This window comes from Mauremys mutica, unplaced genomic scaffold (assembly GCF_020497125.1).
Source record: "Mauremys mutica isolate MM-2020 ecotype Southern unplaced genomic scaffold, ASM2049712v1 Super-Scaffold_100340, whole genome shotgun sequence".
NCBI lineage: Eukaryota > Metazoa > Chordata > Testudines > Geoemydidae > Mauremys > Mauremys mutica.
The window spans coordinates 27,274-97,358 of NW_025423318.1; the positions used below are offsets into that span (position 1 = coordinate 27,274).

The 70,085-nt window shown below is 54.1% G+C and overlaps 9 non-coding genes and 1 pseudogene across 9 annotated transcripts; 6 read left to right on the forward strand and 4 right to left on the reverse strand.

The window, feature by feature from the left end:
- The first annotated feature begins 8,773 nt into the window (after positions 1 to 8,773).
- Positions 8,774 to 8,847, forward strand: TRNAT-UGU. Its single transcript has one exon. It is a non-coding gene; the product is annotated as a tRNA-Thr (tRNA).
- Positions 8,848 to 9,823: 976 nt separating this feature from the next.
- TRNAK-UUU lies at positions 9,824 to 9,896 on the reverse strand. The gene has a single exon. It is a non-coding gene; the product is annotated as a tRNA-Lys (tRNA).
- A 3,809-nt stretch (positions 9,897 to 13,705) lies between these two features.
- Positions 13,706 to 13,777, forward strand: TRNAE-UUC. The gene has a single exon. It is a non-coding gene; the product is annotated as a tRNA-Glu (tRNA).
- A 1,543-nt stretch (positions 13,778 to 15,320) lies between these two features.
- Positions 15,321 to 15,392, forward strand: TRNAA-UGC. Its single transcript has one exon. It is a non-coding gene; the product is annotated as a tRNA-Ala (tRNA).
- Positions 15,393 to 25,454: 10,062 nt separating this feature from the next.
- TRNAI-AAU lies at positions 25,455 to 25,528 on the forward strand. The gene has a single exon. It is a non-coding gene; the product is annotated as a tRNA-Ile (tRNA).
- Positions 25,529 to 38,484: 12,956 nt separating this feature from the next.
- LOC123360964 lies at positions 38,485 to 38,699 on the forward strand (annotated as a pseudogene).
- Positions 38,700 to 49,345: 10,646 nt separating this feature from the next.
- Positions 49,346 to 49,509, forward strand: LOC123360963. The gene has a single exon (XR_006576098.1). It is a non-coding gene; the product is annotated as a U1 spliceosomal RNA (small nuclear RNA).
- Positions 49,510 to 53,908: 4,399 nt separating this feature from the next.
- On the reverse strand, positions 53,909 to 54,097 carry LOC123360965. Its single transcript, XR_006576099.1, has one exon. It is a non-coding gene; the product is annotated as a U2 spliceosomal RNA (small nuclear RNA).
- A 6,251-nt stretch (positions 54,098 to 60,348) lies between these two features.
- On the reverse strand, positions 60,349 to 60,420 carry TRNAE-UUC. Its single transcript has one exon. It is a non-coding gene; the product is annotated as a tRNA-Glu (tRNA).
- Positions 60,421 to 61,061: 641 nt separating this feature from the next.
- Positions 61,062 to 61,134, reverse strand: TRNAK-CUU. Its single transcript has one exon. It is a non-coding gene; the product is annotated as a tRNA-Lys (tRNA).
- Between the last annotated feature and the right edge of the window lie 8,951 nt (positions 61,135 to 70,085).

The window sequence follows — 70,085 nt, forward strand, 5'->3', positions numbered from 1 at the left end:
CATCCATCCCCAATGTATACCACCACCCCCCCTTCACCCATCTGCCTCACACACACATCTATTTCCTCATGCATCCTGCTGTCCCTCTGATTGGCCCTGCAGTGCCCAGCACAAGGAGGCATAGTGGACCCTGAGCGAGGCTTTTGGGTGATGCAGTAATGGAGCTAGCGGGTGATAAGGGGGGTTCTGGGCATCTCTAATCCTGTGCCCAAAGCCATGACTGCGAGCCCACTCCTCTCAGTCTCAGACCCCACAGCCCCAAAGACATGACTGGCCACTCACGCTGTGACCCAGTTACAGCAATGAGGTCTCCCTGAAGATAGGGGGTGGGAGGAGCAACCCCCTTATCCTGGCAGGCAGGACACATCCTTCCCAGTATGGCAGAGACCTTGCCCGTGGGCAGATAGACCCAGCTGAGCCCACAGGAGACTGGGGGAGGGGGAGCAGAGGAAGAGGATGAAGGCAACTGAACATGACAGGTGTCCATGAAAGGAGAGAGAGAGTTTGAGTGTAAGTTGGCCAACACAGAGAGAGAAACCTTGGAGAAAGAAAGAAACTCAGAACAGGGAGTCACCCTCATGGATCCAACTTTCTGCTAGGGAGCACACACCACTCCTGGCCAGAGAGATGATCAGCCCCCACAAATGGCAACATCATCTCCCTTGAAGCCACAGCTAGTCCAGAAACCCACACCCAGGTAACGGGACGTCCCTGCCTGGAGCCAGGAGGGCTGTGACCAGAGAACTTCCCACACCAGATACTTCTCTCACCAATAGAGACAGCTACTCTCATCCCAGCTGGGCAGGTCTTGCCTGGCATCAACAGGATTCACCCTGTCACTGCTCTCGCTCACTTGCCATCTCACCTCGGGGCTGGACTCCGTCCCCGCGACTTCTTTTCCCTTGGTATGAAACACAACACAAGAGGAAAAGAAAAAGCAATGGTGGTGAGGCTCCTCTTCTCGCTACTCCCGCACCCCAGGGCTCCAGCTTCAACCCTCCTCCCATTCTGCCATCACAGCTACAATTAGAAATCTGAGCCCTGGGCTCACACCTGGTTGTCTCCCCAATCCTTGGCGCTGTCCAGCATGTCTCCCTCCACAGAAGTCACCTGGCCTCGTCTTAGACTCCATCTTCATATTGCTCTTCTCCTTCCCAGAGCTCCTGCTCTGCTCCTCAGACCTGTCTGTGCTCAGCTCTGCAGGCAGAGGGGAAGGGGCATGATGGGAACACACACGCCCCATTCCAGACACCACGCAGCATCCACAGGGCTACCAAACCACATCACCTTCGGCCAAAACCACCCCCCACCCCGAGGGAGCAAAAACCCTTTGTGAGCTCAGCACCCACAAGCCAGGAAAAGATTAACACCCACACCCAGCCCAGCCAAAGTGGGAGCTTCCCCACCTTCCCGGCCACAGGTCCATGGGGCTCATGGATGGAGGAGTTTGGTGGGCTGTGGGGATCCCTGAAGGACTAGCTCAGCGTGTGAATGAGTGACTGGGATGTATGTGGGGCCGGACTGTGGGTTGGGGTGTCCAGGAGGACCCAAGGGAAGGGACTAGGGGGATTAGGGATAGAGGAGGGTGGGGTTACCAAGGTGCATTGTGGGAATGTGGGATTTAGAGAGCCCAGAGTGGATGGGTGGGGGCGGGTTGGAGGATCCCACAGTGGCTGAAAAGGGGAACCCGGCAGGTTGGGGGGCAGCAGAGATTGGAGATGAGGAACCTCACACCCTGGGGATGGACTGGGGGAGTGGGGGGATGGGAAAGTGGGGCCCAGCCATGGAGAAATGGGCTGGAATCAATTAGGGGCAGGGCACTGAGGACGGGGAGGGGCAGGAGGAAGGGGGGATGGGGCGCTGAGGACAGGGGGGAGAAGGTCATCGGGGGCGGGGCGAGAGGAGGAGGTCGGCGTCGGGGCACTGATGATGGGGGGGAGGAGAAGGAGGTCAGGGGCAAAGGGAAAGGCCAGGCAGAGCGGGCAGGGTGGGGGAGCGGACGCTGGGGGCTGAGGGATCCCCACAGATGGGGGTGGGGCTGGCGAGAGGGTCACAACAGAAGGGGAGACACGGGGGGCAGGTTGGGGGGGCTCAAAGGGGCTGTCGGGGCCCTACAGAGGGGGAGGAGGGTAGGAGTGCTGAGGGGGGGAGGGGGGTGCTGAGGACAGGGATGGGGGGGAGGAGGAGCGGGGGGGGTCGGGGCACTGAGGGTGGGGGAGGAGAGTGGAGTGGTGAGGACAGGGATGGGGGGGAGGAGGATGTCGGGGTGGGGCGGGAGGAGGAGGTCGGGGCGCTGAGGGGGAGGAGGCGGGGGGGCAGGGTGCTGAGGACAGGGATGGGGGGAGGAGGAGGAAGGGGGGTGGAGTGCTGAGGACGGGGAGGGGGAGGAGGATGTCGGGGGTGGGGCGGGAGGAGGAGGTCGGGGCGCTGAGGGGGAGGAGGCGGGGGGCAGGGTGCTGAGGACAGGGATGGGGGGAGGAGGAGGAGGGGGGGTGGGGCGCTGAGGACGGGGAGGGGGAGGAGGATGTCGGGGGTGGGGTGGGAGGAGGAGGTCGGGGCACTGAGGGGGAGCAGGCGGGGGGGCAGGGTGCTGAGGACAGGGATGGGGGGAGGAGGAGGTCGGGGCACTGAGGGGGAGGAGGAAGAGGGGGCAGGGTGCTGAGGACAGGGATGGGGGGGAGGAGGAGGTGGGGGGGCGAAGGGAAAGGCCGGGCAGAGCGGACAGGGTGGGGGAGGTGACGCCGGGGGCAGGGCTGGCGGGAGGGTCACAGCGGGGCGGGGGACACTGCGGAGGCTGGTTGGGGGGGTTGAAGGCCCCGCGGCCCCAGGCTGCCGCTTGTGAGGCTGCTTCCAGGCAGCTCAGCCCCGCCCCTGCTACTGCTGCCCCCCAGGCCCAGCGGGGGGGGGCGCGAAGCCCTTTCACTCCACGCTGCCTCTGCCCTGCGGCCCCCGGCCCGGATCCCACGCGGGATTCGAATCCCAACGGCCGCAGCGCGCGCCCGGGGCGGGGGGGGGGCAGCGAAGCCGCGGGGCGAGGGAACCGGGGCCTCCCCCCACGCGCCGAGTCTCTGTCCCGCGCTCTCTCCGCCAATCAGGGAGCGGGGAGGGGCAAGGCGAAGTGACGAGTTACGGCCCCTCCTCCGATAGAGGACGCGTGTGAGAGAGAGAGAACTACGCTTCCCAGAGTGCACCGGGAGGGGGCGCGTTGCCTGAGCAAACCGTCCGTCACTTCCGCTCTGAGACGAGCCAGGAACTACAACTCCCAGCCTGCCCCGGGGCGCCTCCGTCCTCTCCAGCCCAGGTGAGGGCGGGTCCCTGGGTCAACCTGACACCTCCCCCCCCCCAACGCAACTCCTCATCCCCGCCCCGCCCCCAGAGAGCCCCGGCCCCCCGGTGCAGGGTGTGACGCTGCCCCGCGCAGGAACGTGCTGCGCCGCTTCGCCCCTTTCCCCCCCGCGCCCAAAGCGGCTGGTCGGGGCGGGGCCGGGTCTGGCTCTGTCCGGGGGCTGGATCCACGTGTTTCCGGCGCCCCTACGTGTCACCCCCCGACTCCCGCTGCCCCCAGCCCCGCCCCCCCTCCCCGGGTGAGCCCGGCTCCAAAGCCCCGCAGACAGACCTGCCCCGGCCTTCCCCGAGCCCCCCCGCTGTGCCCGCCCCCAAAGCCCCGCCCGGTCGCTGCCCACCCCCGTGTGGGGACACCAGCAATGTGCCGGGTCATGATGGGAAATTGTCCCTGCTGGCCCAGGAGAGACGTGTGTGTCCCTGCTGGCCCCTGCTGGCAGGGCTGAGCCCCGCTGTGTGTGTGTGTGTGTGTGTGTGTGTGTCTGTGACACTGTTTGTATCAGTGTGTTGCTGGGCTAACCAGTAGGAAATGGCTTTGCAGGATTTTGTATCCTGCAGCAAGTGACTGACTGACTGACACACACACGCACACGCACACTGAGGCACAAAGGGACTCACACAATCCCAAGAACGCTCACACACAACACACCCAGAGGGACATGCTAGCTCAACCCCCAAAGAGACAAACAATCACATCCCCAGCCGCACTCACAATCACCCCCCCACACCATAATATTTGCAATCGTGCTCAGAGACACCACTGCACACAGTTCACTCCCACTGCTCCAAATACAAGGACCTCCTGCCCCACACAGCATGTGCCAAGGCCTGTGGAACTCACTGCCACTGGACAGCTACCAATGAGAATGATCCCCTCATGCTGGATCATCTGCTTGGCCCCCTGCCCCCTCTCGGGGTGCGCTGTGCGGCGTGTCTGGGGATTGTGCAATGGCCCAGCACCAGGCAACGCAGAACGGACACCACACGCCCTGCCCCACCTCACCTGAGCTGCTCTCCAGGTGCATCGGAGCCCAGCACCCCGCACCTGGGCCCTCCTGCCCCACAGGGGGTGAGCTGCAGCCCCTGCCACACTGCGCAGAGGGGAGAAGGGTCAGGCCAGCCAGCCGTTGTAAGATGGGGAAATCACCATCGGGGTCAACGGTATGGGGGCTGTGACATACAGAGAAACAGTTGTCGCGCTGGCAGAGGGCAGCAGAGCACACACACACACAATTGCAAACATACACGAACACATGCATGAATCCAGCCACACACACACAATTGCTAATATACACAAACACCCGCACAAATCCAGCCAACATCAACACAAGCCTGGGAGCCAGGGAAGCAGAGCAGGCTGGGGCTGGGTCACTCCACTTCCCGCAGGAAGTAGCCAGCCCCCCATGTCCCACGATGGCCTGGGACCAGCCCCCCTCTGCTTCCCCCCATGCAGGCCTGGGGCCCCAGCCTGCTCTGCTCCCCTGGCTCCCAAGCTTGCGGGGGGGACCGCCCCACAGCACTCGCCAGTGGCATGGCTGGGAGCCAGGGGAATGGACCAGGCTGGGGCTGGGTCACTCCACTTACCATGCAGTGAGTGCAGGGGTGGGGGCCATGAGGAAGAGCCGGGCAGCCCCCCCTGCAGCAGCTCCCCACCCCAGCTCACCTCCACTCCGCCTTCTCCCCTGAGCACGCCGGCGCCGCTCCACTTCTCCCGCCTCCCAGGCTTGCGGTGCCAATCAGCTGTTTAGTGCAGCAAGCCTGGGAGGGGAGGAGAATTAGAGCGGGGGCGGCGTGCTCAGGGGAGAAGACGGAGCAGAGGTGAGCTGGGACAGGGAGCGGTTCACCTGCACACACACCCCCACCCCCGTTACTTGCTGCGGGCAGCCCTCCCCCCGCACCCCTCCCAGCCCCCTGCCCCAGCTCATCTCCATTCCCCGGCCTCCCCTAAATGCGCTTTTTGGTGCCCCCAACCACTTGGCACCCTGGGCGGCCGACTAGTTCGCCTAGTGGTTGCACCGGCCCTGGCCACTGCCTGTCAGCAGGATTCCCCCTCCTCCTCCTCAGGGAGACTAAATCTCTGCACCTAGACAGTGCGGGGCCCAATTCGAACAGTTTCGACGGGGCCTCGGGAGGGATGACTATTAAAAAAAAAATGTAAAAAAACCACATGGGGCTTGTACTCACTGGGCGGCACTCCGACTCTTCGGCAGCACTTCAGCGGCGGGTCCTTCACTCGTTCCAGGTGTGTTCGGTGGCACTGAAGGACCCGCCGCCGAAGACCCAGAGCAAGCGAAGGACTCAGCGCCAAAGTGCCGACAAAGACCCGGAGCGCCGCCAGGTGAGTAAAAATTAAAAAGGCGCCTCTAGCCAGGGAAAGGATTCTCACTGGGCGCGGGGCCCTCTTAGGCGCGGGGCCCGATTCGGGGGAATTGGTGGAATTGGCCTAAAGCCGGCCCTGCCCCCAACCACTTGGCACCCTGGGCGGCTGACTAGTTCGCCTAGTGGTTGCACCGGCCCTGGCCACTGCCTGTCAGCAGGATTCCTCCTCCTCCTCCTCAGGGAGACTAAATCTCTGCACCTAGACAGCCGGTCCGTCCGCTGCACCCCAATCCCCCATGCCTGAGCCTCCCTGCCAAAGCCCTGCACCTGGCTCCAGAGAATTAAGTCTCACATCTCACTGGGAACTCGACTTCTTGTGCCCAGAGAGTCTCAGCCCCCCTCAGTAGCTGACCTGAGAAACACAGTGTCTGCAAAAGCAGCAAAGAGTCGTGTGGCACCTTATAGACTAACAGACGTACTGGAGCATGAGCTTTCGTGGGTGAATCCCCACTTCGTCGGATGCGTCAGTGTCGGCCTTTTCCAAAGAAGTGCTTGGAGGGCTTTTTTTTTACTGTGTGACCATGTGGCCTAATGGATAAGGCGCCTGACTTCTGATCAGGCGATTGAGGGTTCGAGTCCCGTTGTGCTTGTGCAATTTTACCTTTGTGCTGAACGTCCTGCTCCCTTCAGGGCTGGAACCTCTTCTTGGCCGCTCAGGCCAATGCTCTGGCTTCAGCTAGAGCCCCGGGAAGGAGTTGGGGGGTAGGTGTCACAAAGGCTGGGGCATGAGCCCCAGGTGCTTCCAGTCTCGCCTTTGCCCTTCCTCACTTGCCAGAGAAAATGGGCGGCTGCCCGGGCTACCGTGTGGAGCAGTTTCCCTCTTCCAAGTGTGCGCCTGTCCCTGTGCTTGAGGGGGTTGCTACATAGCACCTTGGGAGCCTGGGTGTTTCTCTGCTTCTCGCCAGCTGGGGTAAAATCTCCTGCCCCACTGCCAAAGTGAGCACAGAGAGTGGGAACGGTAAGAGGCGCCACCGGGGGGCTGGCCCTGCTTTCCTACCATCTTCGATAATGGCCACAGAGCATCAGCAGCCGCCCCGCATGCTGGTCTGTGGGTGGCCTTCAGTGGGGTTTGGCATGGCAGGGAGCAGCCTGGCTGGGTGTTTTTGTGCCTGTCTGCTGGCCACACATAGGCATGGTCCTGCCCTCCTCTTGCCCTGCCCTCGGCTGCTCTGTGGCTTTTAAGCCTTCCCTTGGAGCCGTCAGTACCAGCCGCCTCTGCTCTAGGTGCCCAGAGGAGGAGAGGTGTGCTGGGCTCTGTGACGAAGTGGGGGATTTTCTTAGGGTTTTCTGTGTTTTCCAGTGGTTTGCATGCACAGGGAGTGGGACTCAGTGTCCCCGGGTGTTACTGGTTTAACGAGGTGAAGGGAAAGGGAGTTTGTTGTTACAGAGGATCGGAGAGGGACTTGGGACCCTGGCTGATGGCCATGGTGGATGGAGACCCCAGCGACTGGTGACCTGGTGACCCGGAGACCCAGCTCAGGAGTCACAGCCAGTTCTGGCCAGTGAGAGGACAATGGGCTGCGGGGAGAGGACCCCGTGACCAACCTGTTCCAGCCAGAGGAGGGCGGAGAGGAGAGGAGGCCCAGGCAACCCTGTTTACCTGGAGAAAAGACAATGGACAGAGGTGGGGCCTGGGGCCCGGGATATCGGAGGCCCAGCTGGGAAGCAGGGGGGCTCTGGGCTGGTGAGGGGAAGTAGGCAGAGCCCACCTGGCTGCAGGGGGACTGGGATGTGCTGTGCTAAGGGAGGCCAGGCCTGAGGCCCTGAGAGTTTCTTGTGCTGTGTTCAACTCTCAATAAACCCTCCTGTTTTATGCTGGCTGAGAGTCACTCCGGTCTAGAGAACAGGGGGCATCAACCCCTTCGGGGGTGAGGAGGCCCAGGAGGTCCCGAGCGCGTGGACTCCCTGAGGGGGCCCACGGCGAGAGACAGACGTGCTAAGGCTCAGAGAGGTGCGGCTCCAGGAGGTGGAGGGGCCTGACCCCGAGAGAGAGTGGACCCCCGAGAAGGGCTGTCGCACTGAAAGGGGCACCCCCCATGGACCGCACAGGGCCAAGAGTGGGCACGATCTGTGAGTCCGTGACAGGCAGTGACATCACAAAGGCCTTTTGCAGGACCTCAGACTATTGGTCAAAGGTGGTGGGGAGGTGGTGACCTCACAGAGAGATGCTGACATCAGCCAGGCAGGAGAGGGGCGAGAGGCCAGGGAAACCTCAGAGACCCCTGTGGCTTTGCTTCAGCAAGTCTCCTTCTTCAGGTCTCTCTTTGAGGACTGAGAGAGTATTCGGGTTCACGGATGTGAGCGCCAGGAGGAACCTTTCGAGTTTTCTCCTTCCCTTTTCGTGATTTTACTAGAAAACAGACGTCCCTGTTTAGAAGGTAAGAGCCTCCTCGAGGGAAGGGGTGTCCTGGGGAGTGTCACAGTTCGGATGCTGGTGCCCCCCCATGTAAGGAAGTTCCCACCACCCTGCTCTGTGTTCGCAGTGCGGGAGAGAGCAGCATCCACGGCAGTGATTTGCTCCTGGCTGCTGGAGCAGAGCAGCAGGCTCAGCTGTCAGAACTTCCCAGAGTGATGAAAGGGGAGGGGCCCATGGCTCTGTAGCAGGAATGCAGGGCAGACGAGTTCACAGAGGGCATTGTGGGATACTGGAAGAGGGCAGTTATGGTGATATAATGAACAGCAGCGTCTACATTGACACTCTCACTTTAAGTTTGCTGCAAAAAGCTCTAGACCGCTCATCAAAGTGGTTTTATTTTGTCAGCAAAACAGGGCAGTTTTGTCGCCAGACGTGGCATTGCAGTGTGTGCACCAGCCACAAGCTGCTAACTGAGGAAGCATAGTGTGTTTTTCACACATCTGAGCAATATAATTCTGCTGAAATAACTTTGTAGTGCAGACCTGGCCAAAGATTCTCACACACACACACAGCTTGCAAGGAAAATGTCACCTGCTCCTCTGCTTTGCAGAATCCAAACACAAGCAAAGCTTGTCAGGCTCAGGTGGGGATGCAAAGAGGCAGGTGTGAGCAGACACTGTATCTTAATCACAAGCAGGCACCATGGTTTAGCTGGTTAAAGTACCTGTTTTGTAAACAGGAGATGCTGGGTTCAACTCCCAGTGGTGCCTTGTTGAGATCCTTTTAGAGCACCTGGTATTGGCTACTGCCAGAAGACAAGATTCAGAGCTAGATGGACCTTTGGTCCAGCCCAGTGTGGTTTTTCTTATGATTTAAATTACACTCACAGGCACTGATAATAGATTTACTGATTGTTTGGGAGTTAAGAGCTGATAGGTCAGTGGTCCAAGCCCCTTGCAGGTGGTCCCCTCCCTGTGGGACAGGGACAGGTCTGAGCTCTCGCACCAAATGCTCATTGTGGCTGCCAGAATCTGTGGGCAGCTCATTTAGTTTACAGCCAGGGTTGAGTCCTTGATTCACACATCAAGGATAACAACCCTTTGTTTCTCCTGATCCAATAATAAGAAGACTGGGAATCCAACACCAGCCACAAGTGATCATTTCAGCAAGCAACCCAACCTATTTCCAACATACCGTAAAATCCACATGCAGACTCCTACACGAAACCTTGCAAGAAAATCTTCCTGAGGGGGTCTGAAGCACCTGCTGCTGGAGGGAAGGAGGGAGCCGTGGGTTGGGATTGAGGAGCAGCGTGAGGAGAAGAGGCCTGTGGGTTGGGACTGAGGGGCACTGGGAATAGGAGGGGGCTGTGGGTTGGGATTGAGGAGCAGCGTGATGAGAAGGGGCCTGTGGGTTGGGTCTGAGGGGCACTGGGAGTAGAGAGGACATGGGTTTAGGCTGAAGAGCATCTTCATTTGAGGATCCAGCAGGACAGGGGAAGGCAACAGGTGATTCTAATTCCTTAGGGATATTCTGTGTGTTTGTGTGTGCAGGGGAGGAACATGCTCTATGCCCAGAGGCCTTTATTCCTCCAGCCTGTGAGGACAAAGGGGATGTCAAGAAGTTGCTCCTTCAATCCCCCCCACACAAAGGCCCTTCTTAGGAAAGGAAAATCCTGAGTAGAAAGAGTAACACCAAAGAAGACTCCAGAAAGTCAGATTTTTACAATCGTAGTGAGAAGTTTATCATCTGACCAGGGACTTGAACCCTGGACCCTCAGATTAAAAGTCTGATGCTCTGCCAACTGAGCTAGCCAGGCTCGCATAGGAAAAGCACCAATTGGTGCAGAGGTGAAGCTAGTCAAGAAAAAGCGAGCAGGAAACAATAGGGGAAACATGCTGCTCTCTCTCTCTTCCCAGCCCTGGCCTGGCCTGGTATTAGTGCAGGTTAAAAAGACGAGAAAATATCGGCATCTACCAGCCTTTCATAGCTCTACAAGTCTCAGGCACAATACAGAGGTGCCCATCTGCAAGTGCCGAATGGTTGGATTGGCTAATGCAACATGTAGATGTCCAGAGCACTCTGGGGTATACAGCCAAGTGTCCATCACCATCATTCTTTCAAAGGGATAATGATAATGGTAGCAAGGTTCACAACTGACTCAGCAGTTGCATACAAAGGTGCACGTTTGGCAGTTACATTGGCTCAGGTTGGCCACTCCGGTCTAGATGTAGAAGTTACAACATTTAAACTTGAAAGAGGGTCCAATTTCCCCATCATTTCCCACCTTTACATCCAAACACGATGACTTTCTGAATGAACCCTCCTCTTTCAGCCAGAATATCTTGGGGTGGATGTAGGAGTCTGGACTCTGTTATGACTCCGGTCAGAGCAGAGGTACCTAGTGATCTAGTCTGGCTGTAAAATCTATATATCAACACCAAATATGGTGTGAAATTAATCCTCAGAAATGGCTGTTCCCCACCCAGACCCCAGCAAAGGGCTCTCCAGGGAAGGGGGCTGTTGAGGAAGGAAAGAAGAAAGACGTCCTTCTCCCCCTGGAGGAACTGGGCTCTGCGCTTTGGACAGAAAGGAGGGGAAGGAAATGGCTACATGACGGCAGCAGAACCTAAGAAATGAAACACAACAGGCTTCTGAGCATGTTGCTTCTGAACAGTGAACGAACCTGACTCCCGTATCATGAAAAGCCAAAAAGCCGTTTCTTTCTATGCCCGGGAGAAAAGAGTTACAATAATTCCTGCCCGTTTACTTTTGAATTATTTTACATTATAAAGAAAATTGTAACAAAATTAGTCTGAACTTGAGCTGCCTGTTATTAAAAGCTGGTTCCCCAATTCAGTTCCAACTGCCCTGCTAGAAACACCCCCAGGTCCCTGCTCACCCCAGGAAGAGGAAAAAGAGAAACCCCCACTGGGCACTGCCCTTGGCTCCAGGCTGCTGTCCCGGGGTGCGGGTGGGGACTGATTGTTTGCTGCTGAGGAGGGAGCCAGTAGAGGCCTCTGGTGCTCTGCTCCTAGCACCTGCCCGGCCCAGGCTGTCCTCTGCCTCAGCTGCTGCTCCCGGCCTGCTCTAGAGTCAAACATGCAGGGCCCCCAGGGGAACAGAGGCTGGGACAGGGCAGCAGCCTGGGCTGGGCTGGGCAGATGCTGGGAGTTCTCGTTCCCTGAGAACTGGCCTGGCTCCCTTCTCAACAGCGAACAAATCAATTCCACGTCCCCTCCCCAGAAAAACCAGCCTGGAGCCAAGGGCAGCAGGGGACGATTCCCTCCAGTTCCCACCGAGGCAGGAGAGAAGCCAGGGTGTTTCTAGCAGAGTTTATGGAACTGGCGTGGGGAAACCAGCCTTTAATAACAGGCAGTTCCAGTTTAAGCTAAGTGTTTTTAACAATTTCTACAACATGAAATAACCCTTCAATCGTAGTGTCACCATCCATAAAATTGCTTCAGCCTTACAGGTTCCCAAGTGCAAAACTAAACATCTCTTCAAACACAAGGGAGTGGAGATCAGTCAGTGTTCAGAGTCATCCCACATAAAAGAACCATATTGTGGTACATACTGGCCCCATCATGTGGCCATCGCCTTTCCCTCCTCTCTTCTTAAAAGTTTTAGTATTTTGCACAGAAACTTTCTTCCCTCAGGAGAGACCTGGGAACCAGGACTGCCAGCCAGACAAACACCTTTAAGAGGAGGCATAATCTATCAAAAAATGATCTCCCTTCTTCTGTTCAGTGGCAGCTTGAAATGCTACTTATCCCGGCGGAGCTGGAGGATTGAAAGCAGCTACATCAAGCCCCTGTGTAGCTAACAGGAATGAACACAAACACTCCCTTGTATCTGAAGAGATGTTTAGTTTTACCCTTGGTAAACTACAAGACTAAAGGGAAAGGCAGTGATGGTGTCAGATATAAAGAGTGAAACACGAAACAATCATCATAGTTATGCCTATAGTGACTGCAAAATCTTTCTATATTCTTCTTATTATCATCAGTGTATTATTTTCTCTGGCATCTAGACATTGACTAGACCTTGACCAAGAAATTTGGATCTTGACAAAATATTCAACTACGCCTCGTTAAGGTAATGGACTTGACACCCACTCGGGTTTCTCCCTGCAGGTTCAAGTACTAACAACAGTGGCACCTTACAGCCATAGATTTTAATCAGTGCAATACATTGATACAAATTCCTGTTAAATCATTTCTCAGCCAGAGTCCATCACCCACATTCCTTAGGGCCACCATGTGGACGTTTCATTTCCCGCCTAAATTTCACACAGAGACACAATTTCCTTTGCACAGATCCATGAACAGCAAAACCTCCCTGTGTCTCTTGTCTGAGCCAGTGCATTCAATTGTATTGAAACCTTCTCTCCTGCAATGGCGATGGTCAGACAGAGGGGACATGGGCACCTTCACCTCTGACAGTGAGATATTGGCTCAGCTCTTTCTTTCTGCTGCTGTTGTTAGTCCATGAAACATCAGGGATGGAATGCAAGGCTGAGTTCACACACCAATCCCCTGAAACATTTCAGTGCCCCAGAGAAATCCTGACCCCTCCTATTGCAATGATATGGTGGAGATTCGAATAGTCGCAGTGTAGAAGGAGCCTGAGGGTGTTTATTTGTGAGCTGAGGTTCCCTGTCTGACATTTGCCTTCTTTCCTGGTTCGTTATGTCTCCAGTGAGCAAACCGGAGCTGTCACAAGGCTGGTTAGATGCTGCTTTCTAGACCAGAGAGCTGGGGTTGATTTAGATGCTGCCGCCATCAGCTGGTCAGAGTAACCAGGGTGGGAGGGTGGAATTTAGGATTCTCCTACCACCAGAGGGAGGTGCTGTTGGACTCATCTAGTGGGGGAGAGTCTGAAAAAGTTTCTCAGCTCCCAGAGATGGGGCAAACAAGCTGGTGCCACACACACATTTTCACAGGGAATCAGGCCCCCTGGGGAAAAACTCAAAAGAAGCCCAGGCCCAGGAGTGTCAGAAAGGGAATCACTGTTTTCCTTAAGAGGTGGGTGAGGGAAACCTGCAGGTCCTTAGATCCCTCCAGCGCCTGATAGAACCATCTGTGGGGAAGGTCTGGGGAAGCCGAGGAGGACAAGGAAAGGAAAAAAGGGCTGGCAGCTGTTGTGTAATCCCCATGCTCCCAGCAGAAGGATCTGGAGGGGTCAGCACTGTGGCTGCTTGTTGAGGACACAGAAGTCACAAGATGGCAAAGCTCAGAGCCCCGTTACACAGAGTCAGACTGTGATCAGCTCACACCCAGGGGGAGCAACACCCCTCCCTTGGTCTCTATGTCAGGGCTCGTATCAGCTCAGTGTCCTTCCCGCAAGAGTCGGCTGCTGAGAGGGTTGCGATGGGGTAAATGAAGGCAGAGGAGGATTGTTCCTGCTGGGTTTTCTTTGTGTGTCTCTGTGATCCTGCTGGAGGAAGCTGAAGCATGATTTGAGTTTTTTTCAGTGGCTTGGGCTGGGCTGAGGTTGTGACCCTGAGCACAGGGGTTCTCTGCTCTTAGCCCCTCAGGGAATGGACAATGGAGCAGCTTCAGAAATTGGCTAGAAAGTAGCCTAAGAAAGTGTAACATAAGTGAGAAGAAAAACAACATCATCACCTCTCTGGTGGTCTAGTGGTTAGGATTTGGCATTTTCACTGCCACGGGCTGGGTTCAATTCCCAGTCAGGGAAAAGTGACTTTAAACCAAAACTGCTTCAGTTTTTCACTTACAACATAAACAAATCCATGGTATTTTCCTGATTCCCCTTTCTTCCCAGTGTCTCCATGGCAGGGCTGGTTCCAGGCACCAGTGCAGCAAGCAGGTCCCTGGGGCAGTCAATGGAAAGGGGAGGCTTCAGCAGCAATTCGTCCCTCTCAGAGCGAAGGACTTGAGGCCAAAAGCAGCAGAGGTAGAGCTGCAGCTTTTTTATTTTTTTTTCCACTTGGGGTGGCAAAAACACTGGATCTGGCCCTGCTCCGTGGAAGATAATTTGTTAAATCCCAGATAAGTGCAGTTATCAATTCTCAGCCTAAATCCTTAGGTCTTAATCCTGAGGATATTGTCCCACCATGGGGCCATTTCCCGCCTCTCTTTCCTAGGAAAGCACAATTTTCCTTGCACAGACACAGGAACAGCAAGATCTTTCTCTGTCCCTTGTGCAAAGCAGGGGGCCAAATTCCAGGGAAACAATGGATGAGTTGGGGGCCCTGGGCACATCCAGCCCTGGCCATGAGATGTTCCCTCCCCTCTTTTTTTATGCCCCTGTTGTTATTTCATGGATTGTCTGGGATGGGGGAAAAGCTGCGTTCACTCCAGGTGGAGGGGAAAAAGGACCCTGAAAGTCTCAGGCCCCAACTCCTGCTACCAGGATCACTGAGGCCACGTCTATACTTACCCGCCGGGTTGACGCGGCGAGTTCGACTTCTCGGAGTTCGAACTATCGCGTCTGATCTAGACACGATAGTTCGAACTCCGGAAGCGCCGCGGTCGACTCCGGTACTCCACCGCAGCAGGAGGAGTTGCCGGAGTCGACCTTGGAGCCGCGGAGTTCGCTTCCGCGGCGTCTGGACGGGTAAGTCATTCGAACTAGGGTAGTTCGAATTCAGCTACGTTATTCACGTAGCTGAATTCGCGTACCCTAGTTCGAACCAGGGGCTGTGTGTAGACCAGGGCTGAGGTGCTGGGAATCTGCATGGGAAAGGGACGGTGTGAATTGTCAAGGTGGGGAATGAATAACAATTTACAACAAGAGCCACCTCATTAATCACCAACACAGGCTAATCCTGCCGCAGATAGAAGGGAAACTGGGAGTGATTCTTTGCTGCTCAGCCATGGAAACAGTGACCCAATTGCAGCGCAGTGAATGTGCTGGGGAAAGCTGGACTTCACAGGCAGGTAGAAAGAGCTGATCCTAGAAACACCTGGAGCTTCCCACAGCACTGCTGCCACCAGCAGCCCCTCCCCTCCCATTACATTCCAGCAGGGGGTGGCAGCACCCCCCACCCAATGCAGGGGAGAGGGCTGAGTGTATCTCTGCACCCTGAGTCCAGGGCACCCACTCTCTCTGCCCCACACATAGAATCTGGCCCTGCTGCAAAGTGACCCCTAAGAACCAGCAGCCTCAAGGACCGCAGGTTTGGCCCTCAGAGCAGGGAATGTGTCCCCCATGCTACTGTTAGGCCACTGGATGCTCTAGTAATAGGACAGCTCTGAATGTAACCTCCAACCCATCTGGGGATGTAGCTCAGCGGTAGAGCACATGCTTTGCATGTATGAGGCCCTGGGTTAAATCCCCAGCATCTCCAAGCTCTTTTTTTTCACCCTGCTGCTTTGCTCATGCCCAGCTGGCATGTGGCCCAGCAGTCTCCCTGCAGGAGTTTCAATCCTGCTCAGTGAGGGGCAAGTGCCAATTGCATGGAAGGTCTGGGGGGGTTTCTGCTCCTAAGTCACCTCGGTACATGTAAGATTCCCACCCGCTGTGCTGCTTGGGACAAGGGTAGATGAGAAGGGTGAATCCTCCAGCACTGGAGGGAAAGGTCCCATCTGCACAGACTGAGAGGCAAGGAAACAGAGGGGCAGTCAGTGCTCAGGGAGGAGAGAGGTCAGTGATTTACACCCACCAGGGGACACTGTCTTTCTGAGGCGAGTGCAGCTGGCTTGGGATGGTGCTGACGATGGACAGAAAAAAGGCTGGAGTCAATGACAGATGAGACCACAGAAGGGGAAGGGGAATGGCAGCCCCACAGAAGGTCCTGGGTGCTCAGATGCCCCAGTTATTGCACCCTGGCCTGTCACAGAGAGAGAAAAGACACAGAGGGACCCAGCCCCCCTACAGTGATCCCATGGACAAGAACCTGGCTGGGAGTGGGGTGAAAGCTCCCTGTGGGCAAAGGGGAGCTGAAATCCCTCAGTGTCCTGGAATTTAAGCAATGGAAGCTTCAAACCCTGCATGGGTGTGGGCTGAGGTGCATCAGCAGAAGGTTGGGCTGGACGGGGCGGCAGGTTTGTATAATTTTTGGTGGTGCCCAGAATGGGACCAAGTCCTGCCCCACCCCACCCCCACACAGGACCAGCTTTAGGCCGATTCTCCTGATTCCCCTGAATCGGGCCCCACCCCTAAGAGGGCCCCGTGCCCAAGCCCTGGTACTGCGTACTGGCAAGAGCTGGTGCGCTGTACCAGGGTGGCCCGGCTTCCCCAGGGGGCAATTTAAAGGGCCTGGGGCTCCCAGCAGGGGCTGGGGTAGGGCTGGGGTAGGGCTGTGGGGCGCTGGGGGCTATTTAAAAAGTCCAGGGTTCCCATTGCTTCTACCGCCCCGGCCCTTTAAATAGCCCCCAGAGCCCCACTGCTTCCCCAGGGCTCCCTCAGCTATTTACAGGGCCGGGGCGGTGGAAGCAGGGGAGCCCCGGGCCATTTAAATAGCCCCCAAGCCCCGGGCTGCTGCTGCTACCCCGGTGCTGAGGGGGGAGGGGGCACTTACCGTACAGGGTGGGCTGTACCCCCTGTACCCGCACCCCCTGCCCTGCCTCCAGCCCCTCACCCCCTGCCCTGCCTGCACCAGCCCCTGCCTCCAGCCAGCCCCACACCCCCTGCCCACAGCCAGCCCATCTCCAGCCAGCCCTGCACCCCCTGCCCTGCCTGCACCAGCCCCTGCCTCCAGCCAGCCCCACACCTCCTGCCCACAGCCAGCCCATCTCCAGCCAGCCCTGTACCCCCTGCCCTGCCTCCAGCCCCTCACACCCTGCCCTGCCTGCACCAGCCCCCGCCTCCAGCCAGCCCCACACCCCCTGCCCGCAGCCAGCCCATCTCCAGCCAGCCCTGCACCCCCTACCCTGCCTCCAGCCAGCCCCACACCCCCTGCCCACAGCCAGCCCCTGCTGCACACCCTGCCTGCACCAGCCCCACACCCCCTGCAGCCAGCCCTGCACCCTGTCTCCAGCCAACCCCTGTCGTACCCCCTGCGGCCCTGCCTGAAGCCAGCCAGCTCCCCACACCCCCCTGCCCGCACCAGCCCTACACCACCGGCCCTGCACCTCCTGCCCTGCCTGCAGCCAGCCCCGCACCCCCTGCCCTGTCTCCAGCCAACCCCTGCTGCACCCCCCTGCCTGAAGCCAGCCAGTCCCGCACACCCCGTCTCCAGCCAGCCCCGCACCCCTTGCTCTGCCTGCCGCCAGACCCTACCTCCAGTCAGCCCCTGCCCTGCCTCCAGCCAGCCCCATGTCCACTGGTGCCCTGCAGTTCCCAGGGCAGTAACCCTGCTCACCTGTTTCAATGAGGGGGGCAGGGAGCAGCTGGAACCCACACATGTGCACACCCTAAGGTGACCAGACAGCAAGTGTGAAAAATCAGGACGGGGGTGGGGGTTATTAGGATCCTATATAAGAAAAAGTCCCAAAAATTGGGACTGTCCCTATAAAATCAGGACATCTGGAAACCCTAGCACAGCCCCAGGGAGTGGCAGGGACCCACACATGTAAAATGGAATTTGTTTCTAGTTCAGGCCCATCTTTTTAAAAAAGAACTTTAGGTAGGGTTAACATACACACGTATTTTCCTGGACATGTCAGGCTTTTTGGTTCTTAAATCACTGTCTGGGAGGAATTTTTAAAATTTAAAAAATTAAAAATTCCTCCTGGGAAAATACGGACGCATGGTAACGCTATTGGTACAAAAAATACATACTGTGGCACATCCCTTAAATCAGAACTTTTTATAGGGAACTGGTTCCTAAGGAATGAAAGTCTTTTTTATATATACATATATATATCTATATACATTTTTAGTTATCCCTGCTGGGGCCCGGCTGAAAATGACTGCCCAGAGTTCGAGAACTGTCCCTGTTCTCATTGGACAGATGGGGAGACGCCTGAAGTACAAAGAAGGGAAGTGACCTTCCCAAGGGCCTACACAGCAAGGTGGTGGCAGAGCCAGAAAGAGAAGCCAACAGTCCTGACTCCTGTTCTAATGGACAAAAAAACCCAGAGAAAGGGATAGAGCCCAGGAATCGAGATGGTGGGGAAATTTCATTGAAACCATTTCTGTCAGAAAATCCCCTTCAGACTAAACCAGTTTGTTTCTCGAAATCAAAACAAGTGAGATGAAAGTTCTTTGCAAAAAGATTTTGTTGCAAAACAAAAGCATCTCCTGTTTGTCACAGTGTGTTAAATTGTCTCGTCGCACACAAAGAGGAGACACTTAGATCTCAAACATTAGATAAGATGCTTCAGTCTGAGCTAAGTCGTTGCTGCTCTTAACAATTTCAAAATAAAAAAATACAAATCAAATAGACTATTTCAGCTATTCTATTATGTCATAATCTGCTCGGAGTAAATGTGATAGGACACCTCATATTACACACTACTCCTAGTGACACTCTCCAATGGATCCCCACCCACCGTGAGGTAGGTAGGAGCGGATCATTATTATCCCTACTTGAAAGAGGAAGAAGCTAAGGCTGAGAAAGGAGAATTGACTTGTCTTATGTCACACAGCCAGCCAGTGGCAGAGTTGGGAATAGGACCCAAGAGCCCTGATTTTCAAACTAACCATCGGATCTTGAATTTCAGACACTGAATGACCTGAATAAAGTGCTCTCAGATGAGCTCCAGACCAACAACAGTGCACAATAAATATTCAGAAAGTATTTGAGGAGAACTGCAATGTTAGAGAGAATCATGAACTACTCTGTAGTAATGACGGAGCCGAGTCAGTCAGTCTGTTCCCGTGGAGCGCCCCAAGCGGGGGTTTTCCACGTCTTTTATTATAATGGTTACATAAATCATTCTGTTATGCGCATGTGCTAACATAATCCAACTACTTCGCCCCCTCCCCTGATTGGTGCCTTATGCCCTGTGTACTCCAGAAATATGCACCTGGTCGGCGCTTTATCTATGTGTCTCCTGATCGGGAGTGTGGGGGTGTGGGAATCACTTCAGCCGCTCTAAATCCGGGGGCGGCATTCCAACCCCCTTAGCGCTTAGGAAGTGTAACATTCCTACACTGCTCAGAGACAATTAATGCAGACAAGCAGCAAAATCCATCAAACATATGACTGGTTATGACATATTTCCTTGGGCTTAAAAGAGAACAACAAGGACCTGAGTCACCTCCCTGTCAATAACCCCCTGCTCAGCCAATCAGGGTAGAGACTGAGGACGGGAGGCTGAGGGTTCTCGCCCAAAGGATGGCCCAGGTCACCGGTGGGGATCACTGCCTGAGCACTATTTCAGCCCCACACTTTCAGGTGGACCTCCCACAGTGGGAGCTGCCGAGAACTCCCCTGAGACACATATGCACACCCCTCCTGGTGTTGGGAGGGGAACAGGAGAAAGGACAAAAGAAGAAAGAGACAAAGAGAAAGGAGGAAGGGATGGATGGAGGAAAAGGTGAAACCAAAAGGACAAACCCTAATGACCCAGTGATTCTAAGGGACAAAATCCCAGGTGCGCAATAAAATTCTGCCTCCTTAAGCTCGTGTTTTCCATGCCTAGAATTCAACGGTCACCAGATGGATCAGACTGAACAGGTTTCAAACCTCGAGGAGGCTCTTACCTTCTAAACAGGGACGGCTGTTTTCTAGTAAAATCAGGAAAAGGGAAGGAGAAAACTCAAAAGAGGTTCCTCCTGGCGCTCACGTACCTGAACCCGAATACTCTCTCAGTCCTCAGAGAGAGACCTGGAGAAGGAGACTTGCTGAAGCAAAGCCACAGGGGTCTCTGAGGTTTCCCTGGCCCCTCGCCCCTGTCCTGCCTGGCTGATGTCAGCATCTCTCTGTGAGGTCACCACCTCCCCACCACCTTTGACCAATAGTCTGAGGTCCTGCAAAAGGCCTTTGTGATGTCACTGCCACACCCCTCCCTTGCTGTGCTAATGTCCTGCCCCTGCCCAGGCACTTTGGAGGTTTGAGCTACTCCCTGTGGATCACCCCACTCAAGGAGCGTTCGTTCTAGGAAGCAAGCCGGCTAGACAGGAAAACATCAGACGCTGCTCCCAATGCTACACTCAGTTTTTCAGAAATTAGTCGACTTTATGGCCAGAAGAGACCATTAGAGCATCTAATCTGACCCCCTGCATATCACAGGCCTCCTGTATGACACAATAGCTACCTTTGGGGCAAACACATTCCAGAAAAGCATCTAGTCTTCATTAAATGACATCAGGAGATGGTGAATCCATCACTTTCCTTGGTAGCTTGTTCCTGTGGTGAATCATCCTCGCTGTTGAATATTTGTGTCTTATTTCTAATATGAATTTGTCTCTTTTCACCTTCCAGCCATTGGGTCTTGTTATGCCTTTCTCTGCTAGATTAAAGAGCCCTTTAATACCCAATCTTTTGTCTCCATTAAGGCCCTTCAACACTTCAATGAAGTCACCTTTCAATCTTCTTTTGATAAGCTAAACAGGTTGAGCTCGTTCAATAGCTCCCTAGAAGGCATTTTTCTCCAGCCCTCAGAACACTTTGTGGCTCTTTGGTCATCAGACTCCTGAACTGCAGCTGGATGTGGCTCTTGTTCTTCTGCACAGCATAGCTCCTGGAGAAGAGGGATCTGCAAATGTACATTCGTATGATACCTTTGTTTAACTGATGAAAACATAAACTAGACACTTAGAGGACTGGAACTGATTTCAGCTGATGGACAGCTTTGCTAGGTTTTTATGCATTTGGACAGCGAAATGTTGAGTGTTTACATTGATATCAAGCACTCCTGTATAGAGGAGCCCCTGAACATAATGGAGAATGGAAATGAAAATGTTTTCCTTTTTTTTAAAAAAAGAAAGAGGGTTATAAGAGAACACGGGGGTTTGAACTGGGAACTATTTGAACTGCAGTCAAGCACTCTAACACTGAGCAAGATCCCAATGACACTAAGAGTGTGGAATCGTGATGTCCAGGACTTTGAAGGACAAACCCTGATTCCTCGAGCTCCTTTGCAATTCCCAGACCACAGGTGGTTTTAAAAATGGGGTTTGATTAAACTTCTTAAATGTGGCAAACACCACAGCTTGTGCACCCACCGATATAGTTTCTCCCACTGACATAGCTGCCACCTCTTGGGAAGTGGATTAACTACACCCCCAGGAAAACTCTCTCCCACCAGCATAGAACAGTGGTTCTCAAACTGAGAGTCAGGACCCCAAAGTGGGTCATAACCCTGTTTTAATGGGGTCACCAGGGCTGGCATTAGACTTGTTGGTGCCTGGGGCTGAAACCAAAAGTCTGAGCCCCACCACTGAATCCCTCAAGCTCTGGTTTTGCCCTTCCCTAACTGGGGCAGGGCTCAGGCTTTGTCTCCTCCGCCTGTGCTCAGTGTAGAGGGGATTGGTGCATCTTTCTAGGGTCATGTAGTAAGGTTGGTTTTTTCTTTTTGGCAGAAGGGAAAGGAAGTTTGAGAAACCCTGGCATAGAGCCTCTGAATATGTCTAGACTTGGCTCCCTGTGGCAGATCAGACACTGAAAGTTCAGCCATGGAGACACCACACACCAGCCTTGCCTAGCAGGCAAGAATCAAACCTCCACAGAAAGACGCCTGTTGCTTTGTAACCCCTCTCCCTAAGCCCTCAGCCACCACCACTTAACAAAGGGGCTTTTCTACACGATGGTTCTGGTCTCACTGAAGGGTCATTTCCAATTGTTTGCTCAGACCAGCATTAGGGGAAATGGTGCCCTGGGCAAAGCTTGTACTTTGGCACTTCCCCATTGCCCCTGGATGATCCCCACTCCCCCTTTACCGCTAGCTCCTGCACTCCCAACCCTTGCACCTCCTTCACCCCTAACTCCTGCCCCCTCCTGTGCCCCCGTTGCCCTTAACTCCCTGGGCCACCAGCCATTGCCCCTCTCCTGCAGCCCCTTCACATGGCTCCAGTGCTGGGGGCCCCACACTTGTTCTCCCTTTCCCTGGGCTTTGGCATCACTAGCCCCTGATTAGCGAGTAGGGTTCAGTGGTCCCCAAAAAGTGGGGCATGACTCCTAGGGGGACACAGAGGAACATTCATGGAGTCAATGAAATCAATTGAGCTTCTTCAGTCTCTCGCTGGAGACATTTCCCTTGTTTTTAAAGGCAAAAATCCTGATCTTTCCAATGGGAGCTGCTGCTTCAATGTCCAGTTTGGGGAGGGATTTGGCTGCACTCAGAGATCTGCCCGCGGGTTACAATCTGCGATCCAAAGGGTCGAACGCAAACAGCGTTTAGATGGGACCGTTAGTGCCACCCCCGTGTGGCCAAAGGTTAGAACTGACCAGCAGAGTTTACAGCTGGAGCCTGGGACGCTCCTGAACAAACTGGGCCCGAAGCCTCTCGCGTGGGATCCTCGCTGTGCAGCAGGAGGCGGAGGGAAGCTGATTGTCAGGGCTCAGGGCTGGTCCCTGCCAGGCTGAGCCGGTGTCTGTGCTAAGCTCGGCATCAATCAGGTGATTCTGGGCAGTTCGGGGTCCCCGGGCTCCCACAGGAGGGTGAAGCAGGTCACCCCTGGAGCAGGTTAAAGCTGCAGAATGACAGTGGGGTTGCTGCCCCTATGAACAGCTGCTGTAGCACCGCCTGGGCAGGACAGAGAGAGCCAGTTATACCCCCCCCCCAGCCTGTATCGGGGGATGGGAGCACTCACACCCTGGGGACCCACCCACCAGAGATCTACTGGGGGGGGAGAGTGGCACCCACACACCCAGGATGTTGTAGTGGGGGGACAAGGGCATCCACACTCCGGGATCCTCTGCAGAGGGACGGACACCCACACATCCAGGATTCTGTATGGGGGGCAGAGGTACCCGGATACCTGGGCGGGGGAAGGGGGCACCGAAACATCTGGGATCTTACCTGGGAGGACAGCGGCACCTGCACCCCGACATGAGACGGGGGCGGGAGAAGCAGGAGCATTTCCCAGTTCCAGGCTGTCCCCGTCTGGCCAAGGCACAGAGCTCACAAGCAGAGTTTAAAGCTCCAGCTGCCAGGCCACAAAACAAGCCGGGCTCTGTGGCTGGTGCCTGTGATCCCAGCTCCTGGGGAGGCTGAGGCCGGCGGATCGCTTGAGCTCAGGAGTTCTGGGCTGTAGGGGGCTGTGCTGATCAGGTGTCCGCACTAAGTTCAGCATCAATATGGTGATCCTTGGGAAGCTTTGGGTCCCCAGGTTGCCTAAGGAGGGGTGAACCGGCCCAGGTCGGAAACGGAGCAGGTCAAAACTCCTGTGCTGATCAGTAGTGGGATCACACCTGTGAATAGCCCCTGCAGCGTAGCCTGGGCAAGACAGTGAGACACGGTCTCTTTTTACAGGTTTCAGAGTAGCAGCCGTGTTAGTCTGTATCCGCAAAAAGAAAAGGAGTACTTGTGGCACCTTAAAGACTAACAAATTTATTTTAGCATGAGCTTTTGTGAGCTGCAGCTCACTTCTTCGGATGCATAGACACCCCTACCCCGCAGAGCCTGGCTGGGGGGATGGGAGCACCCACAGGATGGGGATTCTGACTTGGGGGGAGGGACGCCCCCTGCAACACAGATCTTGAAAATAGGAACAGCGACACCCACACACCACAGATCCTGGATGGGGGCAGGGGAACCACACACGGGAGCTAGTTCATGGGGTGGGGGACACACCCTTATGCTCCGTTGCATCATTCTTAATGAGAAGAACGGCAGCATCCACACAACACAGATCCTAAATGGGCGGGGGTCACCCACACACTCCACTATTAACCAGGAGGGACAGGGGCACCAGACACCCCCAGTAACATGGGGAACACCGACATCCACCAGATCCCTCATGGGGGGTAAGACAGAGGGGACTGTAATGGGGCCCAGCGCACCCATGCACTGGGAATTGTTAAGGGTTGAAGGGACAGGGACACCCACACACACTGAGATCACGTCCTTGGAGGGATGCAAACCCTCCACAGAAGGACCTGGTCTGTTCCATGATGGCAGCCCAGCCTGGGTGAGTCAAAGTCTCTTTTTATACAGCCACGCCCCAGAGATCCTGACTAGGGGGAGAGAGACACCCACCCACCAGAGATCCTTAATGGTCTAGGGTGCACCCCCACACCAGGGATTATTATGGGTGGGACGAATGGAGACAGCCAGACACACTGAGATCACTTCCTCCAAGGAGCCTGGGCCAGACAGGGAGACACAGTTCCCCTTTACAGATCTGCCAGACAACCTTCCTCCCACTCCCTCCACACAATGTTCTTATCTGGAGGTGAAGCCAGGGAAACCACATGGAGGATTCTTATCTGGGGAACTGGGGGGACCCACTTACCACCAGGGATTCTTAAGGGCAGGAGGAACAGGGACTCCCACCTCTGCAGCATGGGGGTGGGTCGCCTGCTGGGATCATCTGGGCACATTTCACCTCGTCAGTTCCCTGCCATTGCCTTGGGGGCCCCTTGTTCGCTGCCTCTGGCACCCAGTTTAGCCTCCTTCCTGAGGCTGAAACGCTTTGATCTATCTAAGGTCTGTGGGATCAATATGTGTCATGGTGTAATTCTGTGTTATTCGGGGGTCAGACTAGCTGAGCTAATGGCCCCTTCTGCCCTTAAACGCCATGAAAACATTCCCCTGGTTTCTCCTTGCGCCTGACAGACACCACGGTGAGGGGCCCAATAGAAGATCCTGGACACAGCGCTTTGGCTCTTACGTTACTTGGGGACGTCAGCGCTTTCCTAGCAAAGCTGCTGCTAAAGCGCTGGATTTGGGGAACGGTTCGGCTCCGATTCAGAGATCTGCCTGCGGGGTGTGAACCTGCCACGAGGAGTGGGAAACGCAACCAGCAACGGGAGGCGTTGGCTGAGCTCCGGGCTGCCCCCGTGTGGCCAAAGCTTAGAACTGAGCAGCGGAGTTTAAAGCTGGCGCTGGGAGCAACCTGGACACGCGGGGCATGAAGGCTCCTGCGTGTAACGCTTGTTGGGTGGGCAGCTGAACATAGCTGATTGCCAGAGTTCAGGGCAGCACCCCAGGGTGCTGAACAGGTGTCTGTGCTCAGGTTGGCCTCACTATGATGGTTTCTGGGAAGTTTGGGGTTAAAGAGAGGGGAGCCAGCCCAGGAAAGGAGGCTTTCAAAAGTCTGGTACGAATTGCCAGTGGCTGTGGGCTTGGGGAGGGTGGCTTTGGATTTTTCGGCCTGACCGCTACGGGCAGCAAGGCCAAAAGTCAGATGGCCGGCTCTCCCTTCCACCACGCTCATCAGGAGCCCTTAGTCGACAGGCTCAGAGAATGCGGGCAGCGTCCCCCACTACCTCTCGCATGCAAAGTGAGCGCTCTACCACTTGAGCTAATTCCCCTACCTTGGCAGGTGGCGTCTCGATCCATCCATTCGATAACGGAGGCCACATCGTTCCCCAGTGACTCCTTCAAAAGGGTCAGGCAAGGCAGGCTTTGCCATCGGACAGCTAGCTCAGTTAGTTAGAGCGTGGTGCTAATAACACCAAGGTCATGGGTTCAAGCCCCATGCTGGCCACTCCGGGAGGGAGAGGGTGGCTTCTGCTCTTTTGGCTGACTGCTAGGGGTGGCAGAGGCCAAAACTAGGTGGGCCGGGAGCGGGCAAGAGCCCTGCTGGGCGCCGGGCAGGACGAGGCTCTGGACACCTCCTTGGGCTCCTCGCTCCACCTGCTGCCTGAAAGGAACTTGGAGACGGGTGAGCCCGGCCGGCTGCCTTCCAGGCTCATAGGAGGCCAGGCTTGAGCTGCCCGCCTGCGAAGCCAAAATCGCAGGCCTGCCGGCTCGCTCCCATTGTCCACAGAGGGTTGACCTGATGGCCCGAATTCTTGCCGGCCGCCAGCTCCACCCAAATGGACCCGACGCCGGATCACGCTCCCCAGCCCAAGCCGCAGAGGAAGGCTTAATACTCGGCACCCCAACCTAGGGGAGAGGCTTCACACTCCGCCGGTGCAGGGTGACCTTTGGGACTTCCCTGGACACCATCCTCCCACAGCCAGAGCCCCCAAGCCCACCCCTCCGACAGGAAGGAGCAGGAGGACCACTCCGCCCAGGGGCACCACCGCTCGAAGTCAGCTTCACTTGCTTTCTCTTCTACCCCTTTCCTCCCAAGTTATGCGTGCCTCACGGGAGCCGGCCCTGGGAAGACGCAGGCACGGCACTCTGACTGGCGGAAGCCAAACGCCCACACCGAGAGTTTAGCACGGGCTCTTGAGGCACTGGAGGAACCCCATGCAGACGCACTGACGGAGCTAAGCCTTAAGGCCAAGGGCTCTACCTGTGCAGAAAGCCAACTTGCTTGTGAAAAAGACTCCTCTTTCGGCTCCCCTTCCAAACTTCCAAACGCCTCCAAATGGGAAAACACACACACTGAAACACCCAAACGGTCCTAACGCTGGGGCCAGGCGAAAAAGAAAAGCAAGGAAAAGATTTCTAAATGGCCACCCTGCCAGAGTCGTACAGCTCCGCAAGTGAAACCCGTGGGAGGGACATTACACAGAAAAGGGGAATGGAAAGCTGCCCAAATTGAGATGCTGTGGAAAGCTACAGCCCCATCGCTACTCCTACTCTGCACACTTCTTGCAACAGCTGATGAACGGCCAGGTGCTTTTCGCATCCAAGCCCACACCAGGGGAAGACCTTGAGAAGCTTCCCGTGGCTTGCCTGGTTCAGCTGGTCAGAGTGCGGCACTCGTGGAGGCAAGATGGTGCAGAGGAGCCCCTGGGTGGCTGTGGGCCTGGGGAGGGTGGCTTTTGATTTTTCGGCCTGACCGCTACGGGCAGCAAGGCCAAAAGTCAGATGGCCGGCTCTCCCGTCCACCACGCTCATCAGGAGCCTTAGTCGACAGGCTCAGAGAATGCGGGCGGCGTCCCCCACTACCTCTCGCATGCAAAGCGAGCGCTCTGCCGCTTGAGCTAATTCCCCGCAGCTGGCCTGACTCTCAGGCACCGGGCAAAAAAAGGCAAGGGCTCTGTGGCCTTAAGCAGAACACAGCCTGAAATGGGGAGGGGGGGCACTACCCAGAGCTGGGGAAGGGGGTCCGAGTCCCAGCCACGCTCCTCGGCACAAACACCAACGCTCCCTCCCTGGAGTGTGTCTGGGCTGAGAGTTAGCCCCTGAAACAAGCACCAAGCTTCAGAAGACAACGCAGGGATAGATCACTTGACGATTGCCTGCTCTGGCCATTGCCTCTGAAGCGCCTGGCATCGGTTACTGTCAGAAGACGTGATAGTGGCCTAGATGGACCATCGGTCTCACCCAGGAGGGCCGTTCTTATCTTCACCACTTTCCTCTAACCCAAGCAAAGCCAGGAGAGGTCCCGCGGCTTCCTTGCCGCTGGAGGACGCGGGCATTGATCCCCGCTGCCTCTTGGAGTGTGGGGGAGTCTGACTCTGCACCCCTCTTCCTGGGACTCACAGTGATTTTCAGCCAGCCAGTAAAACAGAAGGTTTATTGGACACAGGAACACCGGCTACAGCAGAGCTTGTGGGCAGAGCCAGGACCTCTCAATCTGGCCCTTCTGTGGTTCAGGGTGCTTGGATCCCAGCCTAGGATTCTCTGAACTCCCCTCACCCAGCCCTAAATCGAAACTGACTCCCCCTCTCCACTCGGCTCTCTCCTTTGTCTAGCTCCCCTGGCAGAGATGTTGACCTCCCCTCCCCCCTGCCTAGCTCAGGTTACAGGCTGAATACCTGTCCCTCACCTAAAGTCCTCCCCATCTCCCCCAACCCCCATACAGACAGCCCCTACTCCATCACATCTCTCCCCCTTTCGAGACTGAACTGAGCGGGGTCACTCTGTCCAGTGACCCAGGGAAGTTCAGGGCCCCCTCTCCGGGACAGCGTGTCTGATATCAGGTTGGCACTTCCCTTCATGTGGACCACGTCCATGTCGTAGTCCTGCAGGAGCAGGCTCCACCTCAAAAGCTTGGCGTTGGCTCCTTTCAGCTGGTGCAGCCAGGTCAGGAGAGAGTGGTCTGTGTACACGGTGAAGTGGTGCCCAAAGAGATATGGCTCCAGTTTCTTAAGGGCCCACACCATGGCCAGGCATTCCTTCTCGATGGCCGCGTAGTTCTGCTCCCGGGGTAGCAACTTCTTGCTCAGTTACACGATGGGGTGTCTCTCCCCCTTTTCATCCTCCTGCATCAACACCACCCCCAGCCCCGTGTCTGAGGCGTCAGTGAACACCATGAAGGGCTTGTCAAAGTCTGAATTTGCCAGAACTGGGCTACTGAGCAGAGCCTCCTTCAGCGCCTGGAGAGCCTGCTGGCACTCCTCGGTCCAGACCACCTTGTCTGGCTTCCCCTTCTTGCACAGCTCAGTGATGGGGGCGGCTATGGCGCTAAAGTGGGGCACGAACCTTCGATAGTACCCCGCCATCCCAATAAAGGCCTGGACCTGCTTCTTGGTTTGGGGAGCGGGCCAGTCTCTGATCACCTCCACCTTGGCTGGTTCCGGCTTTAGGCAGCCGCTCCCCACCCGATGGCCCAGGTAAGATACTTCAGCCATCCCCACCTTGTACTTCTCAGCCTTTACGGTTAGCCCAGCCTCTCGGAGTTGGTCCAGCACTTGTTTAACCTGGGACACGTGGTCCTCCCAGGTCTGGCTGAAGATGCAGATGTCGTCAATATATGCCACGGCAAAACTCTCCATCCCCCTCAGTTGCTGATCCACCAGACGTTGGAAGGTGGCCGGCGCTCCCTTGAGGCCGAAGGGCAGGGTCAGAAACTCGTAGAGCCCCAGAGCGGTGATAAAGGCCAATTTCAGCCTGACATCTGCGTCCAGCGGCACTTGCCAGTAGCCCTTTGTAAGATCCATGGTGGTGAGGTACCGAGCGCCTCCCAGCTTGTCTAGGAGCTCGTCAGGCCTGGGCATGGGGTTGGCATCAGATACAGTGATGGCATTGAGCTTTCGATAGTCCACACAGAACTGGATCGACCTATCCCTTTTGGGGACCAGGACCAGCGGCGAGGCCCAAGGGCTGGAAGATGGCTGGATCACCCCCAAAGCCAGCATGTCCCTGACATCTCTTTCTAGGTCCTGGGCAATTTTTCCTGTGACCTGAAAAGGGGAGCATCGTATGGGGGGGGGGGGGGTGACCCGGTCTCCACCTGGTGGACAGTCAAATTAGTGCGCCCGGGCTGGTTGGAAAACAGCTGTCGGTACAGATGCAGCACCCCTCTGATCTCAGCCTGCTGGGCCAGGGTCAGCTGATCAGAGAGGGGAATCGCCTCCAGGGGGGAACCAGCCTTTGTCCCCGGGAATAGATCCACTAAAGGATCATCTCCCGGCTCCTCCCAATGTCCACACATGGCCAACACCACATTCCCCCTGTCATAGTATGGCTTCATCATATTCACATGGTACACCCGGCGGTGATGAGCCCGGTTCGACAGCTCCACCACATAGTTTACCTCATTTAGTTGCTTGATAACCTTGAAGGGCCCTTCCCAGGCAGCCTGGAGTTTGTTTTTCCTCACGGGGATGAGAACCATCACTTGACCCCCGGTGGCGAGGGCGCGGGCCTGCGCCGTGCGGTCGTACCAGACCTTCTGCTTCCTCTGGGCTCGGGCCAAATTCTCCCTGGCCAGGCCCATGAGCTCGGCAAGTCTTTCCTGGAAGGTCAGGACATACTCCACCACTGACTCGCCATCGGGCAGCCTTCCCCTCCCATTCGTCTCTCATCAGGTCCAGGGGCCCCCTTACCCGCCTCCCATATAACAGTTCAAAAGGCGAGAACCCGGTAGATTCCTGGGGTACCTCCCTGTACGTGAACAGCAGGTGAGGTAAGTACTTGTCCCAGTCCTGTGGGTGCTGGTTCCTAAATGTTTTTAGCATCATCTTTAGCGTCCCGTTTAACCTCTCCACCAGCCCGTTGGTCTGGGGGTGATATGCTGAGGCCCAGTTGTGCCGGACCCCACATTTCTCCCACAGGGACTGGAGCAGGGTCGACATGAAGTTGGACCCCTGGTCCGTTAAGACTTCCTTGGTGAACCCCACCCGGCTGAAAATGGTCAGCAGCGCATCTGCCACGGTGTCTGCTTCGATAGAGGACAAGGCCACCGCCTCAGGGTAGCGAGTGGCGAAATCTACCACCACCAGGATGTATTTCTTCCCCGACCGGGTCACCTTGCTGAGAGGTCCCACTATGTCCATGGCCACCTTCTGGAAAGGTTCTTCTATGATGGGCAAAGGCCTCAAAGCTGCTTTCCCCTTGTCCTGGGCCTTCCCCACCCTCTGGCAGGGGTCACAGGATTGGCAGTACTGTCGAACATGGGTAAAGACCCCAGGCCAGTAAAAGTTCTGTAGCAGCCTCTGCCTGGTGCGCCGGATTCCCTGGTGCCCTGCGAGGGGGATGTCATGGGCCAGGTACAGGAGCTTGTGGCGAAACTTCTGGGGAACCACCAGCTGCCTCCTGATCCCCATGACTCCACTTCCCCGGGGAGAGCCCATTCTCGGTACAGGAACCCCTTCTCCCACAGAAACCTCTCCTTACAACCTCTCCTCATGGTCTGTACTGCACTGAGGTTAGCCCGGTCCCTGAGCTTCCGCAAGGAGGGGTCTTTCTGCAACTCAGCCTGGAACTCGGCAGCTGGGACAGGGATGGGGACCTGCTCTCTCTCACCAGCTGGGACTGAGGTAGCAGCCTCTCTGCGTCGTGTCCCTGGGCGTTCCCTCCCCACCAGGTTAGGGTCCGGCACCTCGGGCAGAGTACCTTCCCCGTTGTCAGGGCGCAGTGCCCTGCGCCGACTCTGACTACGGGTCACGACCAGGGCACCCCGGGCGTTGCTTAGCCAGTCCTCGAGGTCCCCCCCATTAACACCTCCGTGGGGAAATGTGGGTGCACCCCCACGTCCTTGGGGCCCTCCTTGGCCCCCCACTTCAGGTGCACCCTCACCACGGGCACCTTGAATGGGGTCCCGCTCACACCCCTCACGGTCAGGTAGGTGTCGGGCACCATCCAATCTGGGGCCACCACCTCGGGCCGGGCCAGCGTCACCTCTGCACCCGTGTCCCAGTACCCAGTGACCTTCCTCCCATCCACCTCCCGGGGGACAAGGCACTCTTTCCGGAGGGGCAGCCCCATGCCCACCCTGTAAATCAAAAACCCGGAGTCTGGAGCATCCAGCCCCCCAGAGGAGCAGACCTGGGGCCCTCCTCCCTCCTTCGCAGGTGGTACGCGGCCAGCCCCCCTTTCCTGGGAATGTTGCCCCTCATCTGATTGGGTCTTTACCCAGTCAACCCTCTGCGGGTTGGGTCTGCTCGGTCTGTCCCTGAGCTTGGGGCACTGGGCCGGTATGTGGCCTCATTGGCCACAGTGATAGCAGCCCATGTCTCATGGGTCCCCTCAAGTGGGTCGGATGGACCTGACGCTGGATGTTCCCCTTTGGTGGGGGTTCTCCATAGGCCCCTGCTGGGAGGTCCCATGGCGACTTTCTCTCTGCGTTGAGGCAGGCCTGCTCCTTCGAGACTCCTCCCTGCCATCCCCTGCCCGACTGTCCACAAATTGGTCGGCCAGCTGGCCTGCGTGCTGCGGGTTCTCCGGCTTCTGGTCCATCACCCACAGCCTCAGGTCGGATGGGCACTGCTCATACAGGTGCTCCAGTATGAATAGGTCAAGCAGGTCCTCTTTAGTTTGGGCCCCGGCTGTCCACTTGCGGGCATACCCCTTCGCCCGGTTGACCAGTTGTAGGTATGTGACCTCACGAGTTTTATGTTGACTCCGGAACCTCTTCCGGTACATCTCAGGAGTCAGCCCAAACTCACGGAGCAGGGCCTGTTTGAACAGTTCGTAGTCCCCTGCCTCCGCCCCTTTCATTCGGCTGTACACCTCCACGGCGGTGGAGTCCAGTAAGGGGGTGAGAAACGGGATCCTGTCTGCAGGGTCAACCCGGTGCAGCTCGCAGGCATTCTCAAAGGCTGTCAGGAAGGTATCTATCTCCTCCCCCTCCTTACGCTGGGCCAGGAAGCTTTTATCAAAGCTCTTTGTAGGCTTGGGTCCCCCCTCACTCACCGCAGCCGGGGCCCCGCTGCTTCTCAGCTGGGCCAGTGCCAGCTCACGCTGGCGCTGGTTCTCCTCGTGTTTACGCTGGTTCTCCCGCTCCTTCAGTTCTTGCCTCCTTAACTCGAGCGCCTCCCTGTCATATTCCAGCCGCATCTGTTCCAGGGACGGGGAGCTCTGCCGGGACGATCCCCTGCTGGCCACCACGGTTCAGGTGCCCTTGGTATTCACTGGGCTTCCCCCAACCCCTCCCCTAGGTATAGGTGGGCAGATCTCGGGGTGTCCTCGGCAGCAGTCTGGCCCCTCCCAGCCATGTCAGGCCCTGGGGCCCAAACTGTGTCCGCTGGGTGGCTTCCCTCTGGGACAGGGCTCGGTTCACCCAAGCGATCCTTCTCCTCCAGCTGGGCAATTAGCTGGTCTTTGGTGGACCTCCCAATGCGCAGCCCCCTCTGCCTACACAGCTCCACCAGGTCGCTCTTAAGGTGCTTAGCATACATCTTCCTGCTGGCCACTCGCCGGCCTGTGCTCTCAGCTTCCCACCGGTTCCAGGGAGACCCCTCGTGCACCAGCCCTTCTTCAGGTCACCAACTCTCTGCCAGGATCGAGCTGCAGACTCCTCCGCCCCTGGGACTGCTCCTGCGATCCACGGGGGACCCTGTTACTGCAAAGTCCTTCTCTCTGGTCACACACTCCCAGGCGTTAATCGCCTCCTGAAACTGTCTCTTTCTGTCTCTTCAGCCCACCTGGTCCCCATCAGTTCCCCCTTCATTTTGCTGCTCCCCAGTCACTTACTGCAGGAAGCGCCGTCCACGGGGTGCAGTAGGTCCCGCCGCTGCCACCAGTTGTCACGGAGTGTGGGGGAGTCTGGCCCTGCACCCCTCTTCCTGGGACTCACAGTGACTCTCAGCCAGCCAGTAAAACAGAAGGTTTATTGGACAACAGGAATACAGGCTACAGCACAACCAGGACCCCTCAATCGAGTCCTTCTGGGGTTCAGGGTGCAGGGATCCCAGCATAGGATTCCCTGAACTCTCCCCCCCAGCCCCAAACCGAAACTGACCCAACCCCCTCCAGCCGGCTCCCTGGCTTTGTCTAGCTCCCCGGGCAAAGGTGTTGACCTCCCCTCCCCCAGCCTAGCTCATGGTACAGGCTGAATACCTGTCCCTCACCTAAAATCCTCCCTGGCTCTCCCAACCCCCACACAGACAGCCCCTACTCCATCACAGCAGGTCAGGACTGGGATAGCAAGGGCTGCGGGTCGGGAATGAGGGGCATTTGCAGAGTCTTGAGGTCAGGACTGGGATAACAGGGGCTGCTGGTCGGGAGTATTGATGGGCACCAGCAGAGCTGTGATTCTGCAGGTCAGGACTGGGATAGCAGGGGCTGCGAGTCAGGAGTGAGTGGCACCACCAGAGCTCTGAGTATTGAGGTCAGGACTGGGATAGCAGGGGCTGCAGGTCGGGAGTGAGGGGCACCGGCAGAGCTGTGAGTCTGCAGGTCAGGACTGGGATAGCAGGGGCTGCAGGTCGGGAGTGAGGGGCACCGGCAGAGCTGTGAGTCTGCAGGTCAGGACTGGGATAGCAGGGGCTGCGGGTTGGGAGTGAGGGGCACCAGCAGAGCTATGGGTCTGCAGGTCAGGACTGGATAGCAGGGGCTGCGGGTCGGGAGTGAGGGGCACCTTATCACCATGAGCTGCTCCCCGCCAGGCACCACACCCCATTCACACGCCTTTGGTCTCTATGCAGCTCAGTAGCAATCACTGCCCCGAAGTGACTCCGGTGCAGGCACCCACAGCACGAACTCCCCACACCGGATTCTGTCCACACGCAGAGAATTCTCTCCGCCGGGCTCCTTCGGTTCCTCTCGCTGCTCTCCGTCCTGCCGCCAGACACTGCTCATCTGCATAGCCCCGCCCATGGACACGTGACACCTTCTGTCCATTTAGTCTCAAGTGAATGAGTTGCCTGGGGGGAGTGATCACGTCACCACACGTCACAGCCCCAGCGCACGTCACAGCCGCTGGGCGGGGATTGTCTGTAAGCCCCGCGCTGGGGGCGGGGCTTCAGGGAGAGACCCAGCCCCATAGACAGCCTGGGGCAGGGAGATATTGGGGGAAGGGATGAGGGGATGGGGGGAGAAGGGGGGAGGGAGAGACCCACCCCCATAGACCCGTAGGGACAGGGAGATATTGGGGGCAGGAGGGGAGAAGGGGGGTGGCAGAGACCCAGCCTGGGGTGCAGGGGAAATGGGGTGGGGTGGAGGGAGCTGGGGGAGAGAAGAGACGTGGGGGGGGAGTGAAATGTTGGTCCAGGGAGGAGCACAGGGGCAGGGAGAGAGCCCCAGCCCCACAGAGCCCCAGAGGGATATTGGGGGCAGGGGAGGGGATGGCAGAGGAGACACCCATCTGCATAGACCCCCAGAGGCAGGAAATGAGGGGAGAAGGGGGAGGGAGGGATCCAGCCCTATAGACCTGTAGGGGCAGGGAGATATTGGGGACAGGAGGGGAGAAGGGGGGTTGGCAGAGACCCAGCCCGAGGTGCAGGGGAAATGGGGTGGTTTGGAGGGAACTGGGGAAGAGAAGAGACACATTGGGGGACACATGTTGGGACAGGGAAACTGACTCACTCCGAATACATGCAGAGCGGGACAGGGCGGAGGCAGATCATGCTGGTCCCAGGGTAATTTTGGGGGGTTCTGATTCCCCACTCAGCCGGGGGGCTCCCCTCTGGGCTGAGGAGCCCTGGGGTGGGGCGGGTGCAGGGGCTGTGTGTGTGTGTCAGGCTGGGGGAGCTGCCTGGGCAGAGGGGCTGGTACTGGGGGGGGGCTGCAGCAGCCCCTGGCTTGACGTGGTTTCCATCACACCCAGGGGTTACAGTTGGTTCAGTGGCTCAGCACCCCCCACTATACAGATTGTTCTGGCACCACTGGCCTAGGGTCACCGTCTAGTGCCCTTTGCCGCCCCGCTCAGGGCCTGCCTGGCTCTCCTGGGGCAGGGCTGGCGAGAGCTCTGGACAGATACTAACAGCGGGGGAGCCTGGACGAATATTAGTTGGACAGAGGAGCCTGGGGCAGTTTTATCAGAGAGCAGAAATGAATCCCGAACACAGCACTGGAGCTGCAGTGCTCAGCGCGTGGGCCTGGGTCTCCTGCACAGTCTCCCGCCCCCCCCCCCCGTGACATAACAAGTTCCCTGCAGAGAAGCAGAGGTGCGGGACCGAGGGCTGCGGCGGGGGCTGCAGCACCCCCATGTCTCACTGTGAAAAGCTCCAGGTGCTGTGGGAACAAAGCCAGCATTATTGTGCGATTCCAGAGAACCCCGGAGCTGTGCTGCCCCTGTGCAGTGTGAGTGGGAATTGCACGTTTTCACATTGCTTGTGAACACCAGGGCCCGTGCAACCATTTAGGCAAACTAGGCGGCCACCTAGGGCGCCTAGTGGTTGGAGGCGTCTAAAAGCCCCCTCAGGCGAGGAGGTGGAGTGGAGGTGAGCTGGGTGGGGGGGCGCGCGGGGAGGGCTGTCCGCAGTAACGGGGCAATGGGGGCACACAGGGAAACAGCTCCCCACCCCAGCTCACCTCCGCTCTGCCTCCTCTGCCGAGCACACAGCCCAGTCTCATGTCTCCTCCAATCGGCGTCGCAAGCCTGGGCGGGGAGGAGAATTAGAGCGATGCCGGCATGCTCAGTGGAGGGGGTGGAGCCGAGGTGAGCTGGGGCGGGCTCCCCAGGCAGGCTTAGCTTCCGCAGGCAGGGGCGGCAGGTTATATCTGTGTGCGGTGCCCGGGCTCCAGGAATATTCAGGACTGGGGTCCCTGCTCCAGCAATATTTGGAGCTGGGTCTCTCCCCCGGCCCTGAGCCTCCCCAATGCCCCAAACCCTCATCCCCAGCCAGAGCCCTCATCCCCCCGCGCCCTAATCCTCAGCCCCAGCCCTGAGCCCCCCTGCAGCATGAACCCCTCATCCCCCTGCACCCTAATCCTCTGCCCCAGCCCTGAGCCCCCCTGCAGCATGAACCCCTCATCCCCCTGCACCCTAATCCTCAACCCCAGCCAGAGCCCTCAGCCCCCTGCACCCTAATCCTCTGCCCCAGCCCTGAGCCCCCCTGCAGCATGAACCCCTCATCCCCCGCACCCTAATCCTCTGCCCCAGCCCTGAGCCTCCCCCCTCAGGATGAACCCCTCATCCCCAGCCAGAGCCCTCATCGCCCGCACCCTAATCCTCTGCCCCAGCCCTGAGTCCCCTCCTGCATCATGAATCCCTCATCCTCAGCCCCACAGCCCTCACCCCTGTATTCCCTCCTATCCCCAAACTCCCTCCCCACAAGGTGCACCCCTCCCCCTTCCCACATACCCCTTCCCAACCCCAAACTCCGTCCCAAAGCCTGCACCCTTCACCCCCTCCTGCACACCCACCCCTGCCCCAGCCCAGAGCCTGCACCCAGCACCCAAACTCCATCCCAAAGCCTGCACCCCTCCTGCACCCTAATCCCCAGCCCAGGATCTGCACCCCAGACCTCCCCCTCCCGAGCCCCCTCCCAGAGCATTAGGCAGGTGGGAGCAGAGATGGGGGGGCAGAGTTGGGGGGCGGGTTCTGGGCACCACCAAAATTTCTACAAACTTGCCACCCATGTCCGCAGGAGGTCTCCCCAGGCAGGGTAAGCTGCCGTGGCAGGGGGTGGGGTGGGGAGGAAGTCTCCCTAGGCAGGGTTAGCTGCCACAGGGGGATGGGGGGAGTAATTGCTGCAGGGGGGCTCCCCGGGTGGGGGGCTGAGTTAGCTGCGGGGGGTGGGGGAACGGACAGACGCGGTTAGCTGGGTGGGAGGGTGCAAGGTGGAAGTTTCACCTAGGGCCCAAAACTTCCTTGCATCCGCCCTGGGGCTTTCCGCACCCTGACAGGCTGATTAGACACCTGCAGCCAATCAAGGCAGAGCTAATCAGGGCACTTGGATTTAAAAAGGAGTCATTTCAGTTTGTGGTGTGCATGTGAGGAGCTGGGAGCAAGAGGCGCAAGGAGCTGAGAGGGAGAGGGTGTAGCTGCTGGAGGAATGAGTAGTACAAGCGTTATGTTATCAGACACCAGGAGGAAGGTCCTGTGGTGAGGATAAAGAAGGTGTTTGGAGGAGGCCAGGGGGAAGTAGCCCAGGGAGTTGTAGCTGTCATGCAGCTGTTACAGGAGGCGCTATAGACAGCTGCCATCCACAGGGCCCTGGGCTGGAACCCGGAGTAGAGGGCGGGCCTGGGGTTCCCCCAAACCTCCCAACTCCTGATCAGACACAGGAGGAGTTGACCCAGACTCTGGGTTCCACCAGAGGGGAAGATCACTGAGGTGAGCAAATCTGCCAATAAGCGCAGGACCCACCAAGGTAGAGGAGGAACTTTGTCGCAGCCTCTAATTGCGGCGTTTTTAAATGATCTGCATGTTGCTTGCAGGCTCCTAACACTTGCCACAGCAGCTCCTTTTAACTTCCTTCCAACCACCTGTACTTATGCCGATAGGTCAACTTTAGGTCTTTAACTTTGATTGGTAGCTGAGAAGATGGTATATCGGACAGAAACCCGTTCGACAAACCTCTTCATTTCCTTGTTATTTCCTGACTTCTTTATTCATCACCTTTTCCTTATTTCCCTGCAGATTGACTAGATCTGGGTGCTAGCAGGGGGACCTGACGGGCTCCTTATTTTCTGATTTCTTTCGGAAGCATTGAACTTGCCAGGGCACAGTCAGATTCTGGATGCTCATGGAAATGTAACACCTCGTGCTCAGCTTTAGTTCTGTTTCTCAGCTCTTTTGGAAAATCGATCTTTAGTCTGTCATGTAGCATCCTTGCATTAGGAGATGGTTAATTAATAAGACCATAAACATTGACAATCAAATGGAACCTGAAGTCCACAGAAGACCCCGAAAGGCCCTTGGGGAGTGGAGTGCAAGTTGAGGAAGACTTCCCTGCACAGCTTCTCTCTCAATTCTCGTTTTCCTGTATTGAGCGCAAAAGTCGGGAATCAGCTCAGGGTACGGTTATACCATGTGTGTGCAGTGGTTAGACAAGAAACTGGACTGGTATGGAGCAAAACTATCTTATGTGTGCCTGATGACTGTACGTTTGAGAAGGAGCAGAAAAGAGCATTGGGGCTGCGGTATAGCGCTTGCATATGCTTTCTTTGGCCTGTTTTGCTGTAAGAGTTAAAACAGTGAGAGATTGTTAGTCACAGGTCAGTGGGTGGGTTTATGCAAATTAGGAGTGTACAGGGAAACCAGCAAGAGGAAGGAGGCTGAAAGACTTCTCTGTCTTTGAACAGAATTGTGTGTTAAGGGCTCTTGCTTTGAATTCTTCCAGTGGAGTCATTTCGGGGAAGTGATCATCACTTCGAGTTACCTAGTTATCAAGTGTCGTGAATGGTGTTTGGTGCGTGTCTGGGAGCTCCTCGTGCTGAAGTAGAAAGCTTTGGGGGAAGAGCGGCTGCCTAGCATCCGAAACTCTCAGCATCGCTTCTCTGCTCCTTGGAGCTAAGATCAAAAGCGTAGTGTCTGTTGTTATCAGTTTGGGGAAACATTATCTAAAGTTGTATCTGATAGGTCCTTTATTTGAGGACTGTATATTAAATTGATTTTTGAAACAAGGGGATGGAATAGGAGCTTGCTCTGTCCACCTCATGCATTGACCTGGTATTGCAGTGTCTCCAGGACCAGTGTTTCTTTTTCTGGGGAGAATTGTCTGGTTAAAAAGCAGAAAAAGTTTCACTTTAAAGATGCTGATTTGAGAAGATTTTTTTAAAGTAGTTGAAAAGTCAGGTCTCTTTATCACTTTGGTTTCTTCATAACAACATATTGTTAAAATTTCTTGGGATTGTTTTCTGAGTCTACAAATGTGAGTTTCTTTGTCTTGCTAGAGGATTGTTTTAAAAGCTGGGATTTTTCTGTTTCCTTTGAGTCTTTTTAACAATATGAGGGATGAATGTTTTCCGGACTGATGGTCTGTTTGGGAGATGGTTGGTTGGGGGGGTTTTGTGTGTGTGTGGGGGGACACACAGATTGGTAATATTTGAGTCACATGTATATCAATAACTGGATGAGTTACACAAACTTCTCCCCACCCAGCCTACGTTCCATGTATCTTGACTGAGCCTGTCGCCCACCATCCCAGAGCAGAAGCCTGAAGCCTGAGCCCCATCGCACTCCCTCAGTTACAGCCCAGGAGGCTGTGGCCACAATAAAAGCCCCTGGTGGCCACATTTGAGAAATGCTGGAGCCTCACAGTAAACAAATCCCAGCAGGTTTGTCACTCCCTGTCCCCCACCCTGGGGATTTCCTGCCCTCTCCCACCCAGACCAACCTTCCTGGAAGTTCCCACCCCCTGTGTATTTACTGCCCTTTCTCCCCGCCAAGGGAACCCGCCAGCAACTCCCTGCTAATCCCTCCCTCAACTGGCTCCACTGCAGCCATTTCCCTTCCCCGGCCCCTGGGACGGAATGAGCTGGAGCAAAACATGGATGTTGCGCTGCAGCCTGTTAGGGCAAAAAGGGCAATTGGGGACATGTCAGAACAGGAAATCATTTCACAGCACAATTCCCCCCAGGCTCCTGCGACTGTGGGGCTTGTTTCCAATCCTTAATCCGTTCACGTATCCGGGCAGAGTTCCTCTGGGCGGCATCCGCTGGCTCCCTTGACGCCTTCGAGGAGCAGTGGGGGCTGTCCGGGGTTCTCTGCTCAGTGTTCCCGTCAGGCTCCCTTCTTATGACCCTTTGACCGCACTCCTGTCCCTGTTCTTTTATTAGTTGTCCCCCGCAATTAGTGGGTTTCTGAGGCCCTGTGGAACCACCCCTTAGGCTGGGGGGGGGATGCGTTAGCATGGGGCGGGCTTTGGGTTTCCCGGAAACCCAATAGACACAGATATTCCAGCTTGTCCTGCATGTGACAGAAAAATTCAAATCTAGGGCTGTCAATTAATCACAGTTAACTTACACAATTAACTTTAAAAAAATCACGATTAATCTCTTTTAATCACATCGTTAAACAATAGAATACCAATTTAAATTTATTTTTGTTTTTCTACATTTTCAATATATTGATTTCAATTACAACACAGAATACGAAGTGTACAGTGCTCACTATATATAGTTTTATTACAAATATTTACACTGTAAAATATAAAGTACTGCAGTGCAATCTCTTTATCATTAAAGTGCAACTTGCATAGGTAGATATTTTTTGTTGCGTAAGTGGACTCAAAAAGAAAACAATGTAAAACTTTAGAGTCCAGTCAGTCCTACTTCTTGTTCAGCCAATCGCTAAGACAAACAAGTTTGTTTATATTTACAAGAATAATGCTGCCCGTGTCTTATATACGTCACCTAAAAGTAAGAACAGGCTCTCTCATGGCACTTTTGTAGCCAGCGTTGCAAGGTATTAACGTGCCAGATATGCTAACATCCATATGCCTTCATACTTCAACCACCATTGCAGAGGACATGCTTCCATGCTGATAACGCTCATTAAAAAAATAATGCATTAATTTGTGACTGAAGACCTTGATGAAGAACTGTATGTCTCCTGCTCCATGTTTTTATCCGCATTCTGCCGTATATTTCGTTTTATGGCAGTCTTGGGTGATGCCCCAGCACATGTTGTTCACTTTAAGAACACTTTCAATGCAAATTTGACAAAACACAAAGAAGGTATAACGTGAGATTTCTAGAGACAGCTACAGCGCTCGAGCCAAGGTTTAAGAATCTGAAGAGCCTTCCAAAATCCAAGAGGGACGAGGTGTGAAACATGTTGTCAGAAGTCCTCAAAGAGCAACACTCTGATGCGAACAGTACAGAACCTGAACCACTAGACAGGAAAATCAATCTTCGGTGGGTGGCATCTGACTCAGATGAGGAATATGAATGTACTTTGGCAGGGGTGGCTCTAGCCTTTTCGCCGCCCCAAGCACGGTGGCACGCCACGGGGGGCGCTCTGCCGGTCGCCTGTCCCATGGCTCCGGTGGACCTCCCGCAGACGTGCCTGCGGATGCTCCACCCCAGCCACGAGACCAGCGGACCCTCTGCAGGCACGCCTGCGGGAGGTCCACCGGAGCCGCCTGCCGCCCTCCTGGGACCAGTAGAGCGCCCGCCCGCGGCATGCCGCCCCAAGCACGCGCTTGGCGTGCTGGGGTCTGGAGCCACCCTTGTACTTTGGATCGTTATGGAGCAGTACCTGTTATCAGCATGGAAGCATGTCCCTGGCCTCTGATTGCTAGAAGCTGGGTGGGGAGAACAGGGGCTGGAACTTTCCATGGCCACCTGGTCTGGTCACTCCCTCTGAAGCCCATAGCCAGGGCCAGCCATAGGGGTGGGTGCCACCAGGGAATTGCCCAGGGGTACCATGGTCAAGGGCGGTGTTGTACGGTAGCAGAGAGGCGTGTGCTGCTGGTGTAAAGTCAGAAACTGCTCCCGGCTGGCAGGGGAGTGCTGCTTGGGGTGGTGCCCAGATTTCTCCCTGCTCCCTCCCGGCATAGGAACATGCGCGGGAGGGAGGGGAAGAGAAGGGGGAGAGAGCGGTGATGAGCGGCTACTGCTCCCCCCAATTTTCCTCTGTGCCCCTCTAGGGGGCTGTGAGGGGTGAGCAAGGAGCGACATCAGGGCTCCCTGCATCCAGGTCACCTTCCCCACCTGGGCTGCATAAGGGGAGGACAGAGGGAGCAAAAAGCCTTTGTGAGCTCAGCACACACAAGCCAGGAAAAGATTAACACCCACACCCAGCCCAGCCAGAGTGGGAGCTTCCCCCACCTGGGCTGCATAAGGGGAGGACAGAGAGCAGCAGCCCAGGTGGGGAAGGTGACCTGGATGCAGGGAGCCCTGATGTCGCTCCTTGCTCCCCCCTCACAGCCCCCTAGCGATGTGCAGAGGAGCAGTGTTCAGGGGCGGCGGGGGGAGCGAGCAGCAATGCCAGCTACTCCGTGCATCCAGGTCAGTTTCCCCAAGTGGGCACAGGAGGGGGTGCAGGGGTTAGGGGAAAAGGGGGCACAGTGCAGGGATTATAGGTGTGGGAGGAGGCAGGGGTTAGGGGAAAATGGGGCACAGTGCAGGGATTATGGGTGCGGGAGGAGGCAGGAGTTAGGGGCGCAGGGTTAGGGGTGCAGAGCTTGGGGTCAGAGCTTTGGGGCACCAGAGGGTGTGCAGGGTTAGGGGGACAGGAGGGGGCACAGGGGTTAGGGGTGCAGAGGTTAGGAGGCAGGGTGAGGAGTGCAGGAGGGAGGTGCAGGGTTGGGGTGTAGGGGTGCCAGATGTCACAGGTTTAGGGTTCAGAGGGGCACAGGGTTAGGGGTGAAGGGGGCACAGGGTTAGGGGTGAGGGACGTAAGGGTGCTGGAGGGGGTGCAGGGTTAGGGGTGCCAGAGGTTGGGGATGTAGGGGTTGGGGTGCTGGAGGGAGTTCAGGGGGGAGCACAGGGTTAGGGGTGCAGAGGTTAGGGGTCCCAGAGGGGGCACAGGGTTAGGGGTGTAGGGGACACAGGGTTAGGGGTGTAGAGGTTCGGGGTGCCAGAGGGGGGCACAGGGTTAGGCGCATGGGGGAGGACGCAGGGTGAACAGTGCAGGGTTAGAAGCACAGGAAGGGGCACAGGGCTCTCCTGTGGCCCAACCCCACAGGAGACTGACCCCATGTTTAAAGAACAAACCTCTATACTAAGGGCTGCAATATCCACTGGGGTGAGACAAACGGCATCAGCTCCTTGCTGCCCAGCCTGTGAGAGCTCTGACTGTGCGTCTATAAAGGGAACAGCGAATGGAAGTTAAGTGATGGGTGATGGGGCAGCAGTGATTAGGGGCATGGAGAACGGGGGTGCCTGACAGGTGTTGGGCTGCGGGGTTCCCTGCTGCAGCTCCGCAGACTGGAGCCTGCTCCTCCTGTCCAGGGCCAGCTCCAGCTTTTCTGCCGCCCCAAGCAAGAGGAAAAAAAAAAAGGACAAGCTGTGGCTCTTTGGCGGCAGCTCAACCACACTGCTGCTTCTGTGGCAGTTCGGCGGCGAGTCCTCCCCCCCTTCCTCTTTGGCAGCAATTCGGCGGCAGCTCAAAGACTAAGACAGGGAATGAGGGACCTGCCGCCAAATTTCCGCCAAAGACCCAGCCGTGCTGCCCCGATACTGGACAGGCCGCCCCTTTGAACTGGCCGCTCCAAGCGCCTGCTTGCTACACTGGTGCCTGGAGCCAGCCGTGCTCCCGTGACAAGGAGGGGCTGGTGCAGAGCGTGGCAGGGCAGGGAGATGACATCTCCCCTAAGGGCGGGGCCTTTTCACAGCAAGGGCAGCACCTCCCCGCAGGAGCACAGACCCCACCTACTCCTCCTGCTTTCTCCTGACACCAGCACCACCCTTCCCAGCACCGCCTCATGGCAGCATCTGCTTCCGGACTCGCACCAGAAACGGGAAGTCTGGGCCGGGCCTGGCAGCAGCTGTCAAGAAATGGAAGCAGGAGACACGACCACTCCCATGGTGCTCTGGGGCCTGTCCTGGCTGGTGGGAGATGGAGGCAGTGGACACTACCACTCCCATGGTGCCGTAGGGTTTTCAGGTGGGGTGCCCCCCTGCCAGGGTTGGGCTCCAGGGGAAGTTTGGCAGCTTAAGGGACTGGGGGGGGGTTGCTTGGAGGAGGTCTGAGGACCAACAGCGAAGGGGAAGTTGGACACTGGCCAGAATACCAGGAGACAAGGCAGGTGAGGTGATACCTGTTACTGGACCAGCTTTGGAGCCACACAGGATCGTCTTCATGCAGGGGAAAGGTGCTCAGAGCATCACAGTTCAATAGAAGGTGGAACGCTCTGCCCCAAACACCAGACATTCCCCTACTTCCTGGAAGAGGGGGCCTGTCCCCATTGGCCTGTAAACAGCCCCACCATGTACCCCAGAGATGGCTGCATCTTAGCACCAAGACACCAGTGGTCACTGCTCCAGAGGAGATGGTACATACAGGCCATTGCTCTACGTGGTCACCAGACTGTGCACTGTCTTAGCTGGCCCCACACATTACTGCCCCAAGAGGTGAGGTACACACAGGCTACTACTCAAACTGGGCACCTGGGGTCACTGCAGCAATGGTTGGGGGGGATACATGCAGGGCACTGCTGCACATGGCCACCAGGGGGCACTGCTGCAATGGTGGTGGGGGGGGTGGTGATAAACAGGCCACTGCCTGAAGTGGCCACTACCACAATGGTGTGGGGAGAGGGGGAGGGAGATACCAATAGGGCACTGCCACACCAGGGCACCACGGGGAGGTCACTGCTCGAATTAGCAGAGATACACATCGGGTAGTGCCCCAACTGGGGGCCCTACCCCAGAGAGAGAGGGGGCTGGGGAGAGAAGAGGAAATCAAAGGCCACTGCCTCACTTAGCCACCAGAGGTCACTACCTACATAGGGGGGACACACACACACAGGGCACTGCCCCACCTGACCAGCAGGGGTCACTGCCCCAATTGGGGGATATACAGAGCGTATTGCCCCACGGGGATGCCAGGGATCAGTGCCTGCCATATCTGGCACAGGGGTAGAGGGGATAGGGTGACCAGATGTCCTGATTTTATAGGGACAGTCCCGATATTCAGGGCTTTTTCTTATGTAGGTGCCTATTACCCTCCACCCTGTCCCGATTCTTCACACTTTCTATCTGGTCACCCTGGGGTGGGGAGGGGGCTACACACAGGGCACTGCTATACTTGGCCACCAGTGCACATCCCTAGTGGGGGAGTGACACACACCAGGAGCAGGGATCACTGCCACAAAGGGGTTGGAAGACACCCAGGGCACTGCCTGACACGGCCACCCAGGCACCCTGCCACCTTGAGGGAGGTGAAGAACACACCTCAGGCACTGACTCCTCTGGCTACAAGTGGTCACTGGCCCAATGCAGGGGTTGGGGGGAGTAAATACACACAGGGGACTGCCCCACCTGGGCAACACGAGTCACCGAGATGAGAGTGGGATACGCAGAGGGCACTGCCCCAATGGCTGATATACATACAGGGCCCTGCCTCACCTACCCGCCAGCACTCACAGACGCAATGGCAGTGGTGGGGTCACATAGGCAACTGCCCTCAGTGGCCACCAGGGGTCGCTGCAGCAATGCTAGGGGGGATACAAGCCAGGCATTGCTGCCCCTCGCCACCAGGAGTCACTGCTCCTACGAGAAGGCCCCTACAGGACACTCTCGTGCCTGGCCAGCAGGGGTCACTATCACTGGGGAGGGGCTATGGGGAAGCAGAGAAAGAGCAACTAACTGCAGTGGGGAAAATCGTCATCTACCGGGGAGAAAGAACGGACTCCACTAGGACATCGCACCAACTCCGGCCAGGCTGGATACCAGCAATTCGGGGCTGGAGCAGCTCCAGCTAGAGGCTGGGTGGAGGCAGGTGACCTCGGTCTCTGTGCTGAGCAGGCTGCTTTGGCAGCGAGTAGGGACAGGGAACCCCCCGGCCAGGGTCTTGCTGCCCAAGGAGGGGGAGATCTGTGGCAGGCTTTGGAGTTGCTGGTTCAGGAGCCGTGAGCCGCACGCTTGTCCCTGCCTGAGCTCTCCAGGAGCACATAACACACAGGTGTGCACTGGATGTGGCACCAGTGTAACGACAGGGCCAGACCTTGCTGAGTGCTGCCTGCGAGAGACAGGGGCAGAGTCAGACGGGCAGATGGGGGCAGGAGATGACAGGGCCAGCGACCATGAGCTGAACCCATCACAAGTCCAGCCTGTGATGTCACCATCAGTCCCTGCAGCTCTCCATCTGTCCCGCTGTCTGTCCAACCCTCAACCCCCCATCCGTCCTCAAAGTATGCCACACACACCCCTTCAACCATCTGCCTCACACACTCATCTATTTCCTCATGCATCCTGCTGTCCCTCTGATTGGCCCTGCAGTGCCCAGCACAAGGAGGCATAGTGGACCCTGAGCGAGGCTTTTGGGTGATGCAGTAATGGAGCTAGCGGGTGATAAGGGGGGTTCTGGGCATCTCTAATCCTGTGCCAAAAGCCATGACTGCGAGCCCACCCCTCTCAGTCTCAGACCCCACAGCCCCAAAGACATGACTGGCCACTCACGCTGTGACCCAGTGACAGCAATGAGGTCTCCCCGAAGATAGAGGGTGGGAGGAGCAGGCAGGACACATCCTTCCCAGTATGGCAGAGACCTTGCCCGTGGGCAGATAGACCCAGCTGAGCCCATAGGAGACTGGGGGGAGGAGGAGCAGAGGAAGAGGATGAAGGCAACTGAACATGACAGGTGTCCATGAAAGGAGAGAGAGAGAGTTTGAGTGTAAATTGACCAACACAGAGAGAGAAACCTCGGAGGAAGAAAGAAACTCAGAACAGGGAGTCACCCTCATGGATCCAACTTTCTGCTAGGGAGCACACACCACTCCTGGCCAGAGAGATGATCAGCCCCCACAAATGGCAACATCATCTCCCTTGAAGCCACAGCTAGTCCAGAAACCCACACCCAGGTAACGGGACGTCCCTACCTGGAGCCAGGGGGGCTGTGACCAGAGAACTTCCCAAACCAGATACTTCTCTCACCGATAGAGACAGCTACTCTCATCCCAGCTGGGCAGGTCTTGCCTGGCACCAACAGGATTCACCCTGTCACTGCTCTCGCTCACTTGCCATCTCACCTAGGGGCTGGACTCCGTCCCCGCGACTTCTTTTCCCTTGGTATGAAACACAACACAAGAGGAAAAGAAAAAGCAATGGTGGCGAGGCTCCTCTTCTCGCTACTCCCGCACCCCAGGGCTCCAGCTTCAACCCTCCTCCCATTCTGCCATCACAGCTACAATCAGAAATCTGAGCCCGGGGCTCACACCTGGTTGTCTCCTCAATCCTTGGCGCTGTCCAGCATGTCTCCCTCCACAGAAGTCACCTGGCCTCGTCTTAGACTCCATCTTCATATTGCTCTTCTCCTTCCCAGAGCTCCTGCTCTGCTCCTCAGACCTGTCTGTGCTCAGCTCTGCAGGCAGAGGGGAAGGTGCATGATGGGAACACACACGCCCCATTCCAGACACCACGCAGCATCCACAGGGCTACCAAACCACGTCACCTTCGGCCAAAACCACCCCCCACCCCGAGGGCGCAAAAACCCTTTGTGAGCTCAGCACACACAAGCCAGGAAAAGATTAACACCCACACCCAGCCCAGCCAAAGTGGGAGCTTCCCCCACCTTCCCGGCCACAGGTCCACGGGGCTCATGGATGGAGGAGTTTGGGGGGCTGTGGGGGTCCCTGAAGAACTAGCTCGGCGTGTGAATGAGTGACTGGGATGTATGTGGGGGCCTGACTGTGGTTTGAGGTGTCCAGGAGGACCCAAGAGAAGGGACTAGGGGGATTAGGGATAGAGGAAGGTGGGGATACCAAGGTGCATTGTGGGAATGTGGGATTTAGAGAGCCCAGAGTGGATGGGTGGGGACGGGTTGGAGGACCCCACAGTGGCTGAAAAGGGGAATCCGGCAGGTTGGGGGGTAGCAGAGATTGGAGATGAGGAAACTCACACCCTGGGGATGGACTGGGGCAGTGGGGGGATGGGAAAGTGGGGCCCAGCCATGGAGAAATGGGCTGGAGGCAATTAGGGGCAGGGCGCTGAGGACGGGGAGGAGGAGGGTGGGGTCGGGGTGCTGAGCACGGGGTGGGGCGAAGGGAAAGGCCGGGCAGAGCGGACAGGGTGGGGGAGGGGATGCCGGGGGCGGGACTGACAGGAGGGTCACAGGTGGGGGGGGACACTGCAGGGGCAGGTTGGGGGGGATTGAAGGCCCCGCGGCCCCAGGCTGCCGCTTGTGGGGCTGCTCCCAGGCAGCTCAGCCCCCCCCCCACTGCTGCCCCCCAGGCCCAGCGGGGGGGGAGTGAAGCCCTTGCACTCCGTGCTGCCTCTGCCCCATGCCCCCCCAGCCCGTATCCCACGGGCCCAGGGCAGGGGATGGGCCTGGCGCCTGAAACTGGGGGGTCTCCGAGGTGGAAGGACCCCAGCCGCTGGCAAAGACTGGGAGCGGAAGAAGCTCCTGCGCCCGGCCCCGCAAGATTTTTCCAGGCTCCCCAGAGCGAGTGAAGGAACCTGCTCCAGGGGCCCCGAAAAACTCTGGTGGGGGCCCCTGTGGAGCTCGGGGCCTGGGGCAAATTGCCCCTCTTGCCCCCCCTCTGGGCGGCCCTGCCTGCCAGTGCACTCAGCCTCACTTGGCAGGTAACAAAGGGGATCGAGTGGCCGTCCAGTTTCTGGAGAGTGGCTGACAATGCCCGACCTTCTGCCTTGAGGAGAAACTGAGGTGAGACAAGGCAGGGGAGGTCATTCTTGTATTGGACCAACTTCCGGTGGGGAGAGAGCGAGAGAGAGCGAGAGAGAAGCAAAATGCAAGCTGCACTCTTTCCCCAGCAGCAGGTGGGCCACGTCGTCTCTCTGATGGCCTGGCTTCCCGGGACGGGACCCGCTACAACTTAGATTATTTTTTACCTCAAGGTTCCCAAGACACAGACAAGGTTTTCATCTCGAGGCCAAAAGACCAAAAACATCAAGACACTTGATCACGGCCTTGGATAGGCCAAGATTTAAAAGTTTATTAGAAAATATTTGAAAATGAACGATACAGAGAGTTGAAACGTCAGATATTGGTCATCGGGGGGTGACATACAGAGTATAGGGCGATTTTAGTTTTAAATGTTTATTAGAAAATGTTTAAGAATAGATACAACTTTAGATAATGTTTCCCCAGAATACAGAGAGTTTGTAACATCAGTTACTGGTCATCAGGGGTGACATACAGAGTATAGGGGGATGCTAGTACTTTGGTATTGGACAGCACATAACTTATACAGTGTGCAATGTCCCCAATGTGGGGTATACTGTGGGTGAGTTCAAGATACAGTCAGCAAGCAGTGAGGGTACATCACGCATACAACAGTTAAAGACAGTCATAGGTATAAATAAGCAAGCCAGGTAATGGGGATAGAATGACCCTCACATGGCAAAGTTAAGGTCTGTCGCACTCGATCTGAGCACTACACCCCATCTGAGCTCAAAGAGCTGAGCACGCAAGAGCGGCGGCCCGGGCGGGCAGGGGGAGGGGCCCGAGCGGAGGGGCGGAGCCGCGTGAGCAGGTATGCAGATCTGTGTGCGAGCAGAGCATCGTGGGAGCGGACGCAGGCTGCCAGGCAGGGCCCGACTTTGGCAACGGGAGCTCGGTGTGGGGAAGGGACGGTCTCCGGGGGCCGCGTTGGGGCAGCTGTCGGCAGTGGGAGCCGGTGTGGGCGAGGCCAGCGGTGGGGGGGGGGGGTGCGGCGGTCCGCCCTGTGTGTTATAAGTGCGGGGCGAGCGAGGGCGGGCGGCGGCCGGGCAGCAGGAACTCATACTTACCTGGCAGGGGAGATACCATGATCACAAAGGTGGTTTTCCCAGGGTGAGGCTCATCTGTTGCACTGTGGGTGTGCTGACCCCTGCGATTTCCCCAAATGCAGGAAACTCAATTGCATAATTTGTGGTAGTGGGGGACTGCGTTTGCGTTCTCCCCTGGTGATTGGTTTGAACAACAGATAACTGACAGTGGGTTGTTTAGGCTTAGTACATTGCAAAGCAGATTCTCAGGAAAACAGTTATTATTCTGGGCTTTTGGGAGTGCTCTTTTCCACAGGCCCTGTACTTCTAGGTATCTTTGTCACACGTTTCTCCTTGTAAGCAAAGCTCAGCTTGGAAACTTTACTTGGGTCTTTCTGTGTTCTTGGCTTTCCCTAGTCTTTTGCAGCTGATCTGCTCTCTAGTCTGCTTTTGGGGGGCTTGGACCGGTGCCTTCCTTGGCTCTAAGGGGAGCTGCCTGCCTGCCTGCTCTGCTTCTTTCCCTGCTTGTAGCTTCTTGCCCAGCCCTTCTTCTCAGGCTCTTCCTCCTTTGACGGGAGGACGGCCTCTCCAAAAGGCCTGTCCCACCTGGTCTCCTCGTCCAACAGGCAGCCTCGCCCCCTGCCCTGGGGCCGCTTTGGCTTTCGCTGTCTGTTCCTGTCTCTTGGTGGCCACCCTGTCTGTGCTACAGAGACTAGGCTGTCACAACCCCATGCTGGAGGAGGGCTTTCCGTCGCTTGAGGCCCACCCACCGCCTCCCCGAATGCCCTTTAGCTACGCTGCGGGTTAGGGCAGCGTGGCCGTGTCGCCCAGGAGCGGGTTTTCCCTTTTGCACACCTCTGACGGACGGAGCTGTTTTGACTTAACTGTTCAGCACGCACCAACCCTCGGGCCTGGGCTGCACGGGGAACGTAAATCGGCGCGGCTACATCAGTCCGCGCCTTGGTCGGAAGAATTCTTCCGTCGACCTAGCTCCCGCCTTTCGGGGAGGTGGATGGCCGGCACCAACGAGGAAAACCCTCTCCAGGACCCTTCTCCGGGAAGAGTGCCCTTCCGTTTGGGGAGATTATGCTGCTTTAAAAAAGAGAAATTGTTTAACTGCCTTTCTCTGAGGCAAGATTGACTTTGTATTGCTTCCCTCGTGGCTCCTTATAGCAGTTGTGTTCTGAAATCTTTAAGGTTTGACTTCATTTATGATGAAATCTTGCTGTAACTTTATTCTAATTTTCAATGAGTAACTAGACCTGAGCTGTTTGGTGTGTTAGTGGAGGAGTGTTTAAAAACCTGGGATTCCACTTTCGGCTGCCTTTCCATTACATTTCCTCTGAAAGCCCACCGAAAGCCTCCACTTCCCACATAACTCTCTCAAACCTGCAGTCATCAGGCATACAGAAGATGCTTACAGTTTCACTCCATACGAGTCCAGTTCCTTGCTGTTTCCTGTCTAACCACTGCACACATATGGTATCCCCTCCCTACCCGGAGCTGCTTCCTGGCTTTTGCGCTCAGGACAGGAAAACGAGAATGGAGAGGTAAGCTGTGCAGGGAACTCTTCCTCAGCTCGCACTCCACCCCCCAAAGGGCCTTCGAGGTCTTCTACGGACTTCAGGTTTCATTTGATTTCCAAGGTTTATGGGCTCATTAATTAGCCATCTCTCCTAATGCAGGGATCCTACGGGCCAGACCAAAGATCGATGGCCCAAAAGAGCTAAGAAACAGAAATAAAGGTGAGCGCTAGGCGTTACATTCAGATGAGCATCCAGAATCTGACTGTGCCCTGGCATGTTCAACGCTGCCGAAAAGAAGGAGCTCGTCAGGTCCCTCTGCTAGCACCCAAATCTGGTGGCTAGTCGGTCTGCTGGGAAATAAGGAAAAGGAAATGAATTAAAGGAGTCAGGCAATAACAAGGAAATGAAGAGGTTTGTCGAACGGGTTCTGTCTGATTTACCGTCTTCCCAGCTACCCGTCCAAGTTAAAGACCTAGCCCAGTATCCTGTCTGCTGACAGCGGCCAATGCCAGGTGCCCCAGAGGGAATGAACAGAACAGGGAATCATCAAGTGCTCCATCCCCTGTCGCCCATGCCCCGCTTCTGGCAAACAGGGATACCTAGCTAGGGATACCGCTGGCAAAGCGCCATAGATGGACCTATCCTCCATGAATTTATCTAGTGCTTTTTTGAACCCTGTTATAGTCTTGGCCTTTGCGACATCCTCTGGCAAAGAGTTCCACAGGTTGACTGTGTGGTGCGTGAAGAAAGACTTCCTTTTGTTTGTTTTAAAGCTGCTGCCTATTAATTTGATTTGGTGACCCCTAGTTCGTGTGTTATGAGAAGGAGTAAATAACTCTTCCTTATTTACTTGCTCCACGCCGGTCATGGTTTTATAGACCTCCCTTGTATCCCCCTTTAGTCGTCTCTTTTCCAAGATGAAAAGTCCCAATCTTATGAATCTCTTCTTAGATGGAAGCTGGTCCATATCCCCTCATCATTGTTGTCCGTTTCTGAATCTTTCCCATTCCCATATACCTTTTTTGAGATTGGGGCGACCGCATCAGCATGCAGTATTCAAGATGTGGGCGTACCATGGATTGATATTGAGGCGATATGATAGTTTCTGTCTTATTACCTGTCCCTTTCTTAATGATTCCCAATGCTCCGCTGCACATTGAGTGGATGTTTTCAGAGAACTATCCACAACGACTTCCAGATCTCTTTCTCGAGTGGTAACAGCTAATTTAGACCCCATCGTTTTATAGGGATAGTTGGGATTATGTTGGCCAATGTGCATTACTTTGCACTTATGAGCACCGACGTTCATCTGCCATTCGGTTGTCCCATCACCCAGTTTTGGGAGATCTCTTTGTGGCTCTTGGCAGTCTGCCTGGGACTTAACTCTCTTGAGCAATTTTGTATCATCTGCAAATTTTGCCACCTCACTGTTTAGCCCTTTCCCCAGGTCATTTATGAATAAGTTGAACAGTACTGCTCCCAGTACAGACACCTGGGGATAAGAGAGGGCAGATCCTCTTCTGACACTGGCAGACCAGGTGCCAGCTCATGCCAAGGCCCCTAGGCCTTACTGAAAAGTGACAAACGCATGGCTGGAAACTAGTCTTGCTCACCTGTTTGTTAGTGTTGTTAAAACAGGCATTAGCTTTATAAAAACGTATTTAGAGTTTAATGACAAGCTCGTGAGTTGCTGCATGCATTATTCTCATCTATAATAGCCGTAGCCCATGTTGTAAGGTGATATATAAGCGTTGGCAGTAAAGCTGTAAACCCCCTTGCCGCCGCCATGCCACCAGTCAGGAGAGAAGCATTACCAAGTGTGAAATGGTAGTTTACCAGAAGAGGCGTCATCTCCTTTCCAACAAGAGCAGGCCCTGACTGAGACACCAGACAAGCCACTGTGGATCATCCGTGGACAAAAGACTTGGCTGATTGCTCCTTCTCACACACCTCCGAGGAGGCAGATCCCTGCACAAACACTTGCCCCCATCAGCTTGAGCTCTGGGGGAATGGAATAAAAATCCCTGTCAGGAAGAAACTGTTGTTCCCCCCTCCCCACGATGCTGCTTGGACTTCAGGGAGATGGCACACCTTCTAAGCATCAGCAAGCGATCCCGGCTGTTTGGCTAGGGTTAGCCCTAAAGGACACGCAGAGCTTGTGTGTTACAGCAGCTTCTACTACACCTGGGTGGCAAGATAGAGTCAGGGTGCCCAAGGGGTCTGTCTCTGACTCCATGTTAAGGCTGTTCTAGTGCCTGAGGAGTTCACACTTGATACTTGGTGGGTGAAATCAAAGTGTGGAACACACAACCGTGAGGAGCCCCGCTGCCTGCCAGCCCCAGGAGCCGGGGGCTCCTGTTCTCTGGGGCTCTGGCCATAATAGAAAGGTAAGTTTGTAGGTTGCCTGGTTCAGAAAACCAGAAGGGAAAGAAAGAGAACCCACATTACATTTTTTAAAAAAAGAATCCTCCTGATTTGTAAGCCACTGTCGTGATTTTGGGGATTTTCCAATAGTGAGGGTGGCAACAATGAGAAGCTAAGGGTTATTATTGAGCATTTAGATTACAGTAGGCTTGGGGGAAAAAAAATCAGGATTGGGGCCCCTGTGTGCCGGGCGCAGCACGACACCTAGTGCCTTGTCTTGATCTTACGAACCAAGATACATAGAACGTAGGCCGGGTGGGGAGAAGTCTATGTAATTCATGCAGTTGTGGATATACACGTGACCTCAAATATTTCCAACCGCCCCACCCCAAACCACCCCCCAAAAAACAAACAAAAACAAACCAAAAAACCCCATCTCCCCAACAGACCCAGTATCTGGAAAGGATTTGTCCCTCATACTGTTGAAAAGACTCACAGCAGAAAGAAGGAGTCCAGCTTCTTAAATAATTCTCTAGCAAGACAAAGAAGAACCTCTTACATCTATAGTCTCACAAAACACTTCCAAGAAACTGTAAAGAAAGAAAAACACCCAGATTTTTCTGCTACTTCAAAAAAACATCTGCTTTAAAGAAAGTGTCACAGTTCAACTTTTTTTCTTCTTTTCTAACCAGAAGGTTCTCCCCTAAAGGAGATACAAGGTTCCTGGAAGCACTGCAATACCAGGTCGATGCATGGGGCAGACAAAGCAAGCTTCTGTTCTAACCCCCCCTGTTTAAAAAATTAAGCTAATATTAAGCCCTCACATCAAGGATATATCAGAGATTAAACTGATAAGAACAGATTTAAAGTTTATTAGAGAATATTTGAAAATTTATTAGAGAATATTTAAAAATAAACAATACACAGTGTTTGAAGCGTCAGTTAATGTGTCATTGGGGGTAACATACAGGTTATAGGGGGATATTAGCGTTTGGGTATTGGACGGCATATACATATACACAGTCTGTCATGTCCCCAATGCGGGCTATACTGTGGGTGAGTTCAAGGTACAGGCAGCAAACAGTGAGGGTACATCATTCATACAAACAGGTTATAGGTAATCGTGGGCACGAATAAATGAGCAGACTGGGTAATGGCAATAAAGTGACCCTCCACTACACTTTGATCTGGGAACCAAGGAGCCAAGAAACAATGCTCACACTCTGCCACGCATGCACACCCCTGCACCCACCCATTTCGACCTCACCAGGACGAGCTCCCAGACACGCAACAAACACCACAACTCGGGAACTCTACCTGAGAATCACTTCCCCAAAATGACTCCAGTGGAAGACTTCGAAGCAAGAACCCTTAACACACAATTCTGTTCAAAGACAGACAAGTCTTGCAGACGCATTCCTCTCCCTAGTTTCCCCTCTATACACCTAATTTCCATAAACCCACCCACTGACCTGGACTACCAATCTCTCACGGTTAACTCTTACAGCAAAACAGGGCAAAGAAAGCCTATGCAGGCGCTATTCCGCAGCCCTGAGGCTCTTTTTTGCTCCTTCCCACAGAACTAGCTCAAACAGACAGTCAATTGCATCAAAGCAATTCCTTGCCATTTGGGGCATTGGTGCCCTTTAGTCCCTCTGAGGTGATCGGCTGGTTCCTTCTGGCCTGAAACGCTAGGAATCTGACTCAAAGGGCCACAACCTTCCTCTTCTTCTGCTCCTATGAACTAGCCCTCATCTGGGCAAAACGTTGACCGTTTCCTAAGTTAAAACACTGGTGTTTTCCCAACAGGAAAGGGATGGACAATTTCTCTTCTGTGGGAAGACGAGGGAAACCATGCAATCACCTTCTGGAAGGTATACTAAGGAGGGCGGCGGAAGAGCCCTCAAGGACTAGACTAAGAAAGCAGCTCTTGAACTGACCTTCCAACAATGACAAACTAAAATCTGCAAGAGCAGCTTTTCAACTCAGGGGCCCAATAAGAAGCCGTTACCAATAACTAACCGAAGAGTTACAAATGAATCCAAACCATACACTTTTAGGAAAAACCAAACGTTAACACAAACAACAACGCATTTCTTTGCTGCTCTTCAACCGTGATACTCTCCTCCACCGTTCCTCCCAAAAACATACAAAACCAAAGAGCCAGTAGAATGCACATCACAAAACAGTCCCCTGCTAGCTAGGAAACCATCTCACTAACATGAGAATCTTAAAGAAAAAAAACCATTTTCAGAGCTCTGAGCTTTTTTCATATACTATAGAAAAGCTTCAGCCAGTGACACCAGTTCAGGTAGCCCCCTTCTGTTTTTCTCACAGCAGACAAGAGCCTTGCCAAAGCAAAGCCTTAAAAAATTGGGTACAAACTCATAAACATTCCTCTCCACGGAAAAATGCAAAGGGAAATAGGCTGGCCAGGGGCATGAGGACAATGGCCCAGACAAACGGGGAGGGACTTGGTCCAGGGGTGGAGGAAGACAGAAAAAGGGACAGGCATGGGATTGGCTTCCTGTCTTTTTTCCTTTGCTCAGCATTTTACCTGTGACTGTAATGGGGAGACTTGAGAAATACCTGTGATGCCGGTGAGGTAGGTGGCTGCCCCGAGAGCACAGAGCTGAGCATTTTCTACTGGATTGCTGCCTACACCCCCAGCGCCTGGCCATGATTGTATAGTGGTTAGTACTCTGCGCTCTGGCCGCAGCAGCCTTCGTTCGAATCCGGGTCACGGCATTGCTTTTTGGTGGGGAGGGGCTATCCTGCAGCATGCCTCGTGGCTCAGTCTGATGGTGTCCGTTTGCAAAGAGAGCCATCAGCCGGACCTTAGTTTCTGCTTGGTAAAGGCAAGTCAGTGGGGTCCATCCGTCAGAAAAAGAGTACCAGGACTTCTTGCTGGGCGCCAGGGTCCAAAAGCAGTGCATTACCTCCTGGAAAGGGCTGTGTTTCGAATGTCCGTCCAGTGCGCGTTGAAGGGAAGGATCTGCGTGCCTGGGAAGCTGCGTCCCTCCAGAGGCGCTTGAGAAGCCAAAGGGGCCATGGGTGAGTTTGTGATGAGGTGAGTGTGAAGTGTGGAAGGGGGAGGGTGGCAAGAGGAGGTTTTGAGAGGAAAAAAGTTGCTGCTGAGCTGATAGGGGAGGGCAAGGTCCCAGGCGGGTGTTGTGTGAGGAGCTGTGTAGGCCTGAAAAGGCGTCCTGCTGGGCAAGGGCAGGTGAGGAGGGCCAGGGCTTTTCCCAGGGCTGTTGCTGTGGCCAAAGCCTTTGGGAAGCAGAAAAGGGCCATCTCGCTTTCAACACCTACATCACATCTGGTTTTTAGACACCATCTCCCTCATCTAAAGTTTCAGGTTTCCTACAACCCTGTGCCTTCTGAGGTGTTCTAATCTCCCCCCTCACTTATTAGATGGACACTAGGACAGAGGCAGAATAGAGACACTTAGCTTAATGAGAACCTCAAACTCCCGCACGGTGGGCCACAGAGTCAAGCAGCCAGCACTCACAATCGGTACCGGCCTTGTTTGGGTTTTTTTCCCAAACTAGCTCAGCACTCAGGGTGTTGAGCCCTTCTGGAAATCTTGCAAAAGAGTTTGGAGCCTGAATGGGTGTTGAGTTCTTAAGAAAACCATGTTTTTGTTTTGTTTCCCCAAGAAAATAGGGGACAAAAGATTAATCTAGGGTGAAACTGGATGTTTATTGCTGTTTTCGTTCAGCTCCACTAGGCTCTTTCGAAAGCTGGTCCGTTCCCCATTACAGAGGGTCCAAGCAGAGAGAGTGAAGGAACCCCTGTGCTCAGCATCACAACCTGAGCCCGAGGAAAAGCCCTGAAACACGCTCAAATGACGCTTTAGGTTCATCCATCAGAATCACAAGAGCAAGACAAAGACATCTCAAGAGGAAGAGTCCTCGGCTTTCATTTACCCCATCGCAACCCTCTTCACTTCTTCTTCTGCCTACCTAGAGGCTCGTCCAGGAAAATCACTCAACTGATTATAATTTGGGCAGAGAAACCCAGGGAGGGTTTGTGCTCCCCCTCCATGTGAGCGGATAGCACTCTGACTTCGTCTACGGGGTCTCTCAGCTTTGGCTTCCCCAGTTTGTCAACTCGGTGCAGGCAGGAAGCAGGCTCTCCTCGGCTTTGGCAAGCCACTTTCTGTCCAAATTGGGAAACCGGTCCAGTCTCCATTCCCCTGTGAGAACAAGAGCAGAGAGTTCACCAGCTGAACCCAATCCGAGGCATTGAAAAAAATGGAATTATGCTTCCCGTTCCTCCGTCAGGATCACCAGGGAAACACACCAAAATCCCAAGAGGAACAACTCGTCTCTGTTTTATTTACCCCCAACGCAATCCTCTCCGCTTCTTCTGCCTCCCTCGAGGCTCTTCCAGGGACAAAACTCATTGAGCTGATAGGATTTGGGGGATGGAAACGGAGAGAGGGGGTTTGTCACCTCCTGAGAGGATGTGGACGCGATAGAACAGCTCTCTCGGTTTTAGAAGCCTCCTAGCCTGGCTCTTTTGTTGTCAATTCTGTGCCATCAGGAAGCAGCGAAAGCAGGGTAGGTAGGGCACCCGGTGACGTTGCACTCCATACGTTTTATGAAAAGATGCTTATAAGTGTGAGTATGATGTAAGTGGAATATGCTTGATGCAAAAGGTCTCTTGTAAGGTATCATAACAAAGGTTCTAACCTACTGAATATATGCCTCCTATTTGTATGCATGTCTCATTCTTGTCTCTGAAGCTGGAAATATGAAGTCTAACTCTGAGGTCCTATTGTAATTGTGCAAAGCGTGGGCCACTAATGGCGGTTTAAAACCTTGACGGCTCCCATTGACAATTGGTTGTAAATGGTTTATTGACCTGCAAACCTTCCTGTGTACGTGTGGGCCAACCCAGGAAGAATGGAAACTAGGGGTCTTACAGAGACCACGATAGTGGAATCCATGTTAAATCTGGTATTTTTCCGTTTAGAAGGAAGGGTGAGGACCCGGAGAGACAAAAGATTCCCGCCTTATGCCAAAGCTATAAAAGGGGGTGAAGCAGGACAAAGGGGCTGCCAGTCATGAGAAAACCCCTGCCAGTCATGAGAAAACCTAAGATGTCTGCTGGAAGTAACAAAGACCGAAGCAGGGGAAAGGATTGGGCCCAGACTAGGCAGGAGTCTAGTCTGTGAAAGAAGCTGATTGGAACACCTCTGAGGGTGAGCTATTCCCTGGAATCGGTTTCTTAATGTATTAGGCTTAGGCTTGCGTGTTTTGTTTTAGTTTGCTTGGTGACTTCCTTTGTTCTGTCTGTTATTACTTGAAATCACTTCACTCCTACTTTTTAACCTTAATAAAAATGACTTTTGTTTATTAATAAACCCAGAGGAAGTGATTAATCCCTGGGGGAGCAAACAGCTGTGCATCTCTCTCTATCAGTGACCTAGAGGGTGAAGAATTTAGGAATTTACCCTGTATAAGCTTTATAGAGAGTACAAGGGATTTATTTGGGGTTTTGGATCCCACTGGGAGCTGGGTGCTGGAGACAGGTGCTGAGCTGTTTTGAGTTAAAGTCTGCAGCTTTGGGGGTGTGGCCCAGAGCCTGGGTCTGTGTTGCAGCAGGCTAGGGTGTCTGGCTCAACAAGGCAGGGTTCTGGAGTCCCAAGCTGGCAGGGAAAACGGGCTCGGAAGTAATTTCAGTCCCAAGGGGATCTCTGTGACCGAACCCATCACAGTGGCGTAGTCGAGCAGGATATGTGCACAGCTGATTGCTTTGAGACACTGGTAGTGATTTTTAAGCGTTTTGCCCGGAGGACAGACAAAGTGCTTATTCGGGAAAGGGAAGATGACAACTTTGGTTGCCAAATTGGCTGGGAAAGCTCTGGATATATTCAGTAAGATGCCTATTGCTGATGCTTCAAACTATGGTCTATTTAAGGAATTGGTTTTGAAACAGTTTCAGATTAGGCCCGAAACCTAGAGGGTTAAATTCACAACTCTTTCAACTCCCAGAGCCCTTCTACAGCACAGATGATTTGTATACACCTTCAGCGTGAGCCAAATTGGCAGGTTTCCGGGAGCCCTGTGAGTCCGATGTTGTTTTAGTCTCCCTGCTGATTTATTAGGAGAATAAAAGATGGACACCAGAACTGAGGCAGACTACGGACACCGCATTCTGAGAAAACACTGGTGAACCTCCAACTCCAGCAGTGTGGGCCACATAGACAAGTAACCAGCACCCACAATCTTTACAAGCTTTTTTCCAAAATAACTCATCTTTTGGAAAAATAGGTTGAGCCTTTTTGACAATCTGGCTAAAGATTTTAGTGCCTAACTGGGAGCCTAGTTCTTCTGCAAATCTGGCCCTAGCGGTGGGTGTGAGACCTTCTGAAAATTCTGGCCAATGTGTCTGGAAGCTCCAAGAAGCATCGCAACTTTGAGCATTTACTAGAACAGGATGAACAAAACCTTCCTTCCTTGACCTACAATCACCTTGATTCCAGGTTGAGGTTTCAAGAGAATTGATTTGATTCTTAGATGCAATGCGAAACAAACACCCTCCTGTAGACATTGGAAGAGGGAGGCTGAAATGGATCTGCCACTAAACCACGTTGCCTTTCATCAGTAGCCACCTGAGCAAGAGGGTAATCACTGGCCTAGAGGTGAAAGGCCCATAGCCCATGCTCAGAAGCCTTCAGCGGCTAGATCTTAGGAATGGAAAAGCTTAATGATCTTTCTCCGGGGTGTTACTTCCAAAGACTTGTATATAGCGCTGGGTGAAAGGTTTTTGGATGAATATTATATTTAGTGAAATATTTTGGTGGACCCAAAATGATTGTTTGGTTTGGTTTGGTTTCACCAAGAAAAATGAAAAGAAAAGAAAAAGATATTGGGTCAAAGTGCAATGTTGTTCTAATTTAGGTTAGGCTCGGTAAGAAGGAAAAACTAAATTGTTTGCACAAGTAAGTGTATTTGTGTAAAAGGGTGCAGAGGCTGGGCTTTAAGGGGCAGATAGCCATATTGTAGTAGTTGGAAGCTTTGCTTTCCCCATGGCCTCCAAAGAGTTCCCAAGCATTCTGAAGGAGGCCAGGAAGTTGCATTCTTCCGCTTGAACTCCAAGCGAGGAAGGCAAGGTAGACTTTTGTTGAAGAGGGTAACTCCCTGACCGGGAATCGAAGCCGGGCCGTGGCGGTGAAAGCGCCAAATCCTAACCACTAGACCACCAGGGAGATGAGATTTGGGGGGTTGGGCATAACTTTCTAGGCCTACTTTCTGTCCAACTGAGGCCATTCGTTCGTCTTCAAAGGAGGTTAACACAAGCTCTGAGCTCTTTGTTTCCTTACGGTTCCCTTCCTATTTTTAGCACTGATATGAAAAAGAAACAGAAAACATATTAAAACAATTTCCAGTATTGTTATACATTGAGGCCACGTCTTTTTAAAAAAAAAACAGTTTTGTTGCTATCTTGTTTTACTCTCCATGGGCTTACAGAAATGTACGAGGGATGAATAAGATGTGGTGGAATCGTCAGCCTTAAGCAATCTCCATCCCAATGAAGAGGGCTGGTGGAGGATTTGAGAAAGAAGCAGTTATCTCAACTACTGAGCACTGGCGAAGATATAGAAATAAGTAGAGAAGCTCTAGATGGCTGCTCAGGGGGTGGGGGGCAATCAGCTTGTGAAAGGTTATTTTTTCCCTCTCTTGCCTGGGCTAGAAGAGACTCAACTCTCTTAGGACCATGGAATTGTCAATGTGTCTTGTCTTCATGATGTACTAAAGGTCCAAGACCACCTCAGCTGGTTGAGAGGACAAAGAGTGGATTCCGTTATGCTCTGAGGGAGAGAGTGATGTCGAAGAGTGCAAGATCAAACGCCCAACGTGGGGCTCGAACCCACGACCCTGAGATTAAGAGTCTCATGCTCTACCGACTGAGTTAGTCGGGCTAGGCTTCAAGGGGTCGCAAAGGCACAGACAGTGCAAAAGAAGAGCGAAGGAAGTTTCTTTGCGTGCTCAGATTCGTTTCCTGACATTTGCCTTCTTTCCTGGTTCCTTCGCTCTCCAGCTAGCAAACAGGGCCCGTTCCAAGGCTAGTTAGATGCTGGTGTCTAGACCAGAGAAGTGGGGTTCATCTAGCAGCTGCTCAGAGAAACCTGGGTGGGAGGGTGGAATTTAGGATTCTCCCACCAGGAGGAGGTGCTGTTTCTCAGAAAAAACTTCTCAGCGCCCAAAGAGGGGGCAGAGAAGACAGTTTCCCGCCGGCCGCCAGACACATCTTTTCGCAGGGAATCAGAACCCCCTGGGGTAAAACTCCTCCAAGGATGTGCGGCTCCAGGAATGTCAGAGAAGGGAAGGACTGTTTGCTTTAGGAGGTGGGTGCGGGAACCTGCAGGTCCTTAGGTCCCTCCAGCGTCCGATGAAAGCATTTGGGGGGAAGGGGCCGGGAGAGACAAAGACAGGAAAGACGGGCTTGCGGCTCCTGTGCAAACACCATGTTGCCAGCGGTCCAAGAGAAGCGGGTGAGGGTTCGAGCATTTTGGCTGGCTTCCTGAGGGCACGGAACTCTCAACCTGGCAATGCTCAGAGCCCCATTCCTCAGGAGTTTTCTTTGTGTTGGTCTTGTGATGCTGAGGGAGGAAGCTGAAGCATCATTTGTTTCAGTGCCTTCGGTTGGGCTAAGGTTGTGACCCATTCATATATATAGTATGAACTATATACACTAACTATACTACAAACGAATAAAGTTAACTACAACTATATAAATCTGAACTATATATACAAGAATTAATGAGAGAAACTACGAGTAGCTAGGGAAGTGGAGGTCAGCTAAGCCGCGCTCCACTGTTCCAACGACCGACACGGGCAGTAAGAAGGAACTGAGGGGCGGGTGGGTCAGCAGGGGTATATATCTGGCGCTATAGCGGCGCCACTCCAGGGGGCGCCCAGCCGATGCACCGAGTGTTGCTAGGGTAAAAATCTTCCGACGAACGTGCACGCGGCGTGCGCACACCTAACTGGAATGCATATGAGCAATCACTCAAAGAAGAACTCCTTCTTTCTTGTATATTGCAAAGAAACCTGGTGTTATTTTTCACCAAGGAAGCTGGGAGATGTTTGAACACAAAGTATTGCAGCTTGGGAACAATCCCCCAGAAATGGCATCTTCCACTCCACAAATCAGTAGCAAACAGTTAATATTAGTGTTTGTCTGAGAATAGAGTGAAGGTGAGTGTTTACTCCGACACCTCAGTGAGTGAAACAGAAAGAGCAAGGTTGTTCTGAAAGACAACGGATCTGTCTGGAGGCAAACAGACCTTCAGAATGAGCAAGACTGTGAAAAGAGGTTCAAATGTGGGTTAGGTGTTAGTTAGGTTGGTCTGACAAATTTCAAGAAAATACCAATGCTCATAGACTGATGCAGACACGGCCTTACAACTCCCCCACTGCCAGCTCCCGATCGGTGTCAGAAGCTCTCCTTTTCCTGCTCCCCAGCCCTCAGCCCCAGGAACCACTGTCCTCTGCTTCCCCCTCCGGCCCCACCAACTTTTCTCCCATTTCTGGGTTCCTCGACCCAGGGGCCAGACACGGGGTCCTACTCACCGCAATGCTCTCCACGAGGGCTGCTTTGGAGACCTGGGGCTCCAGAGTGTCCAGCCCCTGCTGCTGTACCAAGAAGCACAGACGTGGGACAGCATGGAGGAAGCTGAGCTGTTGGGCCCTGTCCTCCACCAACTAGGAGTGGGGGAGAGAGAGAGAGAGAGATGGTTAGGTGAGGACCAGGGATGGTGCCTGTAGCCTCTGTTTGCCAGAAGCTGGGAATGGGCGGCAGGGGATGGATCACTTGATGATTCCCTGTTTTGTTCATTCCCTCTGGGGCACCTGGCACTGGCTGCTGTCAGAAGACAGGAGGATACTGGGCTAGATGGACTTTGCGTCTGAGCCAGTCTGGCCGTTCTTATGTCTCCCTTGGCGCAGCAGTGACACCCAGTGGGCAGTCAGAGTAATGCACAGAAGGTATTTTCCTTGGCGCAGCAGTGACACCCAGTGGCCAATCAGGGTAACACACAGAGCATGTTTCCCTTGGAGCAGCAGTGACACCTCGTGGTCATTCAGGGTAATGCACAGAAGGTGTTTCCCTTGGTACAGCAGTGACACCCAGTGGCCAGGTGGCGTAATGCACAGCGTGTGTCTGCCTTCTAGGAGCAGTGACTCCCACGGACCAGTCACGGTAAGGCACAGAGTGTGTTTCCCACCAATCTGGGTAATGCAAAGTGCATATTTCCCATGGAGCACCAGTGACACCCAGTGACCACCAGGGGTGGCATCAGACTCTTCTCGTTTGGTGGGGGACTGAGGTGGGCTAGACAAAAAAAATTGGAGGGGCTGTGCCCCCCCATCACCTGGCCCCACCCTTCACGGGGGCCATGGCTCCCATGCCTCTGCTCCTTCTCACTTAAAGACCAGGCTCATCTCCTCTCCCCCCAGCCAGGGGTTAGAGCAATACAACCTTTATTAAAATAAAATAGTAAATAGGGTTTGCTGTCCAAATTTTAGTATTAAATCCAAAGTTCTTAAAAATCCCATCAATAACCAAAGCCAAAATAAAAAATTGAAACCAAAAACAATGTTTAATTTAAAACCCAAACACTAACAAAAACTTTGTTTTTAAAAATAAAAAATAACAAATACCATAAATTAATAATTTCAACATTTTATCAAAAAGGTGTGCTACAGCAGGATGATAAAATAACATAAAATAAATAAGCCTGACCACTAAAACCTCCTATAAAGGAATCGAATCCTTGAATACTGGCCAAATCTGTATAAAATATGCAGAACAATGTCAAAACTGGTGTTGTAGGTCAGCCATTCGAATCCAGCAAATGTCAATTAAATCTTCATTCCAACTTAAAAAAACAAAACAACCCAATAAACCAAAACAGTCACAGCCTGAAACAAACATACAAAGAAGCAAAATTAAACCTGTGCCAACATTGGAACAAATGATGTAAATTTCTAATTCTAACTTCTTGTTTCTCCCAGGAGGAAAGTGTTTTGCACCCCAGTAACCAGGCTGTCACTGCAGCTTTCCTTTCACTAAATAAGATTTTTAACCAAATATAAATTGCCCTCAGATTTTCTATGAGAAACTGAATCTTTGCACTAATATCCCAAGTATGTAGGTGTATCCCCTCAGAACAGCCTCACACCCTGAGCCCAGGGGAGACTCCCAACTGGTTTGTGCATTTGTAACCCTGGGGTCTGAAGCTGATGAGAGAAAGGGAAGTGAGCCATCTTGGAGCTTTCGGATACCACCTGCTGGGAGCAGAGGGAATTGACTGAGTCACGTCCTGGCTAATTTTCACCTTGTTCTCTGCCAGCAGGCTCAAGAGTGACTTGACCATGGCAGCACCCTATGTACATTTTGGAGCCATTGGGGTGAAATGTGAGTACTTTTGGGGTTGGGACCCACATGCGAAGGGATGTGGACAAACTGGAGAGAGTCCAGCAGAGGGCAATAAAAATGATTAGGGGGCTGGGGCACATGACTTACAAGGACCTACAGGCCATATCCTGTATGTTAAGCTAAGGCAAAGTGAGCATACCTATATTGTGACCTTTTACTCAGAAAGGAAACTTGACCTTTATCTTGTTACTTAAATAGAGAAGTATCCATGCCTGTCTAAGACCTTTACCTAGACCAATCGACAATGGAGAATGGCATAAGGGGTTTTTCAGTGTTGTACCCACAGAATTAACAGGTACACCACAAGGGAACTTGGGTACATGTCATCAACAGGCACAAATATACTAAACTATGAAGTAAGCGTACCCTAATGTTTTGTGGGTAAGGAATGAAATTTGGGCATAGGAGGAAGGATTTCTGGCTCTTGTGCCCTATAAAAGAGGTAACCCACCTCGCTAGAGCACGTCGCTCTATCATTCTGACTTACTTCCTCCAGTCTCTCTCTATCTACTATCAGTAGGCTGTACTTGTTCTTAAACTTTAAGTTTCACAGTAACTCGGCTAAGCTCGGTTTCCCTACGTTTTTATTCTTTGTTTATTAGGTTTTGATTTTAAGTTTAATTTATTCAAGTAAACCCAAAGTAACATTAACTTTTTCTAAGCACTGCATCTTTCACTCAAGAACTGAGAAACCTGAACTGCAAGGCTGGTCCTGTGTCTCTTACCACCAGGTTATCAAGGAAGGGTGTGAGTATATTAACCAAAACTTAATTGCATATAATGCCATATGTATCTTTTGAATAGCAGTAATGCAACTGTAACTTTATAACTCAATTAAATTAAATAAAATGTAAGCTAATAAATTAAATTTTCATCATATTTGCCAAATTAATATTATTAGTACACCCTAAATCAGGCTGCATGGGACAGAGAGTTGGAGTGCAGGGGGGTGAGAACACTGGCTAGGGGGTGCAGGCTTTGAGGTGGGGTTGGAATGAGAGGTTCAGGGTGCAGTAGAGGGCTCAACGTTAGGGCAGAGAATTGGGCTGTGAGAGCTCTGGAACAAGGACAGGAAAAAGAGAATTGAGGCATGCAGGGCCGTCCTTAGGATTTATGGTGCCCTAGTTGAGATTATTAAACTGGTGCCCCGTGCCTGATCTGCTCTTAGCAACACAAATATAAGCATACAGTATTGGAAAACTTGCCACATTCACGTTATTAAAACCAGTTTAACTTAATGAAGCACACTGTAATGCTGATGCACTGGCACTAAAGAAGTAGCACTATAGAAAAAATTCTGATTTGACAGAATGATGCAAATAATATAATGTTTTTAATTTGTCAAAATTTTATTGGAAATTTATATGAAGAGGTATTGAAACAAAGATTTGTTTTTAATTAAAAGCAATCTTTCTGGCTTTTTTGGCTGCAAAATCAGTTTAATAAGTTGGGTTTCCAAACAGTGGGAAAATATAACCCTAGTTTTACTGCTAGGTAAAGCACAAAGTGACCAAAATGAAGTCAGCACAGAATCATCTCATCTAGATTAAGGTAGTACAGAAATGTTACAGAAGTCCTATTGTGCCTTATTTTGTTTGGAAAACATTAGCAATAGCAGCACATTCACATGATAAAATACATGATAAATCACTGCCTCTAAAGTTCCATCAAAAACTGACATTTTCACAGTTCTAGCATGATCTGCTGTACAGATTCTTCACAAGGAAGTGTCCCTGGCCTTTTTAACTCATATTAACTATGAATTTACTTTATGACAGTTCGAGAAAACATTGTGAAAATGTAAAACATTGGCTGCCCAACTTCTGGGCTGGCAAAAGCTATACTGACTCACAGGAAAAAAAAAAGCAGGAGAATCTTAGTACAACATATGGTCAGTCTATACCAGGAGTCGGCAACCTTTCAGAAGTGGTGTGCCAAGTTCACTGTAATTTAAGGTTTCTCGTGCCAGTAATACATTTTAACGTTTGTAGAAGGTCTCTCTCTATCTCTATATTATATAAATAAACTATTGTTATTATTTGAGGTCCCGGCCACCAGTCCTGCTCAGGCCACTGCCAGCTGAGTAAATGAAACCCCAGACCCGCTCAGCCCGCTGCTGGTCTGGGGTTCTGACCACCGACTCCTGCCAGCCAGGATCCCGGCCGCCAACCCCCCTCAGCCCGCTACCAGCCTGGGATTCTGCTCACCCAGGCTGGCAGGAGGCAGAGTGGGGCCGGCGGCTGGGCTCCTGACTGGCAAGGGGCCGGCAGCCGGAACCCCGGAGTAGCAGTAGGCTGAGTGCAGCTGGCACCCCAGACTGGCAGCAGACTGAGACACTCAACCCCCCACCGGCCCTGCTCAGCCCGCCACCAGCCCACTCAGCCCGCTGCCGGCTGAGTGAATGGAACCCCAGGCTGACAGCAGGTTGAGTGGTTCAGCCGGCCTGCTCAGCCCGCTGCCAGCCTGGGGTTCCTTGGGGGTCCCCAGGCCAGCAGCAGGTGCTGAGTGGGGCCGGCGTCCGGTATCCCAGCTGGCAATAGGGCAGCAGCCAGGACCCCAGAGCAGTGATGGGCTGAGCCACTCAGCCTGCCACTGCGAACCATCAAAAATCATCTCACCTGCCACCTTTGGCGCATGTGCCGTAGGTTGCCGACCCCTGCTTTATACTCTAGTAAGGAGATGAGCATATTACAGTTGTTGGAGGGCTCTTATCAGGAGTAACAGGCTATAGGAAAGTCAGTCAACATTTTTTGTTTCGCTGATGAAAACTGGCCCACTCCCTGCCTCAAACCAAACCTGTCACTAATAATTGTCAACAACTTAATTTTCTGTTTTTGGCTAAGATATTGATTTTTTTTCTTTAAATATTGAAATTGGATTCAGGATTGTTAGCAAGAATTTTTGGCAAACAAAGTTGTTAAATGACAATCTAAATGGCAACACAGTACTGCTTTCATGCTTGGCTCACCCCCAAGCCTGCTGGTCCAACAGCTGCAGTAGACCCCAAAATCCACCTCTTGGGGTGCAGAGTGGCAACAGCAGCAGCAAACCCTCAGGTCCAATCACACGCCAATGGGCACCACCACCAGCCTTACGGACCATGGTGAAGTTAGCACAACATCTGATCTCAGGGACAGGTCACCCATGGAGCCACAGCAGCTCATCCTGCCCTGTGCAGCTCCCCCCGGATGAGATGGATCGCTGGCAGCTGCCAGCCCGGGGGAGAGGCGCTCCCCAGCTAGGTTGACCAGATCCAGATGTCCTGATTTTATAGGGCCAGTCCCGATATTTGGGGCTTTGTCTTATATAGGCACCAATTACCCCCACCTAGAGTGACCAGACAGCAAGTGTGAAAAATCAAGACAGGGGGTGGGGGTGGGGGGGTAAAAGGAGCCTATATAAGAAAAAGACCCAAAATTGGGACTGGCCCTATAAAATAGGGATATCTGCTCACCCTACCCCAACCCCCTGTCCTGATTTTTCACACATCTGGCTAACCCCAGCCCAGCCCTGTGTGACATTCCAATCCTGGCCGAGGCAGTGAGTTACTTTCACTTTCATTGCTCAGCAGGTAGCCAGCCTCCCCCCACCTACCCCCCAGCACCTCACCCAACCCAGCCCTGACAGAGGGGAGGGAGGAGAGAGAGAGGGATGCTCCTGGGAAGGAAGGAGAAAGGAGGGGGTGCTCCATGGGGCAGGGGGGGAGAAGAATGGATGTTATGGGGGACAACAAAGGATACTGGTTCCAGAGCCGCAGAGCCTGCCTCACCTCACCTCAGCCGGGGGGAAAGAGTCACACTCACAGGTGAGCTCCCTCCCCAACCCCTCCCCCTCCCCTTCCCAGAGACCCCAGCAGCCAATCCCCTCCCTCAGACTGTGCTGCATTCGGCTCTCCCTAGGACCCAGCTGTTAAGTCCTTGGGGCAGCCGGTGTAGGAAACAATCACTTGAGGCCAGAGAGCAGACAGCTAACCAAAACCTCCATTTTATTTACAGAAACAGAGAGCTCACCCAGCCGGTTGAAACCGGCTGAGCTATCCCTTAATAGTCTAACTCAGTTGCCATAGTAACAAAACCCATGACAATCAAATACACAACATATTCCTCCCCCCTAATAAGAACATCCCCTGAATAAAACACACACTAAACTAGAGAAGGAGGGTAGACTGCCTCCATTCCTGGCTAAACCTTGGGGATTATTTTGCCCCATAACCGTGGGTTCGCCCTAACTAAAGATCCAGCCGATGAGGAGGCCTTCTGTCTCTAGGTGGATTACTGCGAACTTTTGTGTTGTTGCACCCGAAAGTACTAGGGGCTCAGGGTCCGCAGCACGAATAGGTGAGGAGGTGGTATCAGCTCGTGCTAGGCAAAGGGGTATCTCAGCTGCCGGCAGTAATGGAGGAGAACAGTCAGGAACAGGTGACTCATGATTCGGTGTCTCACCAGGAGGGGTGAAGTCAGACCCCTCAACTGCAGATGGGTCCTGAAGACTGGCATGACCTGGCAACAGCTGATCTACATGTCACCGCCAGGTAAGATTCTCTGCAGTCCGGACTGTATAGGAAACAGGTCCTGTTTGAGTGATGACTGTGGCCGGGACCCATTTAGCTCTGGAAGTATAATTCCGAGCCAAAACTGGCTGTCCTGGGCTAAAGGTTCGGTCTTTTGATCTGGGTGCCCGTCTGATGACTTGATATTGCTGCTGATATTGCACAGTTTGTCTGGGTTCAGAAGGTTTCAGCAGATCAAAGCAAGTGCGCAGCTGTCGTCCCATCATTAGAAAGGCTGGGGAAGCCTGTGTCGTAGCATGAGGTGTGTTTCTATAGGAAAGTAAGAAGGTGTCCAGACGCTTTTGAATGGAGTGTTGTCCCTTTCCTGATTTCAAAGCGTTTTTCATTGTCTGCACAAATCTTTCAGCTAATCCGTTGGTGGACGGATGATATGGTGCTGACGTGATGTGGTGTATCCCATTTGCCTTCATAAAATTTTGAAACTCCTGAGAGACGAACTGCGGTCCGTTGTCGCTCACAAGTTGTTCTGGCAGACCAAAACGACTAAAGAGTCCTCGTAGTTTTTGGATAGTACTCTCTGCAGTAGTGGACTGCATTATAGAGACTTCTGGCCATTTAGAATGGGCATCTACTGCCACCAAGAACATGCTTCCTTCAAGGGGGCCAGCAAAGTCAACGTGAATACGTTGCCACGGGTTTTCAGGCCAGTCCCATGGGTGTAGGGGTGCCCACTGGGGTGCATTTCTTACACTCTGACATGACATACAAGCTTTTGCCTTCTCTTCAATAGCACTGTCCAATCTAGGCCACCAAAAATAGCTTCGTGCAATTTCCTTCATGCGCACTATTCCACAGTGACCGGAATGTAGCTGTTCTAACATCTGTGATCTCATGGGTGGTGGAATAATGACACGCCTCCC